Raw genomic sequence first — 72,089 nt, forward strand, 5'->3', positions numbered from 1 at the left:
CCCAGCTCCACCAAGCAGTCCGCCATTACCCGTCGACCCCCTCGCCATGAGCTCGACACCCTCCTGCTATCACTATCCCCGTCAACCTTACCACCCCGTCGACGTTACTTCCAGTTTTGCTACTGCTTCATCATCCAAACGGACCCAACCTCGCCTTCATCTTCTTCGCTTCATCTTCTTCGCGAAAACCTTTCCAAACGCACCCAGCTGTTCTGTCTCATCATTCAGCTGCTTCGTCTTCTTCTTTGTCAACATAGTCGAAGCCATGAACGATGCAATAACGTCCCTCACCATCGCCGGCAACACACATGCACGCCTCATGGCCAGCCCGTCATTTCTGTTGTTTCTGCTATGCCCAGCTCCAGCATCATTACACCTTAACGTCAAGGGGGAGTTCTGGACAGAATTGTCGCACAATCTCTTTTGATTTTCTTTGATTTCTATTTAAGTTTCGAAGTGATAAAACTCAAATGAGGGGAAGGTGACGAATCAGCGGTTGTTTGTTTGAATGTTCGGGGTTTTGAGAGTTTGTTTCCGGGCTCATTTGTATTATTCTTCGAACATCAAACTAATGGGAGCAGTCGTTCGTCCGGGCACATTCAAGTGATTTTGATGCGATAATTGTTTCCGGGAAGGTTTGTTTACGCTCGAGTTTTTGCCGAGGTTCGTCAAAACAATCCGTACATATTTCGTTCAATCCGGTTAGTAGATATTTGATTTTCAGTTTTGCTCATGTTCATATGTTTTGTTGAATTAATTTTCAGATTTCAAATGATAAATTAATTAAGTGGTTTTTCATGTTTGTTTTATTGTTTAGGTAAGAATTTGTTAGTTTGATGTTTGTTAGATTCAAATTGAAATTTAATTAACTATTTCTTCAATTTGTTTCATGTGTTTATGTATTGTTAGAAATTGTTAATATTGTTAAGTTCAAGTTTAAGTTCATAATTGTTTCTTCGTCGATCTTGTTATTTGTTTAAAGAATTTAGTTGTGTTAGAGAAATATGTTGGTTTAATCGTTTAAATCCATCATGTTTGTTGTTTAAAATAGATTTAATTCATGTTCATACTTTGTTTGATTGTTCTTGAATCCGAAATTTGTATAGCTTGATTTCTTGTTTACCATTTGTGATTATTTCTTGAATTTGTCTCATAAAGTTTAATTGTAATGTTGTTAGAGTTGATTTTAAGTTCAATATGATTGAATTTAGAAATCTTCATACTTTGTTTGTTGTTGTTGTTGAATCCGAAAATAGGATTGTTTGTTGCTAAAATATTGTTCAATCAAATTTTAGTTGTTCTTTGTTGTTCAATTCGTGTTCATGTGATTTGTTGTTGAAATGTTGTTAAAATCGTGTTCATGTGATATTGTTGTTATGATGTTCATCCATGTTCATATTGTTGTTTGAACATTGTTAGAAATTGATCATATTGTCTATATTTTGGTTAAGTTTGATTAATTGATGTGTTATAGCTGATGGGTAGTTTGGTAAATTTGTAATACGTTCAGGGGTAGTTTGGTAATTTCAGTAAGGTCGGAAGGGGTAGTTTAGGAATTGTACATTTTGAAATTGTTTATTTGAAGCATGGGGGACAAAATGAAATGGGGTGGGTTGTGATATGATTATTTAATATAAAGGGGGGACAAGATTTAAATTAAAGGGGAATCTTGCATTATTTTAAATAAAGCATGGGGGACAAAATATAATGGGGTGGTGTGATATGTTTATTTAATGTAATGGGGATGAGTGAAAAGATAATGGGTTGGGTAGAGAAAAAGTATTGATTTTAATTAATTAAAAGGTTTATGGGATGTGTTATATATGTGAAGTCTTGAAGACAAATAAGGAGAAGAAGAAATACATAGAAAGAGAGATAGAGAAAAATACACAGATACGAGAGAGAGAAACAAATCTGAAAATAAGAGAGAGAAAAGGGCTGAACATTTAAGAGATAGAAAATTCCGAAAAATATTTAAGCTTTCAAAAAAATAAAAACTAAAAAAATATTCTGCTTTCTTTTGTTGTTTGAAATCAGAATTAATTGTTGTTTCATCAAAGCTGGAAGATTTTGTTTTTTTTTGGATTACTACTCCACTGGTTTGTTACTGTTGCTGGGCTATTGTTGCTGTGTTGTACTGATTTTACTGCTGCTGCTGATACTCATATTCATTTTCTTTTGCTTCCAATATCAGGTACACAACTGAAAAGCTGGTTATTGTAATCCGAAATATGAAGCATGAATACATATGAAGAATGAAAATTTGAAGTTTTAATTTCGTTTTTTTTCTTTGTTTCTTTTGTTGATTGTATTTAAGCTATTTCATGAATTACTAAATAATAGCTGGAATAAGAAAATAATATCATAAGTTAGTCTGTAATAAATCAGTTCGGCAAAACAGGTTAATTCACTAGCTATGAAGGCTTCAAGATTGTAGGTTGATCATGAACAAGTAGCTAAATTTAGTTAAAACATGAATTTAAATTAAACATCGTAAATTAGGCATTAAGGCATGACTTGAGCTTAAGCAAGATTAGAAGAACGTTTAAGTCTAATAAACTTTCTAATAAGCTTTAGTAATTATGGTTAAATCTAGTTTCAAATGATTGTGAATAATTAATCTCAATAATATTTTTTTTAAAAAAATAATAATAACAATGCTGAGTTTTAATCTAGCTATATTTGTTTATTTTGAATATTAGTTGTTGAATTTTTATTTTATTTTAAATTTCGAAATTAAGAGTAATTTTTTTTTCATCAATATTTGTATTAACCAAGCAATTAGCATGTCATGTTTTCTTAAAATTATAAAAGCTAGTAATTAATTAGGATTTTTCTTTCTTTATTTTAGAGACTAATTTTTATAGAAAAAATGTAGTCGCTTTAAGATTTGTCCATTTAAAATAAATGAGATGAGCCCCGCTTAATGAAATGTATAGATTTCGGGGCCCTCAATAAATGTACAGTTAATTGCTTAGAATTAGGGAGGAGCCGTTTTAGCAAATTTCACGGCCCTACCCAAAATAATGACACGCTAGTCGCTCTAGACGCGTATTTAATAATGTTATTTCCTTAAATACGGGTGTGCATTTATGTAACCCAAATCTAAATCTCAACGGAGTCGAAATGTGTCGATAACCACGGGTGCAATTGATTGCGACGTGATTTGAAATACGTTTTCACAATGTTGCAATTTTTCGTAAAATACTAACAATAAATAAAAAGAATAATAAAAGCGGCTAAGGGATAAAATTTGCACATAAGTTTATAATACGTATTATATTAGATAATCAAGCCGAATATAACAGTTAAGCGACCGTGCTAGAACCACGGAACTCGGGAATGCCTAACACCTTCTCCCGGGTTAACAGAATTCCTTATCCGGATTTCTGGTGCGCAGACTGTAATACAGAGTCATTCTTTTCCTCGATTCGGGATTAAAATAGGTGACTTGGGACACCCTAAATCTCCCAAGTGGCGACTCTGAAATAAAGAAATAAATCCCGTTTCGACTGTCCTTTAATTGGAAAAAACTCCTGTACCCTCGCGAGGGCGGAAAAAGGAGGTGTGACAGCTGGGCTCAGGCATCGGAGGCAAGGCAGAATCAAGAACATAGTAGATATTGAGAGCGGACAACAAGAATATCATCTTGTCTCTCCAACGGGTAAAGTTCGTTCCATCAAAGCGATCAAGTTTGATGAACTCCTTCGGATTCTCAACAACAGACATCAATTTCTCCATAGCAGAATAACTCTTTAAGATTGTTAGAAATAAAATAATCAAATTGGCTTTGAGGCGTGAAAATCAACTGTCCTTAAAGAGTTATCGCCTGTATACTAATTTAGGGAAAATACAAAACGATTCTCTTCAGGATACAACAAAGCCTGCAGTAACACTTGTGATTTTCTATATCCACTTCGTTGGAATTCTTGTGTATTTATAGGCAACCAACAGACCCTTTCTGATAGGATGTCTTGTTTCACAAACAGACACGACTATTTATTCAAATTTTGAATTTAAAATTCAAATAAATAATTAACTCTAGGATCTCGTGCCTGTTGAGTTAATCTCGTGTCTGTTGAGTCAGTCTCGTGCCTGTTGAGTCAGTCTCGTGCCTGTTGAGACAATCTCGTGCCTGTTGAGACAAACTCGTGCATGTTGAGTCAGTCTCGTGCCTGTTGAGACAATCTCGTGCCTGTTGAAACAAACTCGTGCCTGTTGAGACAAACTCGTGCCTGTTGAGACAAACTCGTTTTCTGAAATATATACCCTCGTCAAATCACTCCCATTTAGCAATGCCATTTCCTTAATCATCTGGAGATCATCCCCCTAATCATCTGAAGCTCATTTCTCTAATCATCTGAAACTACCCGTGTTGTCTAAGAATTTTATGACTTTCTGTTCAAAATTGAATCATAACCTTACACACGCAAGTCTCAATACTCCACAACATACCGCATATACCATACCATCCTAGGATAATATGAGAACTTCATCTCCCTTCCAAGCCACAAATATCTACGTACTCTACTAGTCAAGAACTTTCCATTGATCCCATCTAGAAGGAAATCACTATTTATCCCATGCTCCTCATGCCCATAGAAAATATACATCTCCAACCGAGGTGAAACCATCAAGAACTCTCCGAGTTCCCCTTGCACAAACAAGACCTGCCAGGACTGAATCCTTCTATCTAGACCAAGCTACGCAAGCCATCAAAACCTAAGAGCATTGCCGCGAAATACCTGTAGGAACTTATTACCCCGTACACACCCAAGGAACTAATTATATCCTTACCATACTGATCCGGCCTACTACCCAGCTATCCTATCTATCCAAGTTTCCTTTTGATTTACCTTCAACTTGATATGCCCTCTTGCTGTAGCACCACAATTCCTCAACCCAGACTTACCACATGAGACCCAAGCATAAAACCACACTGTTTAAGGCTCATAAGCCGCTGAGTACTCTCTTAAATGTTTCCAAAAGCACCACGTTCAAATACCTACCCCAAAGGGACTTCCTACGAATCTAGAACCATTACCTTCCTAATACTGATATATAGAATCCATAGTTAATATAGAAAGTACCACAAGTCTTGACATCTTCCAAATGAAAACTCAGTTCCTAACCACATATACAACATTAAAATACCCATATGTTACATGTAGAATCTTGAACATATTAGAACCATTCTCGAGAGTCATTTACTCTATTCAAACTGCAATTAGTCTGATCAAATGAACCAAATAACACGTGCCTCATTGGCACTCCGACACCGTAGAATGTAACCTCAACCCAATACAACCAAGCAACTTCCTGCTTTATGCATCGAGCATTCTTGTCAATAACAACTCAAGACATCTCGTGATTCTCACACACCTATGAAGCATAATATAATCTTCGTCAAAATTTTCCTTTACCCAAGCCATTCTCGGTCTCAACCTCCGTAGGCCATACCTGATTCACCCGAACGTCTCAAATCGGAACCAACATAGCACATAACCATGCAATCGCTTAATCAATAGCAGACTCTCCCACTTGGCTCGGAGTCGTAGACCAAAACACACACAATAACTCATAACGCATATACTCTATTGCTGCCACAATACCATAGTGATATTAAACTCAAACCTTCATAAGCTCGTGAAACACAGACTATCTGGTACCTTGAATCTTCTGCAAATCTCGCATTCATCCTTGCAACAGTTAAGCCCACTCTCTTAAGCGACTCAAAATTCAAATTTCAACACTTATATTTCACTTGTAAATGAGACCTTCTAAAAGACACATAAGGATCGCATAACCTCGGAACACTTCGCAGGAGATAACCCACCTGCCTTGTCTTCAACTAACATTTTTGTATACCTTCCACCATTACAAACATTACGCAGTCACTTAGCCTTCCTAAGTCTGAACTCATACCGCAACATGAAATTTACTTCACTCCCAGCTAGGACACATGAAAAGACTCTTCGCACACCCATAACTCGGGGATATACCTCAAATCAAGATGAAAATCAAGCACCTAATAGTCCTTCCATCCTCCAGCAGACCCTCCTCGTCGCTTCCAATTCATAAGAATACATCTCGCAGTCACAACATACTCATCACATAGCCATGCAGCCATCACTTCCACTAATAGGGACACTACCGAACATATCAGTTCGAAGAGACTTGCTCACACAATCAGCACCTCGGTGCTCAAGCTATAGGCAAAGATTCGGCCGCAAGCCCTCCAAACTGGACCAACATCAACTCACAGAGATCACGTCTTGCCCCTCGATCGGGGAATCATAAGCCATTGATGCACATCTAATACTGAGCGCTCATGCGCGCATACGAACACGTGGAATGAATTCAAAGAGTTACATTTCAAGATGAGTCAAAGGACGCACGATAAGAATTCAAGAATGTGAAGTTTTCCTAAAGGTTCTGCAGCCTCTCCAGGATAAATACAGATATCTCTGTACCGATCCGCGAGACTCTACTAAACCTGCTCATGACTTGTGAAACCTATATAACCTAGGCTCTGATACTAACTATCACGACCCTAACCCCGAACCCGGTCGTGATGGTGCCTCTCGTGAAGATAAGGCCAGCTAATTAAACCTAATTCACTTTTTAAAATAGTTAAACAATATAAAAGCAGTCTAAATATGATTTAATGATAATAAGTAGCGGAAATACACCCCGGTTAGGGTTGTGTTGGCTTGTATTTCCGCTACTTATTATCATTAAATCATGTTTAGACTGCTTTTATATTGTTTAACTGTTTTAAAAAGTGAATTGGGTTTAATTGGCTGGCCTTGTCTTCACGAGAGGCACCATCACGGCCGAGTTCAGGGTTAGGGTCGTGACATAGACCTCAACCAAATACATTCTCGACTTGCTTCATGAATAGCAATTATCTTAACATGATTAGAAGAAATAGCCACGATTGATTGCTTAGTCAATCGTCAAGATATGACAGTGCCTCCACATGTAAACACATAGCATGTTTGAGATCAAGCCTTGTGTGTGTCAGATAAATACTCTACATCAGTATAACTAACAAGAACGAGATTGCAATCATTGCCATAAAATAAGCTAACATTGGTAGTCCCTTTTAGATAACACAATATGTGTTTGATTTCACTCTAATGTCTCCTTATAGGAGCAGAGCTATATCTTGCTAAGACATTAACTGAAAACATTATTTCACGCCTTGTAGTGTTAGCAAGATACATTAGTGCATCAATTGAACTAAGATATGGTACTTCAGGACCAACAAGTTCTTCATTATTTTCATGAGGTCGGAATGGATCTTTATTTATATCGAGTGATCTCACAATCATCGGGGTACTAAATAGATGTGTTTTATCCATATAAAATCGCTTTAAAATCTTTTCAGTGTATGCTGATTGATTGATAAAAATTTCATCTTTCATATACTCAATTTGTAGACCAAGACAAAAAGTCTTTCCAAGATCTTTCATTTCAAATTTTTTCTTTAAACAGTCTATTGCTCTAGGAAGCTGCCTGGGAGTTGTAATGATATTTGAATCATCAACATACACAGAGATTATAACAAATTCAAATCCAGATCTTTTTATAAAGATACAAGGACAATTTGAATCATTCTTGTACCCTACTTTCAATAGGTACTCACACAGGCGATTATACCACATGCGCCGTGATTGTTTCAACCTGTATAAGGATTTTGAAGCTTTATTTAATAAATTTCTTGGAAACATTAATATGCTTCAGAACAATTTTAATCCTTCAATGATTTTCATTATACGCATATCAAGTTTTCATGTATTGCCAGATTAAAACCTGAAATGATTATATCCACCATAAGAGAACATGTCTCCATATAATCAATGTGAGGATATTTACTAATTTTCTTGTGTCACAAGTCGTCTTTATGTCTATCGACTTGAACTTTTTGCACAAGAACACATTTATATCTCCATTGGCTTTATATTTTCAGGTGTTGGGACTATCCGCCCAACTTCATATTTTTTCAAGTGAAGTCAATTTTCATTGCGTATTTTTCATTTGGCCAATCATTTATCTGTCCAAATTTCATGACAGATTTGAGCTCAAGATCCTCATCAATATTAATAATATTGAGCGCTATATTATGTTAACAATATCGTCAACGATCACTTTACATTGGTTCCATTATTACCTAATAAAAACATAACTTATTGAGATCTCTTTATCTCATTATTTTCAGGTACTTGAGCCTCTCCCATGAGGTCTTATGAAGTATTATGTCGTGGTGCTCAGCACTTGCCTCCTTATTATGACCATCTTGAACATTTGCCCATCTCCTTCTTTAAGGAGTTTATCTTTGGAATCAATTGGTCTGTTACACTTCATGTGTGACATAGACTCTGTCCCTTATGGACTTTATTTTATTTGGAGCATTAGCAGTTGAAATATGACATTTAGCTTTAGGTCAGCAAATGTGTCTGGCAATAATTTATAAATTAATTATCACTTGAACTTCAAGTTCATATTTTCTTGTACGAGGATCTATATGTATTCATAATAATTTATTTTACGTATCATTTTCTCAACTATCCATTTTCTCCCGCTAATGTTGGGATCTCCAACACATTTTCAAACCTTCTTTGGGAACTCATCTTTGTGTATTTTGGTGGCATAATTAAATCATATAGCAAATCCATATTTCTATATAGAAATTATTTGGTTCCTGATCCTGAACCGATTGTGATAGCGAGAAATTTTTATAACTTGGCTAGATGCGTACAAGTGCTGTTGTATATTAAATAATACATCTCATACCAAATTTCGTTTTTGGGAGTTTTGTTCTCATAACCAATGATTTAACTATAATTGGAGGCATACAATTTCTGCTAAACCAACTTGGATTTAAACCAATATTATTAAGATAAATCATCATAATTTATATTTTGAAACTGTGCTCTAAAAACTTGAGCAAGCAATCTTGCAAAAGCCAAACTGCAAGTTGATAACAAATGCACATGTGACCATAGAATAGATGCATCTATTAAAATTATATAATAGTAAACGGTCCACATGACAGGTGACTGGGCCCATATATTTATCACCTTTTATTTGTTCCAAAAATTAAGGGATTCATTCCCAACCTTAACTGGTATATCATGTGAATATACAACACAAGATAATTCTTGAAGAATTTTCTATTCTTCAATATATGTCAATGTAATTATCAATTAATTTTTCGCATCATAATTGAACCAGGACGGTCAACCGGTTATGCCAACTAATATTTGTTTTAGTAAACCTCTAGTTTACTTGTGGCATATGATTCCATCATCATGCTTATATTTGTGTAGTACAAATAGAAAAAAAATCGGGTAACCTTTCATATTTACCCGGTATGATTATACAAATATGAAAATATTCAATCTTCCTTTCATTTATAGTCTCAATATGCCAACCACTTTGACTTATACATTTGAAACTCAAAACGTTTCTTTGGAGACTTTACAATATCAATGTCATGAATAATTTTATTCATCCGGGTAGTAATAAATTAGTTTTTCTGGAGCTTTTAACAACTTTTGTACTACAAGATCTTTTATCATACCATTCATATGGTAAATGTCTCATTCACAGAGAAACTTATATCATAATAAATTGGCATGGTCAGAATTATCATAAGCAAAATCATTTCTAGCTTTAATTTTGCCTTTAATAACTTTTATAAGGCATGACAAAATAATATTTGGCATATCACATGTATGCGACCAATGACATATTCATGTAACCACACAATAATATTGTGATGACCCAAAAGGTCATCACTTGCTTTAAATTAAATTTTGTGTTATGAGGCCTTGAAAACCTTATTTAGAGTCACCTCTATTTGCATGCGCAGTCCGGGCGCGTAGCCGGAAAGCTTAAATATGAAATTCTGTGAAAAATGATAAAATTTGGTTATAAAATGAGTTAATTTGACTTCGGTCAATGTTTTGGGTAAAGGGACTCGAACCTGTGATTTGACGATCCCGGAGGGTCCGTAGGAAAATATGGGACTTGGGCGTATGCCCAAAATCGAATTTCGAGGTCCCAAGCCCTAGAAATGATTTTTTTTTAAAAAAGAAATTGTTTTCTGAAACTGTTTAAGGAAAATTGAAATGAAATTTGCTTAGAACATGATGGTATCGGCCCCGTATTTTGGTTCTGGCGCCCGGTACAGGTCTTATATATGAATTAAGATGTTTCCGTGAAATTTGGTGAAAAAACGGAGTTTATTTGACGTGAATTGGACTTCCCGTTGAGGAGTTATGGACTTTGAAATTTCTTGATGAAAATGTTAAGTTTTGAGGTTTAATTCATGATTTTACATGTTATTTTGATGATGTGATCGCACGAGTAGGTCAATCTGATGTTTTTGAGTTAGTATGCACACTTGGTTTGGAGTTCCTAGGGCTCGGGTAGGTTTCGGGATGTTTTAGGCTTAAAACTAGAAGTTGCAGGTCTTTGAACCCACCAGTGCGGTCCGCGGTCGACCTTGTGCGGTGCACGGTGGAGGCTGTGCGGCTGCAGTCGACTTTGTGCGGTCCGCACAGGGCGTTGCTATACGGCCGCAGTTGACTTTGTGCGGTCCGCACAGGGAACTGGACCGCAGTAACCTCAGGAAGGCCTGTGCGGCCGCAGTCGATTTTGTGCGGTCCACACAGGGGGTCTGAGAGGGGTATAAATAGACGGGATTTTCAGTCATTTTTCATTTTTCAAAACCCCAAAAATATAAAAGGCGATTTTTCAAACAACCTTTCTTCTCCAAATCAATTGTAAGTCATTTTTAACTAGTTTTCTTCAATCATTAACATCTTTTAACATAATTTCAACTTCAAATCAATGATTTTCATGGGGGAAATTGGATGTTTTGGGTAGAAAATAGGGTTTTTAAATTGGGGATTTGGACCTCGATTTGAGGTCCGATTTCCAAAAAAAATTATATATTTGAGTTCATGGGGGAATGGATGATCGGATTTTGGTTCGAACCTCGAGTTTTGACCACGTGGACCTGGGGGCGATTTTGACTTTTTGGGTAAAACTTTGGAAAACTCATTTTCATGCATTCAAATTGATTCATTTAGAGTTTATTGATGTAATTAAGTAACTTTTGGCTAGATACGAGCGAATTGGCAGTGGAATCAAGGGGTAAAGCTATAATTGAAACTTGAGTTGTGTTCGAGGCATCGAGGTAAGTGTTCGGTCTAACCTTAGCTTGAGGGATTAGGAGTTGAGTCCTATTTGCTATTTGCTTCTTGTTGAGTACGACGTATAGGCATGGTGACGAGTATCTATACGTTGGTGTCAAGCATGACCGTGCGTCTTAAATTGATACTTGTTGTATTCTTGAATGTTACTATGGTTGAAACTTGATATTGAGCAAAGACTTAGTTTGCTTATCATGGAATCTACTTATGATTGAGAAATGGTGGTAATTGAGACGAGTAGAAGTTGAGTGAAGATTGGTTATAGCTGATTCTCCCTTTCTGGGACGTATATACTTGTACTGCTGAGTTCCCTTGCCGGGATAGTGTAGTCTATTGTTGATACCTTGCCGGGACGGTTAATTATGATTATTGTATACTGTATAGTTGGAACGGGTTGCATGTCGCAACATATATTATATTGGATCGGGTTGCACGCCGCAACAGATATTATATTAGACCGGGTTGCACGCTGCAATAGATATTATATTGGATCGGGTTGCACGTCGCAATAGATATTATATTGGATCGAGTTGCACACTGCAACAGATATTATATTAGATCGGGTTGTATGCCACAACAGATATTATATTGGATCGGGTTGCACGCCGCAACAGTTATATATATGTGGATCGGGTTGCACGCCGCAACAATGTTAAATTATAAAGGATCGGGTTGCGCGCCGCAATAGTATTGTTATTGTATTGTTGTAGATATTGAGCTATCCTTTCATATTTAATTAAGTTTATGTTGGTCTTGATATGTTTCCCCGAAGCATGTACCCCCTCTCATTTTAAACTGCTTATTCCTATTTATTTTCTGCCATATATTATATAACTGCAAAGGTTTATCTGGAGTCTGGTACTAGCCTCATCACTACCTCACCTGGGTTAGGCCAAGCACTTACTAGCACATGGGGTCGGTTGTGTTGATGCTACACTCTGCACTCTATGCAGATAGCGGAGCTACATTGGATCAGTAGCTTGGGAGCCTGCCTTCAGTCCACAGAGATTCCAAGGTAGTCATGCAGGCGTCCGCAGGCCCGACGTATCTTTTATCTATTATCATGTTCTGTTATCACTCGTATCCGAGACAGACTGTGTTTCTTTCCTTCAGACATTTGTATGTAGTAGTCATAGACGGTTCGTGGATGTTGTGACACCGGTTTCTGGGTAGAGACATATGTTGGCTTTTCATATCGATTTTGGTATTATATTCACTAAGTCTTCCGTTTAATTTCATCTTCCGCTATCATTTAAATGTTTATCACTTGTTAATGCAAGTTGTTAAAAAGGCTTAAAATAAAGTAGTTAAAGATTTCTAAATTTTCCTGGCTTTCCTAGCTTCTACGAGTATGCGCCATCACGACTCCCGATGGTGGGAAAACCCGGTCGTGACAAGTTGGTATCAAAGCTCTAGGTTACATAGGTCTCGAAATTCACGGACAAGCTCAGTAGAGTCTGAGGGATCGGTACGGAGACATCTATATTTATACCCTAGAGGCTACAAAGTTAGGAAAAACTTCACATTTGTTCTTTCATGTCGTGCGGTTCTGTTTCTCAATGTTAATTGAATTTCTACTCTGTTCTTTCGCAGATGGCGAGAACACGCGCTTCCTCATCTACCACTCAGCAGCCCGAGCCCCCAGTAGCAGCTCCCACGAGGAGTAGAGGTAGAGGTCGTGCCAGAGGCGAGGTAGGGGTAGAGCTCATCTCCGAGCAGCAGGCCCAGTAGCAGAGCCTTAGGTTGACTTTGATGATGAGGTTCAGGCCCCAACAGCTCCGGTGGGCTCAGCTCAGGTCCCAGAGGGGTTTATTGCTACCCTAGTCCTTCAGGATGCTCTTGTCTGATTAGTGGGCCTCATGGAGAGTGTCACCCGAGCGGGCTTGCTTCCTGTACCACCAGCCGTCTCTCAGGCTGGAGGAGAGGCCCAGACTCCTGCTACTCGCACTCCAGAGTAGGTAGATCCTCAAATTCAGACTTCAGCGGCTTAGCCAGTTGGAGCAGTTCAGCCAGGGGTGGTATCTCAAACCGATGATGAAGCGGCTATGTCTACCGATGCTTTGTAGAGGCTGGATAGGTTCACCAAACTCTTCACTTCTACTTTCAACAGTGCATCTACTGAGGATCCCCAGGATTATCTAGACAGCTACTACGAGGTTCTCAGGAACATGGGTATTGTTGAGACCAATGGGGTCGATTTTGCTATATTTTGCTTGTCTGGATCCGCCAAGACTTGGTGGAGAGATTATTGCTTGGCTAGGCCAGCCGGATCGTCGTCTTTGACTTGGGAGCAGTTTACAGTGTTGTTTATGGAGAAGTTTCTCCTTATTACTCAGAGAGAGGCCTATTGGAGGCAATTTGAGCGTCTCCAGTAGGGTTTCATGATGGTTACCAGTATGAGACCAGATTCATCGACTTGGCTCGCCATGCCCTTGCCATCCTTCATACCGAGAGAGAGAGGGTGAGGAGGTTTATTGATGGTCTTATTCAGCCGATTCGCCTTCAGATGGCTAGGGAGGCTGGGAGTGAGATCACTTTTCAGGAGGCGGCCAATGTGGCCAGGAGAGTGGAGATGGTTCTGTCGTAGGGAGGTGGTCATGGGTCGGATAAGAGGCCCCATCATTCTAGCAGATTCAGTGGTACCTCGTCTGGAGGTAGAGATTCATATGGTAGAGGCCACCCTCTTATGCCCTTTCAGTTAGCTCTTCAGGTTTCTCATGGTGCTTCAGGTAGTCGTGGTCCGCATATGCAGTATTTTGATCAGCAGTCCTACAGTGCACCACCAGCTCCTATCAATGCACTGCCGCTCTAGAGTTTTCAAGGTGGTCATTAGGGTCGCCAGGGTCAGTCTCAGTTTCCTCAGCCACAGCACCCAGGTGGATGTTTTGAGTGTGGTGAGTATGGTCATATAAGGAGGACTTGTCCGAGGTTAGTGGGTACTCAGTCGCAGCAGAAGGGTTCCCGCGCTATGGTTCAGGCACCAGGTGTTCCACAGACCGCCCATCCAGCTAGAGGTGGGGGTAGAGGTGCTAGAGGTGGAGGTAGAGGATTTAGAGGTGGAGCTCAGACCGCTAGAGGTGAAGGCCAGCTAGTTGTAGGCCATCTCAGAGATGGAGCCCAAGGTGGTGGGGCCTAGACCCGTTGTTATGCTCTTCCAGCTAGGCCCGAGGTTGAGGTTCAAATGCGGTTATCACAGGTACTATTCTGGTTTGTGATAGAGATGCTTCATTGTTATTTGATCCAGGGTCCACCTACTTGTATGTGTCATCTTATTTTGCACCGTATCTGGTTATGCCTAGTAATTCATTGAGTGTTTCCGTTTATGTGTCTATACCGGTGGGTGATTCTATTGTAGTTGATTGAGTCTATCATTCTTGTATTGTGGTGATTGGGGTCTTGAGACTCATGTAGATTTATTGCTTTTAGACATGGTCGATTTCGATGTTATATTGGGGATGGACTGGTTATCACATTACCATGATATCTTGGACTGTCATGCCAAGACTGTGACCTTAGCTTTACCGGGTATGCCTCGTTTAAATTGGAGAGAGACTCCTGATCATTCTACCCGTAGTGTTATCTCTTATGTAAAGGCCTGACGCATGGTCGAGAAGGTGTGTTTGGCCTATTTGGCATATGTTCGTGATTCTAGTGCTGAGGTTCCCTTTATTGATTTTGTGCCCGTTGTTCGTGAGTTTCTTGAGGTTTTCTCTTCAGACTTGCCGGGTATGCCACCTGACGGGGATATTGATTTTTGCATTGATTTGGCTCTGGGCACTCAGCCCATTTCTATCTCGCTGTATCGTATGGCCCCGCCTGAGTTGAAAGAGTTGAAGAAACAGTTGCAAAACTTGCTTGAGAAGGGTTTCATTAGACCAGTGTTTTGCCGTAGGGTGTGCCAGTGTTGTTTGTCAAGAAAAAGGATGGATCGATGAGGATGTGTATTGATTACTGGCAGTTGAACAAGGTTACGATCAAGAATAAGTATCCATTGCCTATAATTGATGATTTGTTTGATCAGCTTCAGGATGCCAAGGTATTTTCAAAAATTGACTTGAGATTTGTCTACCATCAGTTGAGGATTAGGGCATCCGATGTCCCTAAGACAGCTTTCCGCACTCAGTACGGGCATTATGAGTTCTTGGTGATGTCATTCGGATTGACAAATGCCCCAGCAGCTTTTATGGATTTGATGAACCGAGTGTTTAGGCCTTTGGACTCATTCGTGATAGTCTTCATTGATGATATTTTGATATATTCCCGCTGCCAGGAGGAGCACGAGCAACATCTCAGAGTGGTTCTTCAGACTCCAAGGGATAGTCAGCTTTATGCTAAGTTCTCGAAGTGTGAGTTCTGGCTGAGTTCAGTTGCATTCCTGGGTCATGTTGTATTAGCAGAGGGTATTCAGGTGGATCCGAAAAAGATTGAGGCAGTCAAGAACTGGCATATACCAGCATCAGCTACAAAGATTCGGAGTTTCATGGGATTGGCAGGCTACTATCGTCGATTCATGGAGGGGGTTCATCCATTGCAGCCCCGATGACCGGTTGACCTAGAAGGGTGCCCAGTCCAGATGGTCGGATGAGTATGAGGTGAGCTTTCAGAAGCTCAAGATAGCTCTGACTACGGCACCAGTGTTGGTTTTGCCCACAGGTTCAGGGCCTTATACAGTCTATTGTGATGCATCTCGTATTGGACTTGGTGCAGTGTTGATACAGGATGGCAAGGTCATTGCTTATGCTTCGCGGTAGTTGAAGATTCATGAGAAGAACTACCCGGTTCATGATTTGGAGTTGGCAGCCATTGTTCACGCATTGAAGATTTGGAGACATTATCTATATGGCGTGGCATGTGAGGTGTTCACTGATCACAAGAGTATTCAGTATTTGTTCAAGCAAAAGGAGTTGAATTTGAGGCAGAGGAGGTGGTTGGAGTTGTTGAAAGATTATGATATCACTATCTTATATCACCCGGGAAAGGCCAATATGGTGGTCGATGCCTTGAGTAGGAAGTCAGCCAGTATGGGCAGCCTTGCTTATATTCCGATCGGTAAGAGACCGCTTGCTTTGGATGTTCAGACTTTGGCCAATCAGTTCGTGAGGTTGGATGTCTCTGAGCCCAGTCGTGTGCTAGCTTGCACAATCGCTCGTTCTTCGTTATTGGAGCGTATCCGTGATTGGTAGTATGATGATCCCCATTTGTGTGTCCTTAGAGACACGGTGCAGCGCGGAGGTGCCAAGTAGGTTGCCTTAGATGATGATGGAGTTTTGAGATTGTAGGGTCGAGTTTGTGTGCCTAATGTGGATGGACTCCGAGAGTTGATCTTAGAGGAGGCCCATAGTTCCCGATACTCTATTCATCCGGGCGCCGCGAAGATGTATCAGGATTTGCGGCAGCATTATTGGTGACGTAGAATGAAGAAGGACATCGTTGCATATGTGGCTCGGTGTTTGAATTGTCAGCAGGTTAAGTAGGAGCATCAGAGGCCTGGTGGTTTATTTCAGAGGATTGAGCTTCCCGAGTGGAAGTGGGAGCGGGTTACTATAGATTTCGTTGTTGGACTCCTGCAGACTCGAAAGAAGTTCGACACAGTATGGGTCATTGTTGATAGGCTGACCAAGTCAGCGCATTTCATTCCTGTGGCAGTCTCCTATTCATCCGAGAGGTTAGCTAAGATCTATATCTGAGAGATTGTTCGTCTTCATGGTGTGCCTGTGTCTATCATTTCAGATCGAGATACGTAGTTTACCTTACATTTTTGGAGAGTAGTTCAGCGAGAGTTGGGCACTCAGGTTGAGTTGAGTACAACATTTCATCCTCAGACGGACGGGCAGTCCGAGCGGACTATTCAGATTTTGGAGGATATGCTCCGAGCCTGTGTCATCGATTTTGGAGGTTCGTGGGATTAGTTCTTGCCTTTAGCAGAGTTTTCCTACAATAACAGCTACCAGTCGAGTATCCAAATAGCTCCTTATGAGGCTTTATATGGTAGGCGGTGTCGATCTCCGGTTGGATGGTTTAAGCCGGGAGAGGCTCGGTTGTTGGGTACGGATCTGGTTCAGGAGGCCTTGGATAAGGTCAGGATTATTCAGGATAGGCTTTGTACAGCTCAGTCCAAGCAAAAGAGTTATGCAGACCGCAAGGTTCAAGATGTGGCTTTTATGGTCGGTGAGCGGGTATTGCTCTGAGTGTCGCCTATGAAGGGTGTGATGAGATTTGGGAATAAGGGCAAGCTTAGCCCTAGGTTCATTGGTCTGTTTGAGATTCTTGATCGAGTGGGAGAGGTGGCTTATACACTTGCATTGTCACCGAGCTTATCAGCTGTGTATCCAGTGTTTCATGTGTCCATCCTTCGGAAGTATCACGGCGATCCATCCCACGTGTTAGATTTCAGCACTGTCTAGTTGGACAAGGACTTGTCTTATGAGGAAGAACTGGTAGCCATTCTAGAACGGCAGGTTCGTCAGTTGAGGTCGAAGAGTTTTATATTTGTTCGTGTTTAGTGGAGAGGTCAACCTCCTGAGGCATCGACCTGGGAGTCTGAGTCCGATATGCGGAGTCGTTATCCCCATCTTTTCCCCGACTCAAGTACTTTCTTCTTCTGTCTGTTCGAGGACGAACGGTTGTTTTAGACGTGGAGAATGTGGTCATCACTTGCTTTAAATTAAATTCTGTGTTCTAAGGCCTTGAAAAACTCATTTAGAGTCACCTCGATTTGCGTGTGTAGTCCGGGCGTGTAGCGGAAAAGCTTAAATATGAAATTCTGTGAAAAATGATAAAATTTGGTTATAAAATGAGTTAATTTGACTTCGGTCAACATTTTGGGTAAACGGACCCAGACCTGTGATTTGACGGTCCCAGAGGGTCCGTAGAAAAATATGGGACTTGGGCGTATGCCCGGAATCGAATTCTGAGGTCCCAAGCCCGAGAAATAAAAAAAAATTTAAAAGAAATTGTGTTTTTGAAACTGTTTAAGGAAAATTGAAATAAAATTTGCTTAGAACATGATGGTATCAGGCCCGTATTTTGGTTCTAGCGCCCGGTATAGGTCTTTTATATGATTTAGGACGTTTCCGTGAAATTTGGTGAAAAAACGGAGTTTATTTGACGTGAATTGGACTTCCGGTTGAAGAGTTATGGACTTTGAGAGTTCTTGATGAAAATGTTAAGTTTTGAGGTTTAATTCATGATTTTACATGTTCTTTTGATGATGTGATCGCACGAGTAGGTCCATCTGATGTTTTTGAGTTAGTATGCATACTTGGTTTGGAGTTCCGAGGGTTCGGGTGAGTTTCAGATAGGTTTGGGGATGTTTTAGGCTTAAAACCAGAAGTTGCAGGTCTCTAAACTCACCAGTGCGATCCATGGTCGACCTTGTGCGGTGCGCAGTGGAGGTTGTGCGGCCGCAGTCGACTTTGTACGGTCCGTACAGGGCGTTGATGTGCGGCCGCAGTCGACTTTGTGCGGTCCACACATGGACTAGACCGCAGTAACCTCAGGAAGACCTGTGCGGCCGCAGTCCATTTTGTGCGGTCCGCACAGGGGGTCTGAGAGGGGTATAAATAGACAGGATTTTTAGTCATTTTTCATTTTTCAAAACCCCAAAAACATAAGAGGCGATTTTCAAACAACATTTCTTCTCCAAATCAATTGTAAGTCATTTTTAACTAGTTTCCTTCAATCATTAACATCTTTTAACATGATTTCAACTTCAAATCAATAATTTTCATGGGGAAATTGGGTGTTTTGGGTAGAATCTAGGTTTTTCAAATTGGGGATTTGGACCTCGATTTGAGGTTCGATTTCAAAATAAATTATATATTTGAGTTTGTGGGGGAATGGGGGAATGGGTTTTGGTTTGAACCTCGGGTTTTGACCACGTAGGCTCGAGGGCGTTTTTGACTTTTTGGGTAAAACTTTGGAAAACTCATTTTCATGCATTCAAATTGATTCATTTAGAGTTTATTGAAGTAATTAAGTAACTTGTGGCTAGATACGGGCGAATTGACAATGGAATAAAGGGGTAAAGCTATAATTGAAACTTGAGTTGTGTTCAAGGCATCGAGGTAAGTGTTCGGTCTAACCTTAGCTTGAGGGATTAGGAGTTGAGTCCTATTTGCTATTTGCTTCTTGTTGAGTACGACGTATAGGCATGGTGACAAGTATCTATACGTTGGTGTCAAGCATGACCATGCGTCTTAAATTGATACTTGTTGTATTCTTGAATGTTACTATGGTTGAAATAGTGAGTAAATCATTGATATTGAGCAAAGACTTAGTTTGTTTATCGTAGAATCTACTTATGATTGAGAAATGGTGGTAATTGAGACGAGTAGGAGTTGAGTTAAGATTGGTTATAACTGATTCTCCCTTTCCGGGACGTATATACTTGTACTGCTGAGTTCCCTTGACGGGATAGTGTAGTCTATTGTTGATCCCTTGCCGGGACGGTTAATTATGATTATTGTTGACTGTATAGTTGGAACGGGTTGCACGCCGCAACAGATATTATATTGGATCGGGTTGCACGCCGCAACAGATATTATATTGGATCGGGTTGCACGCCGCAACAGATATTATATTGGATCGGGTTGCACGCCGCAACAGATATTATATTGGATCGGGTTGCACGCCGCAACAGATATTATAAGGATCGGGTTGCACGCCGCAACAGATATTATATTGGATCGGGTTGCACGCCGCAACAGATATTATATTGGATCGGGTTGCACGCCGCAACAGATATTATATTGGATCGGGTTGCACGCCGCAACAGCTATATATATGTGGATCGGGTTGCACGCCGTAACAATGTTAAATGATAAGGGATCGGGTTGCGCGCCGCAATAGTATTGTTATTGTACTGTTGTAGATATTGAGATGTACTTTTATATTTAATTAAGTTTCTATTGGTCTTGATATGTTTCACTGAAGCATGTACCCCTTCCCATTTTAAACTGCTTATTCCTATTTATTTTTTGCCATATATTATATAACTGCACAGGATTATCTGGAGTCTAGTCCTAGCCTCGTCACTACCTCGCTGGGGTTAGGCCAGACACTTACCATCACATAGGGTCGGTTGTGCTGATGCTACACTCTGCACTCTGTGCAGATACCGGAGCAGCATTGGATCAGTAGCTTGGGAGCCAGCCTTCAGTCCACAGAGACAGCCTTTAAAGTAGTCCTGCAAGCGTCCGCAGGCCCGGTGTCTCTTCTATCTATTATCATGTTCTGTTATCACTCGTATCCGAGACAGACTGTGTTTCTTTCCTTCAGACACTTGTATGTAGTAGTCATAGACGGTCCGTAGATATTGTGACACCGGTTTCTGGGTAGAAACATATGTTGGCTTTTCGTATCAATTTTGGTATTATATTCATCTAAGTCTTCCGTTTAATTTCATCTTCCGCTATCATTTAAATGTTTACCACTTGTTAATGCAAGTTGTTAAAAAGGCTTAAAATAAAGTAGTTAAAGATTTCTAAATTTTCCTGGCTTGCCTAGCTTCTACGAGTAGGCGCCATCATGACTCTTGAGGGTAGGAAAATCCGGGTCATAACAAATATTTATTCTCTTTATTTCACTCAAACCTCCCTTAGAGGTGAGTTGTGTGGTATTCATATAATTATGAATTGCATGTCTTTATTCATTGCTTTTATCATATATTGCCACATTCAACTTTAGGAATGGGTTTGCATTCTCATTGTTTATCACAAGTCACATTCTTTTCAAGGAATGGATCATAATCAGCGACGTGCTTTATTATTTTCATACCAATTTGATGGTAAACATTGCCTTCATATTTTGAAGGACTATTTTGAGAACTCTTATTGTTCCCCTTTTATAATCATCATGATGATTATTATTATTTTGATATTTGGAACGCCCACGTTCGTTGTTCAACCACTTGTCTTCATTTAAACTTATTATGCACTGCTACCACATTCACTTTAAGAATAGAGCAAATCAAGTGAGACAATCTTCATGCCTTTAATGAAAAATATATTATTTTTCTTTAGTCATCATTATCATCAATATGGTATAGTGGGACTCAAACCCAATGTCTTACCAATATAAAGACATGTTAGGCCATAATAAATTGGGACCCAAACCCAACTCTTATCATTATGGAGCATCACGATGTATTACCCTCAATCAATGGCATAATAGGCTAAACAATATTGAGATTCATTCTCAAGCCTTAATTTCAATCACATGCCAAGAAAGTTATGCACAACTAATTTGCAACTTAGCAAATCAAATTTACTTTCTTAAATAATTGTACAAATCTCAAATCAGCGTAAAGCTTTATTAATTATTTGTAGCATCTATATGAAATACAACCGTTTGTAGTCAGAATATTTCTTCTAAATTCTATTAGAGTTTAAATGGATTATAAAATCATTCTCATAATATTTATTGAGTCTCTCTTAAAAATATTATTGTTTTTGGGGTATACCCTACCTATTGGATTTGATTTAACGCTATGACTTTCCTTCACTCAATTCAACCAAGCAATTAGTGAATAAATTTATCAAAAGTACATCATATAGTACTAATACATAAATTCAGCATTTATATTACCTGAAAAGTTACATTATAGGTAACAACTTATCAGTTGTAGCTTGTGCATAATTCATATAAAATACTTGAAAATGGTAAGTCAGTAGCAAGCATCAAGTAGGTCATGTATACTCAAAAATACCTCTTCTAGTAGTCATACTAATCGTTGTTTGCTTTCAAATGATACGAACATAAATTATGAATACTTTCTCAATAGCTGGTTTGTTTTTCAAATTTCAAAAAAGCAATGTCACGACCCTAAACCCGGACCCGGTCGTGATGGCGCCTCTCCTGAAGACAAGGCCAGCCAATCAAACCCAATTCACTTTTTAAACAGTTAAATAACATAAAAATGGTTTGAAACATGATATAGCAATACTAAATAGCGAATAATGCCAACAAAGTGCGGAAGTACAACCCAACACAGCCCTAACCAGGGTGTCACTAGTCATGAGCATCTATAATTCATAATACAAGTCTGCTAAGTCTATAAGCTAGTACAGATGTCTCAAAAGAGATAGAGATGATAAGGGAGTAGAGACACGGGGTTGCAGACGTCAACGACTACCTCGAAATCTCCGGAAACCTGCCTGAAGCTGGAGGTATCAGCACTCGGGAGCGATACCAACAACGCCTGAATCTGCACACAGAGGTGCAGGGGGTAAAGTGAGTACTCCAACTCAGTGAGTCACAAATGTAAATAAAGACTGAAGGCAAGAAATCACGTAAAGCATATCAAGATGTTGTATAGAAGCAGTTCAAAAATCTGTAAGAAAGCAATGAAGATGTAAAATCTCTTTAAACATCTTAGCTCAGTTTAAACTTTTTTGAAAATGGATTTTTCAACAGTACGCAAATGAATGCAAAATAGTTAGTGCAGATAAGCACAGAAATCCGCCCCTCGGGCACAGATAACATAGTTTAACAGGTAAATGACCGGAAAATATGAAAGATAAACACATAAAGGTTCGCCCCTCGGGCTCAATATCAACAACTCTGCCCTTGGGCAATATCTTAGAACAATACCAGCCCCTCGGGCAATCACATAGAACGGTACCAACCCCTCGGGCAATCACATAGAACGGTACCAACCCCTCGGTCAATCACATAGTACAATACCAGCCCCTCGAGCTATCACATAGAACAATATCAGCCCCTCGGGCTATCACATAGAACAATATAAGCCCCTCGGGCTATATCTCACATCACAATGGGTACCCACGCTCACTGGGGGTGTACAGACTCCGGGAGGGGCCCCTTACGGCCCAAGTACAATATCAAGCCATCTCGTGGCATCAAATCTAGGCCCTCGGCCTCATATCAGTCAAGCCACCTCGTGGCGTATATATCTCAGGCCCTCAGCCTCATAAACAATATCAACAAGCCACCTCGTGACATACATATCTCAAGCCCTTGGCCTCAAATCAGTATTAGTGTTTCCTTACAACTCGGACCTTGGCCTTACTCAGTCAAAAATACTCACAAGCCCCTCGGGCATTAGTAAAATAGTATTTCTTAGCCCAAAACATCATTTAAAATATCATTTATGTCTAAAAAACGGAGTAAAAATGGCGGAGTAGTAAAACAGTGAAAAATAACATGACTGAGTTCAATTAGTAAGTCAAAACATTCAGGACATAGTAATAAAAATCCCCGAAGGGTTCAAATAGTTGGCACGAAGCCCAAATCATGATGATAACATATAAGTTTCAGTAAAATGCGCGGTAAAATCATCAATCGGGACGGACCAAGTCACAATCCCCAATAGTACATGACCCCACGCTCGTCATCAAGCGTGTGCCTCACCTCAATATAGCACTACGATGTGCAATTCGGGGTTTCAAACCCTTAGGACATCATTTACAATCATTACTCACCTCGAACTGGCTAAATCTCTAACTCGCGACGCCTTTGCCCCTCAAATCGGCCTCTATACGCGTCGAATCTATCCAAAATCAACACAAATACGTCACAATACGCTAAGGGAACAAAGCTCAAGCGAAAACAATCGAATTACCACAAAATTCTAGAAATTGGTCAAACCCGACCCCCGGGCCCACATCTCGGAATTTGACAAAATTTACAAAACTAGAATCTTTATACTCTCACGAGTCTAAACATACCAAAATTATCCAATTCCAATACCATTTGGTCCTTCAAATCATCATTTTATATTTTTGGAGGATTCCACAAATTTTCTTCCCAAGTTCCATCCCAAATCATGAATTAAATGATGAATTCAATGATAGATTCATGTATTCTAGCCAAATCTGAGTTAGAATCACTTATCCCGATGAATTTCTTGAAAAACCTTCGAAAAATCGCCAAAATCCGAGGTTTCTAGGTCAAAATATCAAATAAAATCCAAAACCTCGTATTTATAGAGCACCCCACAGATTTTCACCTCCGCGGACCGCACAAAATCGACCGCAATTTGCATAAAACCAGTGCAGTCCGCACAAAAACGACAGCGGCCGCACAGGCTTTCCTCTGCAGTGACAGGCTTTAGTATTTTGGTCATAACTTTCGCTACAGATGTCCAAATTGCGATATCTTTACTTTCTGGGAACTAGACACGAAGGGCTACAACTTTCGTTTTTGAATCATCTCAAATTCCTTGTAGATCAAAAGATATGAGCTTCTGAAGTAGGACCGGTGAATTACTCCCCACCGCAGCCGCACAACATTTTGTGCGGTTCGCATAACACCTACCGCGGCTGCACTTCATTTTGTGCGGTCCGCACAACACATACCACGGTCGCACTTATTTTTTGTGCGGACTGTGCGGGTGAGTTCCGAGGCCTGCAACCCTTCTGGACCTGCTACAACTATGATTTTCGGCCTAAAATATCCCGAAACTCCCGGAACTTCAAACCAATTGTACCAACACATCCCATGACATCGTTCAAACTTGTTCAAAACTCCGGAACGCTCACAACAACATCAAATCACCAATTTAACGTAGGATTCAAGCCTAAGAACTCCAAGAACTCTTAAATTATGCTTTCGATAAAAAAGTCTATCAAATCTCGTTCGAATGACCACATCCCAAATGACACAACGAAGCTACTATCACTCTCAGAATTCTATTCCAAGCTCTATATCAAAATCTCGCCTATCAACCGGAAAACGTCAAAATCTCAATTTCGCCAATTCAAACCTAAACCTTCCAAGAACTTCCAAAATGCATTCCGATCACGCTCCTAAGTCCCAAATCACCAAGCAGAGCTAACCAAATCATAAAATTTCCTATCCGAGATCATATACAACAAGTCAAATCTTGGTCAAACCTTTCAAATTTCAAGATACAAACTCAGAATTGTTCTTCCAAATTCGTTCTGATTTCCCTAAAAACCCAAACCAACGATTTACATAAGTCATATTACATCACACGAGGCAAGTCATAACCGAGAACTGGCGATCGAAGTGCAAAAGCTCAAAACGACCGGTCGGATCGTTATAAGAAATTAATTAACCTAGATAAAGATGTGAAGTATTTTTTTTGTTTCTTTAAGATGATTTATGTTTCTAATTAGTATGACCAATTTTTTTTATGCAAGTGCAAAAACCCAAAAGGAAAAAATATTCATCCAAGTAAAAAAAATATTAAAAGCGGCAGGACAAATTGAAGATAGTTAGCACACAAATAATCGTAAGACAACTTATATAACATATCCTTGGTTACCATGACATGCATCATATCAACAATTAACTGCTACTATGATTTTCACATATAGAACTTCGAAAATTTCATTCCATTCATGTGATATAAAAGATGTAATACTAATATGTGCTTATGCAATACATGTGTAGTACGAACTTGTGTGCATTCGAGATATTAGAGGAATGACAAGTATAAGATAATCATACCTTCTTACGTTTCATTACTTACCATATGTAGTTTTTCTTTACATCTACCAAGAGATGATATGTATGACTTCTAATTGCAAACTTTCCGAATGTAGGAATTTTTTTTGTAGATATATATACAATTGGTTAGAGACTCGTACTGATAACGTGTTATGAAATAAAAGCAATTTAGTAAAACATGGGCAAGAAATAGAGATAGAGAGAAGAAAGAGATTTTCTTCTTCAATTGTGTGTATTTTCCTATCTATTACAAGGCCTTTATATAGGCATGAAAAGTGAAGAAAACATGTCATGGAATATGTCATTGAGCATCTGACATGAAGATCATGGAGGAAGACTAGACATCCACTATAATATGATATTTACCATAACAACATGTATGTTTTAGAATATTTATAAGTTTACTTTAATTTATAATCTACATGTAACTAAATAAAACAAATTTAATTGTAAATTCTCATATGTGTTTTCCTCATAAATTATGGATTGGGTTGGACTACCTAACATATGAAAATAAACGTATAAGTAGCCTATAGTTCTGATATCACTTTTAAGTATTTTTCGTTAAAGATAATTTTAACAAGAATACAAAAATTAAATACTAATGTTCTTACTCCTTATTATAAAGTAATGGAGTTGTATAACTAACATTTTGATCACGATCCAAACAATTGCAAAATTCACTTCTCGTTGGAAAACATATAAAGGAATATAAACAGATTTTTTCATTCTCACTTAGTTTTAGTAAACTTGACTAGAAAAACAAAAAAAAGGTTGGTACATTTTTGTGACTTTCATTTCCTCCTACATTTTCACAAATACGACAAAAATAAGGTCATAGTGTATTGAAAACAACCTCTCTACCCTATAGTAGGGGTAATGTCTGCGTACACACTACCCTACCCAAACTCTACTAGTAGGATTATACTAGATTGTTGTTGTTGTCGACAAAAATAAGGTCATAATTCCGAAATAGATTTATACCTATTTCTTTCGATTACCTTTTATATAACAAATTTGTTTTTCTATTTAGATTTAATTTTTTTGGTTTAAATGTAAGGTTTACATTATTATGATTTATGAAAGAGAAAAAGAAAATAACCAAGGGCAACTTGGGTAAAACTAGTGCAGATAGATTACGATAACTCGCTGCTAAACGCACGCTAGCCGAGCACCGAATCACTTTACCCCACATATAAAAACCCTTCCCTGATAGTCCAATTTCTCACCCTTCATATTTTCTCTCTCTTCGATCGTTCAATCAAATCTCTCGCTCTCTCAAACTCCCCATTTCGCTCTCTGCTCTCACTACTCGTTTGAAAAACCCTAGGCATTAACTGTTGCTGATCCCTTCGCGATGATTCCTTTCACCTCCACTGTTTCTACACAGATTCGGTTTCTGCTCAATAGCTTGAACGCTTCCAATTCTGACACTGTTTTCCATGAGCTCCGTCAGGTACTATAAACCCTAGCATTCACTGAATGTGTGGTGTGTTATATATATATATAAAGTCGATTACTGCTTGTTTCTTTCTCAGATTGGATTTTTTTGTGTAACTCATGTTGCCCCGCCCACTGTAACTTTTTAGAAATATGTTTGCATTGGTGTACTGGGGAATAATTGGTATTAATAACTGGAAACTGGAAAAGAACGATTTTCAAGGTTATGTAGTTGGGCTAAATGGCACTTCTTGAGTGACTGGATAATTTTCGAATTCACCCAAATTGGATATTTTATTATCAGTATAAATTACTTAAGTGGGTTATTATATGTATAATACCCATTTGTGTGTCATTATTCATGCATTTACAGTCGGATTCTTGGTTGATTATTTTACAGATTGGATTTTTGTTTCCTTTCTGTAGCGTCTGTTGTTGCATTGTAACTTTTGTATACATATTTTGCACTGATGTAGTGGGTGAATTATGAGCATTGAAAGGATCATCTTTGAGCTGATGTAGTTTGATTACTTATAAAAAATGGTGATGTAGTTTTGAGTTTGTTTTAATAAGACTTATAGAAAGAAATTTTTTTTTGATAAGGGAGGTGAAGTTGTTTTGATAAATTGCATTTCCTGGGTAGTGGGTTCTTGAATATCCAAAATTGGAATTTCCATTTGTTTTTGTAAATTCTGCAGAAAGGACCTCACTCCGTTCAAAAAGGGGGCCACTTTCTCTTAGCAAAGGTCTTTGTTTGCTATGACTAGAAACTCGTTATGGTTATGCGGCTGTATAGAAAAGATGTGCGGTGGGGTGGGGGCTTCACGCTTTTTTTTTAATCAACAGAATTGATCAAATTCCGTCGATTGTAGCTAGTGATTGCCCAGGTTAGTGTGTGATCACCGAAGGATGCCGAATACCCCTGGCCGGTTCTGCTGCGTAAGCCCAGGAGCTGGTTTGGGGAATCGCTGGGCCTTATTTATTCGAGGTGGGGTGGGGGACTTGATTATGATACGGAATAATTGATAGAATCGAAATTTCATAGAAGAATGATCGAGTCCACAAAATATTTTCATAAGCGCACATGTGGCTGAATATATAAGGAAGGTCACACACCCTGAATACTGATAATTTAATTTACTTAAGTGGACGATATGTATAATCCACATATAGGAACCCATCTGTGTGTATACATGCATTTATAGCCAATTTCGCAGTTGTTTCTTTCATATATTGGATTTTTGTTTCCTTTTTGTAACTTCTGTTGTGCACTGTAATAGATATGTTTGCACTGTAATAGATATGTTTGCAGTGAGGTAGTGGTCGAATAATTGGCTATTACAAACAATGGTCTTCAAGGCTATATATTTGCCTAAACTTTCAATTGCTAGCAATGGGTTTTGCTTTAAATATCCAAAATTGTAATTTTCATCTGTGAATAGTGTTAGTAAATACTTAATTGGACTATATGTATTTTTATACATCAGGTGCAAGAGAACCATAGAAAACACTATCTCTAGCTGCACTAAATTGTCACTCTTGAGCAATGTAGTTTTGCTTTTAATACCCAAATTTGGATTTTTCAGTCATGAAAATTGTTTCTAAAATTTATGTAATTGGACTATATGTAGCGTAGCTGGTTTGTCCCTTTTTTGTGTGTTGGGCGCGAGAGAACTGTCAGTGATCTCCATTCCGTGGTTGCGCTAAATTGCCCTTCTTGAGTAATGTATGTTTGTCCAAATATTCAAAATTTGGCATTTTCTGTTGTACTATATGTATTTACTATATCAAAAAAATATTTGTACTATAAGTACCTCTATATAGAGATTTCATACATTTTTATGCATCCGGTGCCAGAGAATCGTGGTGATCAGAAAGCATGAGCTTTGGTCATTGGCTAAAAGGATTTCTAATTTTTTGAGTATTTTAGCGTAGTTTCCATGTGGACACAGATGCATTTGAGCACCATGAACGGTTTTTTCCTGTTTAAACGTTGAATCAATGGGGATAATGTGTGTCCGTGACATCATTTTGGTTTGGGTAATTAGAATGAGGATTTGTATAATAAGAGAAAAGGAAATAAGGATTCGAAATGCCTTCCCTATCATAAAAGGGGATTCAAACTTTTTCTAGCATAACTAATTTTTGGATTTCTTTTCCTTTATTACGTGATATTATTTATGAGGATATTGGCTTTATGAATACAAGTATCGATTTCCTATTTTGTTATTACCATTTCATCTTTTTGATTGGTGAAGTAGGAGATTAATTTGTTTCCTATTCTTATATATGGCATATCTGCACTGTGCTTCTTCCCTTTTGGGTAATAAGAGTGGGATGACAAGTATATGCTAACTACGAAATTAGGACACTTGGCTTTGAATGCCTTTTATAACATTTTTGGTAAAAGATAAGGGTGCTAAGAGTGGAATATGCTCAAGTTTATGTTTTCCCCTTTTTATAAGATACTTAAATGTTACTTTTTTTAAAAAAAAAAAGGATACTTAGATGTTCCGTTGTGCAATTTCCAATCATCAATGTGCTAGATATTTGAACATCCATCTTCTTTTACAGCTCGGATATGTTTGTTGGTTTTTCATTCTCTATGTTCTTAAATTACCATTTCTTGCCATATTTGGGTAACACTGTATCAGGAAGCTTTTTTTTTGGTGGGGTGGGGGTGGGGTTGCAACCTAGCAAATATATAATAATCCATAAAGGGAAATTAACTATTAAACGGGAAAGGGTCTTGGTGGAAAAATTCTCTTTTGTGGACGTACCGATGACAAATTGTCGTTTTTGGACGTACGAAAATTATCTTTCCTGGACGAGGTTTCATTGTTTCACTAGCTATATACCATGCATCAAGTTATAGTATCATTGTTGCGTAAATTATGAGAGTCAGTTCTTTGTTCTCAAAGCAAGCTTGAGGCATGCTTATGCTCTGAAGTTAGATGTAATACAGGCTAGGTGTTTCATCCGTTTAAGCGACATTTTGAATGAGGAACCAAGATTCGAGGTGCACACTTGCATTTTTTTCCAATTAGAAGGAGGTTCTTTTTTTCCCAGTAAAATCTTCTTTTCCTATTAAATCACTCACATATCTTCAAACAAAGCTACATCTATTCAAACACCTTTTTTTGCACAATACATTTAAAAACTTCTTTCCCGAAGTGGAGTAACTGTGTATTGCTTTCTTTCCAGAATGTCCATTAAGTGCATGCATGGCTGCTTTGGTTATTCTGGATTACATTGTGCCAATAGTAGCACTAGTGTTTGTAAAGCGAGAAGTGCAAAAAAAGGACAATGTTCGTGGATCTTGAAGTGAAAAGCATGAGTGAAGCGCACAATTTATGAAAAATTTATATTTCATTAGAAAAACAATTTATGAAAAAAATTTAAAATATCAAACATTTATTAGTACTATAGTAATATTCAAATTGCAATTGAAACGACATCAAACATACAATAATGCCAATAATAATTCAACTTCTCGAAGTTGAGATTTAAAGAACTACTGCTTCTCATTGAATCACTTTGTGTGTTATTATTTGAAGCTCTCGCTTCTCTAAAGTGTTAAAGCGAAGAAGCAGTAAGTTTTAATAACATTGAGTACATCGTAGTAATTAATTGAATAAGACATAATCCAAACATTTGTGAGCTGCTGCATAATATGAAGCTGGCAATTGACACACACCTCTCTTTTTCTAAGGTAACAGCAATTTGCCAACTCTTTTACCTGTTATTTTATACTCCCTCTGTTCCAGTTTATGTGAACCTATTTCCTTTTTGGTCCGTTCCAAAAAGAATGAACTCTTTCTAAATTTGGTAACAATTTAGCTTAAAGTTACAACTTTACCCGTAATGAGAAGCTTTTATAACCACACAAATACTCTGGGCCCCATTTGAACTTGTTTAGGACCACAAATTCTAAAAGTCTCATTTTTTACTTAAACTTCGTGCCCAGTCAAACAGGTTCACATAAATTGGAACGGAGGGAGTACTAGTTAGCTTCTTAAGTGCACCATAATTTCCACATATAGGTGGAATTGTTTTTCAATTGTGTCACTGGTAAAATGCAAGTTCTCCTGAAATACGTTGTCAATATTTCTGTATGAATTCTCTCTTTTTTATATTTTTTATTGATAATGGTAACTTGAACATGAAGTTTTCTTCTTTTCTAGTCAGAACAGTTAATATTGCTTTAAATAGCTCCTTTTTGTTCTTTCCTTCTAAAGATAAGAATAACCCTTTTTTTAGTTGAACTCTAATACTGCTTGATATAGTTGGAAGCAGAGTCGCTTTTCAAAAAGAACTACTTCTACTTTTGGCACTGAATGTCTTCTCACTATTTTTGAAGATTGTGTGATTTTTCCCCACATAATCTCTTAAGGAATTAGACTGTGTCATTTATCTTTCACTCCCAATTTCTTTAAGATGCAAATTTTTGTCTTCGCCATCACCCTCTTTAATTAATGCTTTTTACTCAGAAGTTCTTCCTCTCTCTTGTTGGTGCTGCTGTAGTCAAAACTGAGATTGGATCTTGGGTCTCCTCACCTTATATGGTATTCTACTAAGACTACCTAAGTTCCGTATGTTACTCTAGAGCATAGAAGGTAGGGCGGGAGAAGTAGATTTGCTTGAGAGAAGAAGATTTCCAAGTATATACATCTTTTATTGTATGTTTCCCAATTATCGTTGAACTGTGTGCCTAGACGTAAGCTCTAAATGATGTTTAAATATACATGCCGAGGTTCTGTTGGCCCAATTTTTTGGTTACGTTGGAGGCTTGGAGCATTTGTTTCGTTATTCTACTATTTATAATAGTGGAAGTGTTGTCCTTTTCCTCTCCATGTTCCTTCGTCTTTGTTGGGGAAGTATGTTCTCGACATTTAACTGGTATCTTCTTTTCGTTATCATATGAAAAGCATGATAATTTTGACTGGTATTGCAAATTATAGTTAACTTATAAATCTATACATAACTGGGAAGCCAGCAGCCATTGGGCTCCTACTTGTGTTTTTAAATTTGTAGGAGTCAAATTCTTATTGTCACCATTTTAAAAAATGGCTTAAGTTCATCTGGAATTTTGTTTAATCTATTTAATCCCTCAATTGCCCATAAATTTTAGAAGTTATTGCTTTTCCAATTTAGGGATGTTATTATTTCATTTTACTGAGAGAGGATAGTTTCTGGTGGTGCATATTACACCTGGTGCAATCAAACTTTGAGTCTTATTTTATCCAAGGGTGTCACAAATGAGGGCTGGTCAAACATAAAGCAGCATTTTGGTCCACTATACTGGCAGCAATTTGGTGGGTCATATGGAGGGAAACAAACCTGAGAATGAGTACATAGTTAGCCTTAAGCAGAAATGTGTCTCTTTGCTCCTTTTTTGATGGCTAGAATCAATGTTAATGACGTCGACTCCATGGTAGATTTTATTAGTAATCTGCATAGTTTGTAATTGGGTTGTTCTTACCAACCAACACTTTCTTTATCTGGTTTTTCTGATATAATACTACTCCCCCATTACACATAAAAAATGTCTGAGCCTTAGTTATCAAGTCCTATTGGACCTCCACATGTCCTGACCTTTGGTGTGACTATGATGATTGAATGTACTAATGTCGACAATATATCCATAAAATCATATGGAAGAAAGTTATATAAAGAACCTATAATCTCACTGAATCAATGTGGACTTAGCTAAGAACAGAATACAATGGAGGCAAAGGATCCATATAGGAGATACAAATTCATTGAACTAAGGTTTAGTTATTGTCGTTAGGCTTACATTAGGCTTGGTGTTTGTCAAAGGCGTGTTTATCAAAGGCTTGATTAGGCGACACTTTAGTATTGAAGCTAGGTGTAGAACTGGTTGAGTGATTTGTCTCGTTTAAGCGAGCAGGCACCAAGGCGCTAAATTGTGCACCTAATTGTCTATTGATTGTGTTACTAAGATAATAAAATCACCGAGTATATTTTGCCTCCGGTGGTAGTGAGTGACGACTTACCCTCGATCTTATTATTGTTATTATTATTATTATATATTATATTATTATTATTATTGTTAACTTGTCTTTTGAGCTCCTCCCAATTGTTAAGACGATTCTGCACGCTTTTAATGCTTCTAAAACTCCTTGCTAAAACTTGAATTTATTGCTCAGAATTGCAAAAACTCTTGCTAGATCTGAGTTGAATAAAAAGCAATAAGTATCTTTAGGATATAAGTAGGCAACATAATTGCAACCAGATACTGTTCCGATATTTTGCTACATGATGGTTATCAACATTTATCCCAGGTGAAGATTTTAAAATAACACTGCTGTTCTTTTTCGTTTTTTGACATTTGTCCGAGCAGTATCTGGCATATGGAGTTGAAGGGAGCATATTGCTGCTTCAGACGTGCGTTGATCAACTGAATATTTATGGGAAAGATTTGAAGAACACACAGCTGGATCCTGTATTTGCTTCCATTTTCAGATGCATCTTGGACAAGCCAAGTTTCAGCACTGCTTTTTCTGAATCCCTAAAGGATACTGCAATCAGTGAGGAGTTTTTGGTGAATCTCTCTACTGTTTTACAGTTGACAATATCTGAAAAAATTGGAGTTGGCCTTGCATTGTCAGACTCGGAAAATGTTGATGTCAGGAAATGTGGTAAGCCCATCTTCCTTCTATGAATGCCATTAATAATACTTGGGCCCTTCTGATTTAATCTTTCATATGGTGGAAAGAAAGGAGGTAAACAAATATATGTTAACTGCTCTATTTCCTTTATCCCAAGATGTGATTTTTGTTGCTTGTATTTTGCAGGAACCAACTATTGCATGGGTCAGATAGCAGAATTATGTTCCACCAATTCTTCTTTAGATGATGTCATGCCAATTCAGAGTGTTCTTTTGTTTCTGGATCAATCTGAAGGCCTCTCTAAGCATGTAGACTTGTTTATGCATATGCTATCGCTCATCCAGTCAAAAGAAGAAGCCCAGTTCATTTTAACTCCTTTGCTTTCTGATGAACTTCGTGAAGCTAATTTTTTGAGGTATTATTATTTAAATTTGGTTGAGATTGTTTTATCTCTTTTGTCTAGAAACTTGTGCATTGACACATAAGCATGATGTGACCTTGTCTTTTCTTGTGACAGGAACTTAGATTTCTTAAATGATGGTGGTGAAGATGATTTTGATGCTCTTGTGGCAGAAATGGAGAAGGAAATGAGCATAGCGGACATAATGAAGGAATTGGGTTATGGATGCACTGCTAATGTCTTGCAATGCAAAGAAATGTTATCCTTATTTTTGCCGTTGACTGAAGTAACTGTTGCTAGGATACTTGGTATGGTTGTACATACCCGCTCTGGCATTGAGGATAACCAGAATGTGTTCTCAACGTTCCGTGCTGCTCTTGGTAGCAGCACTGTATCTGATCCATCTCCATTGGATTCTTGGAATGCTGACGTCCTTATTGATGCAATAAAGCAACTTGTGGGTTCCATCACCTTAAATATTTATCAGTTAGTATTTTTGATGGGGCATTTATAGCTTGATGATAAGTAACCGTTTTACCACCTCTTTGCATGCAGGCTCCTGGACTTAACTGGGTAACTGTAATGGAAAACCTAGATCATGAGGGTTTCTATATTCCCGATGGAACAGCCTTTTCCTTTTTGATGTCCATTTACAAACATGCCTGTCAGGTACCTCTCCTCTTCCCTCTCTACAATATGCATCTACGAGGCTACCCACTTTTCCCTTATCTTTTGGTGACTTGAAACAAAGGGAAATGGAAGAAGAAAAAGATTTGGAGGAAACATTTTTTGTCTTGAAACAGAGGGATTTGTACATCTGTGGTAAAATGGGAGGTGAAATTTAATTCAGTTACTTATCCACTTCTCCGTTATAAGTAGGATCATTTGTTGACTGTTCCTTTTGTATTACTGTTTATTTCTTTCCCTCTAGTTCTTGTATAGTGTGCTTCTTTCAGTGGGACCAATGTACATTGGTATGATCATTAACAAAAATTTAGAAATTTACTCCACCACATTTTTTTCTGTAAATCCCGCCGGAACTGTAGGATCCTTTTCCTCTTGGAGCTATTTGCGGTTCTCTCTGGAAGAATGCTGAGGGTCAGCTTTCCTTACTTAAGTATGCTGTCTCGGTGCCTCCTGAAGTATTTACCTTCGCGCATTGTGGGAGGCAACTGGTAGGATGCTTTTAACATTTAGCTTATCTACATCCACATATCATGTATGATTGGTCTGAACAGCCACTGTGTTCGTGCAGGCTTATGTTGATGCGGTGAATGACCATAAAATCCAAATTGGACATGCAAATCATGCATGGTTGTGTCTTGACCTTCTCGAAGTTCTTTGCCAGTTGGCTGAGAGAGGTTATGCAAGTTCTGTGCGATCCATTCTGGAGCACCCTCTGAAGCACTGTCCAGAAGTCTTGCTTCTTGGGATGGCCCATATCAATGTATTGGACATGGACACTGATTGTGAATCTTTCCTTTTTCTTATTTTTTTCATCTATATTAATCAGTGCCTTTGGATAATTGGCAGACTGCGTATAATCTCCTCCAGCATGAAGTTTCCGCTGCTGTTTTCCCTGTTATGCTAAAAAATACTGGTGCTAATGGTATGATTCTTCATTTGTGGCATGTTAATCCTAGCATCTTGTTGCGGGGTCTTGTTGATACATTGAATGTTGACCTGGAGAACACCTACAAAGTCTTGGATACATGTCAAGAGCAAAAGGTTGGATTATTGATTATTTCCCAAATTTAAATTTTAACTGTTATGCATATATTTGATACCATTAGTATGTTATTGGAAATGGTCCATTGTTGTATTCAGTCTTGAACATTATCACTTGAGTTTGTAACCAGTAATCGTTGGATAGGAAGACTTCTAATGTGTTAATGTTCGGGTGTTATATGCTTCATTGATATAGCTAGCTTGCTTATAGTAATATGGTAAAAATGGTTTTCTTGCATAGTTATTTGTTGCAGTCAGTGTTAATTGTTTAAGAGATGAAGCAATGCGAAGCAAGTTGTCATCGGTTAGTGGATGAAGCCATGCACTTCACAGACAGTGAGACACAAAGTGATTCCAATGAGAAGTGGTCACTTCCTTTGAATCTCAATTTAAAAGATGAAAAAGTAAAAGAGAAAAAGAAGGGGAAAGTGACATTGGGCTATTTTAAATATTGACTTTATCTGCACGTATACTAAAATGCTCTCTTTATTGTCCGTATCTTTGTCTTCTAGATTTTGTAATGCCTTTTCTAGAACCACCTGTATTTCCTTTTTACTTTTGATTTACTCTTTTCTTTCCCTTTTCAAAGAAATGACTTCCTTTTTCTTCCATTATGCAAGTTCTCTTATTCCTGCTACTCCTAATTTCGTTTTCTCTCTCTTCTACTCTATTAGTACACTTCCTAAAATTATTTAATATGAAATCTATTGCTGCAAATGATCCCTTTTTATGGTTGGTTAATTTAAAATGAAAAATTTGTTTTATTTGACGGTCTTGTTAAAATTATATTCTAATGTTTTTACTATAAGGAGTTGGATTAATGATGTCATTGTTGTATATTGGATACTAAAATAGTTATTTTAATGCACTTTAATAAGTACCAAATCCATACATGTAAGGGGTATCTTAGTTTCAGTTCATTGTGTGCTTCATTTTGACAAAGCGTCCGCTTTTGCACTTTTCGCTTTAAAAAACCCTGCTTGCAGCTTAATTCTTCTAGATGATTCTAGTATGCTAGCACCCCCCCCCCTCCACACACACACACACCACAAAAAAAAGGACTTATATTGCTGGCGTAATGGTTGAATGATATTTGTAGGTTCATTGTTCGAAGAAATTGAAGTATGTTTTTGTTTCATGGTTGATTCCTCTACGTCCATTCTAGATTAGCTTGTTTCTGGAATGGGTATCATTAAGATCTTCTGTTCTTTTACTTGTTCAACGCCTTTCTTTGACCATACCCGGTCATTGATTGAATTATAAATTGATCTGCTCATGTACAATTTCCCGTTGTTTTGCATATCATGCCCTTCCTCATTCTTCCAGTATGTGGACTCATGATTTCTGTGTGTTGCAGATTCTATCATCGGTACTGGATATGATTCCTTATGCTTTCGGCATCAGACTTGCTGCCCTTGCTTCCCGCAAAGAACTCGTGGATTTGGAGAAATGGTTAAGCAATAACTTAAGCACATTTAAAGATATCTTCTATGAGGTGTGTTTCATCCACAATCCATAAATTTGAAAGGTTGTTCCACATTTTTGCTGTTCTTAACATCCCTCTGCCTTGTCTGTCTTTATGTTGGAGAAAATTTCACTCTGCTGTGGCCTGTGTTAAAAGCGTTATGCTTAGCTCTATATGCTATTTTCAGGAATGCCTTAAGTTCTTGAGGGAGGTACATCTCGCTGCTCAAGATGTTGCTTCCAACCGCTTTGATCCTCCCAATGCTCTTTGGACTATTTATTCAGAAACTTCTTCAACCTTTTTAAAGGTTCACTTTTAAGATTGATTAGTTTTAGATGGCATGCACTTTAAATTTCATTTTTGCTCATCTGGGATCTTTATTTTCAGGTACTTAAGTCTCATTCTGGTCTAGTTTCTTCACGCCACTTATCGGAGGAGCTGGACAAGTTGCACATAACATACATGGATGCTAATTCAAGGCTTAAGAGTGTTGGTGGTGCTGATTCATCCACTTCTGATGGTTCTGATGATATTGAAGCGGAAGCAAACATATACTTCCATCAAATGTTCTCTGGTCAGCTGACTAATGATGCAACAGTTCAAATGCTTGCTCGTTTCAAAGAATCGACTGAAAAAAGGTCAATTTTACAAGAATCCATTTTTATGATTTGTTTAAATACCCTGCACAAGGAAGCAAGTCATTATTTCTTTTCTTTTTCACTTCTTTTGTTCTTAGGCCGAGGGTCTATTGGAAACAACCTCTCTACCTGCATTAGGTAGGGGTAAAGCCTGCGTACAGCCTCTCCAGACCCCACCTGTTGGGAACATACTGGGTTTGTTGTTGTTGTTTGGTTCTTAGAGGTTGTTTGGTAGAGTGCATAACACAAAATATGCTTGCATTAGTTTTGTGTATTAGTAATACCTTGTTTGGTACACTTTTTCAACTTATGTATAACTAATACAAGCATTAGTTATACATCCTATTTGGTATTATCATGTTTATAGCTAATGCATAGCAAAACCATGGTATTAGTAATACCAAGGCTATCAATGCATGCATTAGTATGTCTAAAGACCAAATTGTCCTTAAAGTCCCTTAAAACTAAAGAATATAGAGGGTATTTTTGTAAACAACTATTTTTTTTAAAATTATGCAATGCATTTTAGTTTTTAATACACCACACCAAACAATGTATAAAAAATAATCTCTGCATAACTAATGCTTGCATTACTAACACATGCATTACTAATCCCTGCATTACTAATACACCATATTCAGCATTATTCTTATACACTCTACCAAACGACCCCTTACAGAATTATGGTTGCTGCTCCTTTGGCATTGCTCTCTTTATGCTCTTAAAATCCATGTAACTGTTACTTAATATTCGTTATTCTTCTCATTTGTGTGTTTTTCTTCTTTTCTATTTCTCTAATGCGTTGGTCTGAGGGTGAGGTCGTGCCAAACATGTGGTAATGATTTAAGAATTCGGATTCAACCGAGTAACTTAATGTATTATGAAAGCTCATTATTGTCGGGTGAAGTGGGAAGTCCTATATTTCTTCCACTTTTCTCTATAAGCTTGGTTTGATATGCTCAAAATACCTGGGGGTTTCCGTCCTAAATGCAAATTCTTATCTTAAACATAGATATTTGCAGAAGAGAATTTTGATTGGTTATATCAATTAGTTGCGAATTCTCTTTAGTTAGTCCCACTGCAGTGTTCTAGCCTATAATCATGTTTCGTTAGTATTTTGCCATGTTATTAGATATTGAAGTGATATTTGAAATTTGCAGGGAGCAAGCAATTTTCGAGTGCATGATTGCTAATCTGTTTGAAGAATACAAATTTTTCTCCAAGTACCCAGAAAGGCAGCTCAAAATAGCTGCTGTTCTATTTGGTGAGTTTCTGAGAGATTAATCTTTCAACTGCTTATCTTCTACAATTTTCAGTTACATTGTCATAAATTTTGCTCAACTTTGAGGTGTTTTTCTCTAATTTTAAGTGTGCTGGTCACATAGATAGAATTTGCATTTTTCTGACAAATCCTTTTCAGTTATTTAATTAATTCTGGACAGTTAACATTCCTCTATAACTTCTTAAACATGTTAGTTTCCCTTATGTCCTTTGATGGGTTATCTTTGCATTCTAGATTGCACTGAGTATCCTTATCCTTCACTTTTCAAGTATTTGACATATGAAGGTGTTAGGCATTTGTAGCCAATGGGCTCTTTGCAGCTAATAGCAATAAGATGATATTTTAATAGCATATGCAGGAGGAGGAATTAAAAAATTGGACTATTTAACTGTAGGAATTCGATCTCCATGGTCAATTTCTCATATTAACTAACTTGGTCATAGTCAGAGGTTGCGTGGACCTGGGAATTGTTTATCAATAGAGGTAAACATATGTCAGTGTCTGGTTTCATGCTCATCAGACTGCAGAACTGTTGGGTTTGACTCGGTTCTCTATATATTATTATACACAAGAGAAGAAGAGCACTGGTCAAGGTCACCTTAAATCTGTAGCAATTCTTTTATGGTAACTTAATTAGATGTTACTCTTTTAAGTCATAAGATGACTGGACATCATATATTGAAACAAAGAGCTGATAGTATCCCGAATGAAATACTGCAAACATATGAAAAGGAGGCAATTATCATTGCTAAACTTGATAGAGTAGCTTTAACTTTGACTTCACAATGTGGTTTCTCTGATATCAAAGTAATTCTCATTCTAGATTATTTATAAATGAGCAAGGATAGTTTGGGGGAGAGAAATAGGAGAGCTTTTGAGGGGATTGAATCTTCTTTTTCACATGTTAAGAATAGTCTTTTATCTTTGATCGCTTTTTGGTGCACTCATATAGCCCCTATTTGTATAGAAGATTAGGCGTCTTTTGTAAAGAATCATGTTCTGATGTAAATTCTCTACTTTTTGGTATACTTCTTGTATACGGGAGTTCTCTCCCTTTTGATTAATACAATTTACCTTATCAAAAAAATAAATGAGCAAAATTATTGAATCATTTTAACTTACCACAGTGACTTTGGCATTGAATAAAAATATGATTTACTGGCACTCAAGCCAGGAGTCCTTGTAATAATTTCTCTATAATTGAACTGCATGATTTTATTCTCTTTTATATGCCGTTGAAAAATTACGATTATAGATGGTGGCCCCAATCAAACTGCTTTTTAGTATAGGATTGATGAATAAATGGAATTAGGATTTCAGGGTGGCCCCAGCAACAGCTTCAGAAATTTAGTTTAACATTTACAAAAGGATGGGATCAATATTACTGGTAAACACTGTTAATGGTGGAACTGTTCACTAGTTTAGCTGTACTACTAGTACTTATAAGCTGGCCCAATTTCTTTTAGCTAACTACCTTCACCTATAGGTCTCTCCATAATGTTTGAAGTCCCCAAATTTTTCCTGAACTTCCTGCTTTTAATTTCAATGAACATGGCTTAAAATTGTCTTTCTATCCGTCCTACACTAGTGCTTACTTTGCTTATTTCTTTTAATTGTGCGCAAAAATAATTTTAAAACATTAATTAACTTTAAAGTTCAAGAAGTTTATATCTGAAACTTGTTTAAATTTCTTTCCCCTTTTCCAATATTTGCCTAAATTTCTTTCCCCTTTTCCAATATTTGCCTTTGCAGGATCACTTATTAAGAATCAGCTGGTAACTCATCTTGCACTTGGTATTGCCTTGCGAGCTGTCTTGGATGCGTTGCGCAAGCCTGCTGATTCAAAGGTTTATTTTCAGTGATTACACTTTTCTTAAATACTATATCTGGTTTCATATTTACTTAAAAGGCTTCTCTTCATGCAGATGTTTGTTTTTGGGATTATGGCACTTGAACAGTTTGTTGACCGTCTGATTGAATGGCCACAATACTGCAACCATATCTTGCAAATTTCTCATCTCCGGGCAACTCATTCGGAGCTTGTTGCGTTCATTGAACGGGCGCTTGCTAGGATATCACTGGCACATTCTGAATCAGAGGTAGCCCACAGTCCCGCTGCTGATCAATTCCATGGTCCTATAACATCTTCCCCAATGAATGCCGAGGTAAGTCATTCTTCTGGTCTGATTATTATTCTTCATTTAAAATGGTTTTTAGAAAGGATATATTGCTTAATTTCTTTGGGATTCCCGCCTGAGTATATAATGTGGCGTGTATAAAGAATATCTCGTGCTTGGATAAGTTTTTGTTGCTTTGGTTTTATGGGAGTTGTTTCACACAGAGTACTTTTATGACCTTTGGTTAGTCAAATAATTGATGACATTCAACTTTTTTTTTTCCGGTCAGGGTTCAACATTTCCCGTGGTTGGACAGGGTAGCTTGCAGCAAAGTATGCAGGGATCCTCTTCAAACCAGCTTCCTCAGAGACAGCAAAGTTCCTTAGATGAGAGAAAACCCTCTGCTGTTCTCTCCAGCTACTTGAAGCCGGCTTTATCATCTGCAGTGCAACCTGCCGCTGTTCCTTCAAGTGATACGGCTGGCATTCAGAAGGTATACAATGAGCTTGTGTATGGCGTCTTTGGCCATATTATGATCAGGTTATGAGTGTCTTTTCATGCTGAATTGTAGCCACAGGGTTCAGTCAGTGCTTCAGCAGTACTCACTTCTTCTCCTGGTTTTCTTCGTCCATCTCGGGCCATTACCTCAGCAAGTAATAAACTGTCTAATCCTAGATTCATTTTTGACTTTTCTTCCCTGCTACTGCTGTAGACAGAGGTGCTGATGGATGTGACACTGATTTGTGACAGGATTTGGTTCTGCGTTGAATATTGAAACACTTGTTGCTGCTGCAGAGAGAAGAGAAACACCCATAGAGGTACTCTTGTTTGTCATCTGTATGGTGATCTTGCATGCATGTTAGTGTCAATTCCTTCATCAACATGTTTTAGATAGGTTAATGTCCATGTTATTGCGTCTAAATATGTGTTGCTCTATTGTGAGCATGTCTCTATTAAATGGCTGTCAGTTGTCTATCTGTTTTACTGATATCATTTTTCCTTAGTTTGCTTTTCCTCTCTACTTTCACTTAGTCTTCTAGGCTATGTTTTTTTTTTGTTTTCTACTTTGCTCAAGACACGCAAAATCCTGATGTATTTTTCTCCTTGGTAATTTCAACGGAATTAACAAGTTTTTCCTTGCAACACATTAGGATGTTTGGTAGTAGTGTCTAGATATTGGCTAGCCTTTTGGATGACAGATGGCATGGTTAAGTTGGTGAAGGGACTGATAAGTCCTTTTAATATCATCCGTCAAATATTTTAAGGGTGGTCTCATTATTTTCGCAGGCTCCTGCATCAGAAATTCAGGATAAGATATCATTTATTATCAATAACTTATCTGCGGCAAATATTGAAGCCAAAGCGAAAGAGTTTACTGGAATTTTGGAAGAGCAGTACTACCCGTGGTTTGCTCAGTATATGGTGATGAAAAGGTGAGTTTACGCTATAATTCTTGTGTTTAGTGTACCGTGGTTTGCTCTGTTATGGTGATGAAAAGGTTAGTGTACAATATATTTCTTGTGTTTAATGTATTTATTTTATGATAAAAAAGATCATTATAGGGGGCTGATTTTATTTGTAACTTCGAATTTGCACCTTCTTTTTCCCTAACTTTGGTGCTTTTATGCTATTTCTGATTCACTGACAGAGCGAGCATTGAGCCAAATTTTCATGATTTGTACCTGAAGTTCCTAGATAAAGTAACTTCAAAAGCTTTGTACAAGGAGATTGTCCAAGCAACCTACGAGAATTGCAAGGTTCATATAACTACAGTTCATTACTCAAGACGGTGCTGGTAAAGTATTGTTCATTTGCTTCATATCTGGTTTTGGGTTTCTTTCAGGTTCTTTTAGGGTCAGAATTGATAAAATCAAGTTCAGAAGAGCGTTCTTTGCTGAAAAACCTTGGAAGCTGGCTAGGGAAAATTACAATTGGAAGGAATCAAGTCTTGAGGGCGCGGGAGATTGATCCAAAGTCTTTGATTATAGAGGTTGTTGCTTCTTAGTGAATATTGTTCTCTTCTAGGTGTTCAGGTTGTTGACTTGGTGTATCTTAATCTCATGATTATTTATTTATTTATTTTCTCTCTTGCGCAGGCGTATGAAAAAGGTTTGATGATTGCAGTTATTCCTTTTACTTCGAAGGTTGGTCCTACTTAACTTTTTTTCCTTCTCTCTCCCTCCTCGCTTTCCCCCCTTTTTTTTTGACATTCAATTTGTGTTGTGAGCTGCAGGTTCTGGAACCATGCCAAAGCAGTCTAGCATACCAACCGCCTAACCCTTGGACCATGGGTATTCTTGGGTTACTTGCTGAGATTTACGCAATGCCAAATCTTAAAATGAATCTCAAGTTTGACATTGAGGTTTGTGTTTACAATTAAGGTTTTAGTTGTGGTTTGTGATCTTTTTTAACTGTTACTTCAAACAGTATTACCTATTTATTCTTCTTTTAGGTCCTGTTCAAAAATCTTGGTGTGGATCTAAAAGAGGTAGTTCCAACTTCTCTTCTCAAGGACAGGGTGAGAGAAGTGGAAGGAAATCCTGACTTCTCAAACAAGGATGTTGGATCTTCCCAACCACCTATCGTGGGTGATGTCAAATCTGGCATTATATCTTCACTAAACCAGGTTGAACTACCACTTGAGGTTCCCAGTCCTTCTCATCCTAGTGGCCCTTCGCGTATTTTAACTCAGGTTTGGGCTTTTTCTGGTTTTGTTGTATCATAATGGCTTTTATGTATGTTAATTTAATGAACTAATAATGCGGTGGATTCAGTATGCTGCTCCTCTTCATATTCCATCTGCTCCAATGACGGAGGATGAGAAGCTAGCAGTGCTTGGGCTGTCTGATCAGCTTCCTTCTGCTCAAGGTCTTTTACAAGGGCAATCACCTTTTTCTGTTAGTCAGGTTTGTTGACAGTAATAGTGTTACCATTTGACAAGTTTTGTTGGTAATGGTTATTGGATAACTTTTTCTAACTTATAATTGTTTTCTTATAGCTTCCTGCACCTGCATCTAATATTGAGCAGCAATTTGTTGTCAATCCTAAGCTTCATGCTCTGGGCCTGCAGTTGCATTTTCAGAGGTTCGAAGCTGTAAATAGCAGTTGGCTTGTTGCAAGGGTTTGGGTTCATTACTTGCCAATTGTATTGTAATCCTCTATAATGTGATTCCTTTCTGCAGTGTACTTCCCATTGCTATGGATAGAGCTATCAAAGAGATTGTGTCCAGCATTGTGCAGCGCAGTGTTTCTATAGCAACTCAGACGACAAAGGAGCTTGTTTTAAAGGTTTTTTCTTCTGACACATCCCCTGCATAATTTTGACACCCCCTTTGAAAAAAAAGAAAGAATGAAAAGAAAAGGTGAAATGTTTTCGCACCTGATTAAGTACACATATGGCAGGACTATGCCATGGAATCGGATGAGACCCGCATATGTAATGCTGCACATTTGATGGTTGCCAGTTTGTCAGGAAGTCTCGCTCATGTGACATGCAAGGTAGAGGAATACATTTTTACTATTCGTAGTGTGATTAAGGCATTATATCTTTCTGAAGATATCTTGATGCTCTGGAATTTCCTAATCTCTTTCGACTTTGTTATTGAGTGAATTCTTTTGGTTTCAGGAACCTTTACGTGGTTCAATATCGGGCCAGCTTCGTACTTTACTTCAGGGATTGGGTATTGCAAGTGAGCTCCTTGAACAAGCTGTTCAGCTTGTTACTAATGACAATCTCGATCTTGGCTGTGCAATGATTGAACAAGCAGCAACAGATAAGGTATATTTCTGAATCCGACTTGTGTTCTAGGAGTTTGATTCATGATGTCATGCACGACTCTGCATTCTCTGTCTTGTTATAATCCTAGAGGTAGGTAATTTTTGTTGTGTCATTTCTAACATTCAGTAAGTTCGTGTCCTTTGCAATTTGGTTCATGTCATTGGACTTCAGTTGCTTTTGTGGATCCAGCGTCTCACACATTGGGCTAGTGGATGATGTCAGTTATTGATTGTTCCTTTCATTTGGAGAACATGGGGTATAGCCGATATAGGTTGGAGTTGTTTTAAATCATATGGTGTTTTGGCCTTAATTGCAAGATTAATTAAGATGCTGAATGTTTACGTTCAAATATTATGAAGTGCTTTCAAATTAATTAGTTCTACACTGGCTCTTAACATGCCACAACCCTCTTCTTTATCCGGACTTGAGACTGACAAATGACAATGTGCACAAGCTCACGCAGGTGGAGTTGTCATAGTTGTTTCAATTGATGTCGTTATCTGCTGGAGATGAGCAGCTGCTAATATAAAAATATTGCGAAGAGCAGATTTAGATGCTTGGCAGTGGTTTCTGAACTTTAATCCAACATAATGCTAGTACATTCAAATTTATTAGCTTTGCATACACATGAGAAGAATTATATACATTCTCAAACATGTGTCCAAAATATTACATGCTAAACTAGTTGATCTCTGGTTTGTTTTGCTACTTGCTTTTCACTTGTTTTCAAGCAGTTCGAGCTATAATTGTAATTATTCTGATGCTTTTGATTTAATATGTTATTCACTCGCGTGTTTAATGTTTTGATGTTTTGGTTGTTAATATCGACACCCTTGATAAAAGGAAAGTATCAACACCATGTGATATATGATTTTGATTGAAAGCTAGCATTTTTCTGTGTCAAGGGAACTTAATGCAACTTGCTTGTCTATCTATTGTATTCTTCTAAGCATTCAAAAAGGTCCTTTTTGATATGAAATGTAATGATAATCTTGATTACGAATCTAGATTTGACAGGACTTCTGGTCATAAGCTCATGCAAGTAGCTATGCTTTTTGAAAACCTGCTGCCAGTCTAATCTGTACTACCCATGCATTTACGTTGCTAGTAGTGTCCTGGTGGATATAGTATGAAAATCTGATTGTGCTTTTGCTGGGTCTAAGTTGATTAATCTACTCTTACCCGTTTTCCATGTCTTGTTTCTGTCTGGGATAATGCATGTGCAGGCTATACAGACGATTGATGGAGAAATAGCTCAACAGCTAGCCATTAGAAGGAAGCACAGAGAGGGTGTTGGTCCGACATTTTTTGATGCAAGCCTTTATACACAAGGACATATGGGTGGTTTACCAGAAGCTCTTCGCCCTAAACCTGGCCGCTTATCCCATTCTCAGCAACGAGTTTATGAGGTACTTGCTTTCTGTTTCTTCCTCTGTAAGAGTTGACTGATCAACATGGAAACACAGAATTTTGAATCACTTTCGACTTTGTCGCTCACAGGATTTTGTCCGCTTACCTTGGCAAAATCAATCAAGCCAAAGCCCAAACGCTGTTCCTGCTGGTCCATCTACTTCTTCTGGCAGCGGTGGTGTCTCCAGGGCTTATATGGCTGGAAGTGGACAAATGAACCCCAGCCTTTACTCGTCTGGCGTTGTAAATGCAGGAATTAGTGCTGTTCCGCAGCCATTGGAAATATCAGATGAGATAGATACTTCATCTCAGCTTAATAGGTTTTTCCCCTTTGCACGTTAATGGGTTCTAACTACTTGTCTTTAGGTATTCTTCCACAACTGACGGTGATTTGGATTTCTTGTTTCTTTCCTCCTGTCATATTTCAGTGCATCTTCTCCCCATCTTGGGATGGGTGATAGTGCCGCTTCTAACAATTTTGAAACCGAGGCTATTGCTGAACCATTCACATCGGTGTCAGCTCCTGAATTGCATCCACTGGAACCTTCAAACATTGCAAAGGTTGGTTAAAATAAGTGAATTTTTCAAAAACATGATGAGAAAAATTGGACTTTTCCTGTGTACGGCTGTACGCCATGGGCTAGTGTTCTTTTTCTCGCGAATTGGAATGAAAAGCATCCTATGGATATTGAGGAGATTCATATAGCCGAACCCATTAGATTGGGATTAGTGGTTGTTTTGTATAGGCATTTTGGCCATGAAACAACTTATGTGATCAACAATTTTAACCATCTCTTACAGGACTCGGGAGCTTCTTTACAGCCATCAAATGCAACAGCTGCCTCTGAACGTGTTGGAAATAGTATCTCGGAACCATTGCTGACAACTGGTGATGCTTTGGATAAGTACCAGATTATTTCTGAAAAGGTTATTCTTCCTTCTCTCTGTTAGTCTGATGAATGTAGAGTTTAAACACGCTGCTTTGATGCCTGAGGTGTGTTTGTTTCCCTACAAATTCCTGAAATCTATCGTCGGGATATATGTATTGTGTTTGGATTTATGCAGATAGCTTGGTTGTGCATAATGCTATTTATGTATTTTTCTATTAATCCTTTCAAACCTGCCTAGAGATACCGAAGTTCAATAGTTTAGTTGACTTTACTACTCGATTTTGTCAAGATGAACCGGCGTCTTACATGACTCCAGTGGATAATAGGAGCTCCTTACGGATACTTGCTGCTGATAACGCACCTGTATCTGACTTTCACACTATGCCAGCTAACATAGTTTGAAAGGAAAGCATATTTACATGCAAACATTTCCTGTCCAAGCGTCATGCTTTTAAAGTTTTCAGAGTCACGATCGTCGATGCATATGAAAGAAAATAGTTTGCGTAACTATGCTTTCTGGTAGCTTGTTAGGGATTGAAGAATTAGGGTTTGCATGAATCTAAGTGGCGTTTTGTGCACATACCAAGAGGGGAAATGGCTCCTGTGACTATACGGCAAGTTGTGTTTGAAGATTGTGATTACTTCTCTCTCTTTTCGAATTGGGAAGAAGGAAGTAACAGTAAATTTCAGATGGATAAAAATTTCCATACGTTCTATGACAGGTATAGTACATACGTATTACCGTGAAACTAGTACTAGGAGGGTTCTGAAGTATACAAAAAATTGTATAAAACAGGGTAAGCCTGAAGAGAGTACTTTATCAAAAGTGTCTACTTCATACTAGCGTTTCTTTGTCATGGTTTACAGTTGCCCTTAAATTCTCTCTTGTCACTTTAGGTTCATTCAGTACTTGATGTTAGTCCATCTGATTTGTTTTTTTTTTTTGCAGATATCTTCTCCCTTTTATTTCTTGCTAGTGTACTGTACCTAATATTATCGCATTTGGTACTTGTGCAGCTTGAAAGCCTGGTGAGTGAAGAAGCTAAGGAGGCAGAAATTCAGGTATCTCTCTCAGCCATTGTTTTGTGAAGAAACCTAGAATGTTGTTACATTGGTGATTTTAGCACTTAATATCTTTCCGTGTGGTCTGTTTGTTGAAAGTATTATTGGCAAAAACTTGTTTCAATAGATCTGTGTGGGAAAATTCCCATATGTTTACTTGTTTCTTTGCAGGCGCTTATTGCTGAAGTTCCAGCAGTCATCCTCAAATGTATTAGTAGAGATGAGGCTGCCTTGGCAGTGGCCCAGAAGGTAAATCTTCTGAATTGTATGGAAAGAATTTCTGGATCTTGATGATTTCATATCTAAAGTTCAAAACTTTCTTTTCTGCAGGCTTTCAAGGGATTGTATGAAAATGCATCAAATAGTGCACATGTTGGTGCTCATCTTGCAATTCTGGCTTCAATCCGTGATGTTAGCAAGCTTTTTGTTAAGGAGCTAACTAGCTGGGTAAGGAATAGATCCAATCTTCTTTATATTATTTTTTTATTGTAGTCTCCTCGGTATGTTTGGTTTGTTAACTAATGCCAAAGCACATTTACTCCTGTTTGTATGCAACTTGAATATTTGCACTCTCTTGCTATCATGTTTCTCCATCTGCTGTGCTGTGTTTTCTCAATATAAAAATGCCATCTCATTCTGGTGTTCGAATCTACTGGTAGTTTAAAACTGCAGTTGTTTTAGGATATATTCTTTATTCCTTTTAGAAGTTGTAATATGAAGATTCCAAGAAGAAGAAGACTTCTTGTATTTATGTGTGTATTTTTAAATCCCTTGAGAATAGGTACCTATACAATGAATCCTAAGACTAAATAAGGAATGACAATCAATTACAATCAATTACAATGAAGGAAAATATCCTAGAATCAGTCTACTCCTACAAATAAGCTAGGAAATCTCTAATCATTCAACACTCCCCCTCAAGTTGGTGCAAAGATGTCGCACATGCCCAACTTGCAAACCAATGTATGAAAAGTCCGTTTGTTGAGACCTTTGGTAAACATATCAGCTTGCTGCTTTTTTTGATGACACATGTAACAAACTTAAGACGCCACTTGTAACTTTTTCCTCAACGTGCTTTGTTCGGTCATGCTGGATTGTAAGCTATACCGATTGCTGCCTTGTTATCACAAAACAAGGAAATTATCCTGTTTTCGGACAATCTCAATTCCTCTAGTAGCTTTTGTAACCACAAAAGTTCATAGACAACCTACACCATAGCTCTATATTCTCCTCCGTACTTGATCTAGCAACTACAATTTGCTTCTTGCTTCTACAAGTAACCAAGTTTTCTCATACGAGTGTACAATAATCAGAGGATCCACCTCTGTCATCTAGATATCCAGCCCTATTTGCGCCAGTAAAGTCTTCTATTTCGAGGTGACCATGTTTACAGGTACCCGTATAAATGAGTCCTTAAACCAAACTATGATCTCTCCAACTCCGCTTTGTAACCTGTGATTGCTTTCAACCGACAATTCTGCTGGTTCTTTCAAGAGATCCAAAAAATACTTCCTTTTTCAAAAAAAGAAATAAAGATTCCTCCTTCCGGTCTAGCAACCTCAGTTCTCAAGAAGTACTACAATTTTCCTAGATCCTGATATGAAATTCCTGTGCCAAATACTTCTTCAACCGGGACATCTCCTCTTTGTCATCTCCTGTCATTAGTATGCCATCAACATAAACTATAAGAAGAGTGAGTTTACCTATTTGATGTCCTATGAAGAGGGTATGATCAACATTACTTTGTTGGTAGTTGAAAGAGATCATTGCTTTTCAAAATTTGTCAAACCAAGTTCGGGGGGATTGCTTCCGTCCATACAAGGATTTCTTCCCTCTGCATACCTTTCCTTGGCTTTGTGCAGTATCAGATCTGGGAGGAATCTCCACATACATCTCTTCTTCTAAGTCTCATGCATTCTTCACATCAAACCGTTGCAAGTCCCAATCAAGATTAACCGCACAGGACAAAAGAATTCTAATAGTGTTCATCTTAGCAATTGGGGCGAATGTCTCTTGATAATCCATTCCATAAGTGTGAGTGAATTCTTTAGCCACCAATGTTGCTTTGAATCTTTCAATCGAGCCATCAACTTTATGCTACACAGTGAGGACCCTTTTGCAGCCAACCAACTTCTTGTCGGGTGGTGAAGTGACAAGTGACCAAGTCTTATTTTTTGAGAAGGCCTTCGTTTCTTCAATCGTAGCTTGCTTAGAATCTGCAGAAGTTTCCTTCCAATTCTCGGGAATAGACATAGAAGAAATAGACAAGCAAAGGCTCTATACGAGGGAGACAAAGAATAATATGAGACAAAGTCGGATAAAGGGTGTTTGTTGGTGCAAGATCTGACTCTTTTTCTGCGAGCAATATGCAAATCTAACTCATTAGGAAATGTAGATAACTCACCGGTAGAAGAAGGTTCAGTTTCAGTAGATTGCATGATGACTTCTTTATTTCTCGTTTAGTAAGTTTTCAAACCAGGCCTATCCAAACGCTCAATAATCTCACCCTGAATTCTTTCTCCTGTTTCACTTCCCCTAATGGTAGTGGTAGTGGCCCTAGTGGTTTCAACAGCGGAACTTGGGAGAATCATCTCTCTCTCTCTATAGTTCTACCCTTGAAGAGGTGATGGTTTAATGCTGAAATATGCTCAAATTCTCGAAAGGTGACATCCAAGCTGACAAAGCATCTCCTGGATGATAGCATTTGTACCATTTTTTTATTGGAGAATACCCCAAAAGACACATTTTAGAGCTCTAGGATCAAGTTTCTCAAAGTTCGTAGCGTGAATGGTGTTTGGTGAAGATATGACACTTGGACCGAACTCAACCCCAAAAGCTAGCTCACGGGGGAGGATTGCCCAAGTCCATATAAGGAGACCACCAATCGATTCCCCAACCAATGTGTGACTCTAACCCACTCTAACACTCCCTCACACGCCCAGACTGCCAATTGGAGCGTGGACAATATGACACATGGGCCCAAACGAGAACGGAGCGGGAGGAAAATATTCTAGAATCTATCTACTCCTACAATTAAGCTTGGAAATCTCTAATCAATCATCATAATATAGTAGAATGGATTCACCAGAAAAAGAAAGTATATTAGAATGGGTTTTGGATAATGATCCATTTTAACTGTGCAATTTTATTTATTTATTTATTTATTTATTTATTTTGGGCAGCAAGCGTAGGGTTTTAACTCTAATTGTGGTTTTTTTGGAGGTGAATGTAGGAAGTTTCAAGTATAATTGTTTATTGTGTGGTTTATTGCTACAAAAAGCAATAAGTCTAATTGTTTTTTTTGTGGCTTATTGCTGCTGCTATGGGCTGTGGACACAGAAGTTTGGCCCTTTTACTTTATTAAGTGATATTACATGTCTGAAAGTGCAATACAAATATATAATAAAATTTGAAGGTATGCATGGCACATCAAAATATCTTATTCTTACCCTATGAAATTGTTAGAAGTTGGAGTACGATGGACAGTGTGATGTCAATAATGGCTAGGCAGGTTAATTTAATTTCTAGAAAGTAAGAGGTCTCTAAAGTATGTCGAATATTGGATGCAGCTCTTTAAAAGTGAGTTTTAACTAATACATCCTATGTGAAAACTTTTCTTCGAAATGGGCTATAAAATTATGAGATCAATGCTTTACTAAAATATCATGTTCCACAGTTCAAAGAATTAGTATGGGTCTTCTTCCTCAACTGGTCATGTCATAGTGTTAGTGTTGGCGAGGGTGTTGTCTTTTAGTTTAAACTCATGCAGGTTGCTGGCCCTTTCATTAATAGAACGGGCAGAGAAAATTAGTTGATAGGAAACTGACTTTTGTTGATCGTCAGTGACTCCACATTTATCTTTTGGCAGGTTATTTACTCCGAAGAGGAGCGGAAGTTCAACAAAGACATTACGGTTGGTTTGATACGGAGTGAACTGCTAAACCTTGCTGAGTATAATGTGCACATGGCTAAATTACTTGATGCTGGCAGAAACAGTATGTACCTCCTCTTTCAACTGATGTTTAATTGAGTATATACAACACTAATTTTTTTGTTTGACATGCAGAGTCTGCTACTGAATTTGCTATATCTCTAATTCAAGCGCTGGTGATAAGTGATTCGAGAGTCATATCGGAGCTACAAAACCTTGTTGAAGTGCTGGCTAAGGTACAGTTCCTTTATCTTTTCTATTCCTCTTATCGTTTTTAGACTGTCTTTGTTTCCCCTGCTCTGATACAGAATCAGGTCATTACCTATATTTTATCATGGTGCAGATTGCAGCAAGACCAGGGTCTCCTGAGTCTCTACAACAACTAGTGGAGATCGCTAAGAACCCTGCTGCTGCTAATGCTGCTACACTGTCTAGTGTTACTTTTGGGAAGGAGGATAGCAACAAACAATCTAGAGACAAAAAGGTTTCTCAAAATTTCCTTTTTTACAATATTGAGTTGTGGGTACCACTTCATCATGTCTTTAATACATTCCCAGATGTGCGAGTCAAGATTCTTTTTCATGCACCAAGTACACGAATTTTTTTGATGGATAGTAGTGAGACTCAAAGCAACAACCTGTGCATGCACATAATTTTTTTCGTGATGGTTAGCCGTTATCCACCTAGTTTCGAACTGGGCACCAATTGGCTGTCGGAGATTTATCGGTTATCAAAGAAATAAAATGATGGATAGTAGCGAAACTCAAACCAACAACCTGTGCATGCCATGTGCTATGTTGAATTGTGTGTACCGTTTCGTTTAAAGAACACTTGTTTACTTAATTATGTCTTTTACTTGTGAAGACTGCTGTTCTGTCTATCTAGTTTGAGATCTTACTAAACTTTACTCTGCAAATAAAAAGTAGCTGTCCAGAAGAGATCTGTAAACAACCCCAGCAATAAAACGGTATTTTGGTTATCTTTATCTGCAGAACACATTCTCATGGTGTTTAAGGCTTTTTATCTTCTTCAATCTTGAGATATTTTTGTATCATTCTAAATCTAACTTCTTACATAATTTATATTTCTCTTCTATTTTTCCATCTGAATTCGGAAATCATTTTATGGCTGGTGTTAAATGCAATCTGTAGCCAAGATGCATTTAAAACTCTTCATCCCATAAGGAAATATATGGTGTATATTAAACTATATAAAGTACTAGTATGTACTTCCCCTATCCTGATTTATGCGTCGTACTTTCCTTTTTAGTCTGTCTCATAAAGAATGTCATACTTCCTTATATAGAAACAATTTAACCTTAATGAGATGATTTATAGCGACACAAATTTCAAAAGTCTTATTTTCTTTCTTAAATTCTGTGCCTACTGCCTAGTCAAATTCCACCACATAAGCTGGGATGGAGGGAATATTATAGGGGTAGTCAATAGTAGGACTTAGCATAGCAGAACTGTTGAATGAGGTTAGTTAAATGATTATAGCAAATGTGCAACCAACAGTTTGAACTCAAAATTAGATCTGGATGATTTGTGTTTTGTAGACTATAACTGAAAAATAAAACAGGCATGTCCTTCTCTGCCTCCCATACGTTTTGATTTCACGTCAATACTTGAACAGATTGCTGGGCCTGCTACTGGTACCAGAGAAGATTATGGTGTTTCTGAATCTGTTGAACCGGATCCTGCAGGCTTTCGCGAGCAGGTATTTCCTTCTATTTAATGTGTTTGCAGCTTTATCCCAATTGGTTAAGAATGATGTATAGTTAAAATTGGAATGAAGAAATTGTTAGTAGGTCCCAGCCACCTTAATTTCTTGTTCGATGCTGTTTTTATTTATTAATAGCTATCCCTATTTTTGGAGGTGAAATGATGCTTTTATGGTATCTTTTGCAATATGCTTCTTTTGTGCAAGTACAACTATTGTAAATGATTAGCTGGAGTTGGTGCTTGATTTCACTTGTCTTGCCTGCTTCTCATTTACCCATACTACTTGCTCCTTCTCAAAGTTATGCTTGTAGTTTGATTCTTCAGAGAGTTCAAGAGTTGATCTGGTAGTATTAGTTTGACCAGGCAGAGAATTCAATATGAGAATTGTGTTATAAATCTAGAACATCCTAAAGTTGCAGTACAGCATTAAGTTTAGGTAGGAGTATTACTTCATAGGATGGTGTGACAGGAGAAGGATTGCCTTGGGGAGGTTCATTTTTTTTGTGTGGATGAAAGTGGAGGTCCCTAGGACTTTAGTCGGGTACTATCACTAAAATAATGAATATTCATGAAAGAGATTTCCTTTTAGGGAGATTACCGTCATTTTTTCGGAAGGTTGATGCCCTTAGTTTGTTGGAGGGATCCCAGAAACATAGTTTCAACAAAGAAAGAGGAGGAAAGCCGAAGGCAACATATCTTAATTGATAGGACGCTAAATAGTTACTCCCTCCGTTCCGGTGTATGTGAACCTATTTCCTTTTTGGTCTGTTCCAAAAGAATGACCCCTTTCTAAATTTGGAAATAATTTAGCTTAAACTTCCAATTCTACCTTTAATGAGAAGCTTTTATAACCACATAAATATTCTGAGCCCCTTTTTGACTTGTTTAGGACCACAAATTTCAAAAGTCTTCATTTTTTTTAAACTCGGTGCCCAGTCAAATAGGTTCACATAAATTGGAACGGAGGGAGTACAACATTTTACCTAGCTCTGTTTATGAGAAATCTAATCCTAAACAAATGCTGGTGCACTTCTAATTTTATGCTGTTCTCTACTCTCTGTGACATGAACAGAAACATCAAGGAGCATAATGTCCTGTTTAGAAAAACATCTTTTGTGGCTTGTGCAACCCCCCCCCCCCCCCGCATGTACAATATCGTGAAAAAGAGCTAGTTTTCATCTTGGCATTTTATCATCTCTTACTGCCTGGCTCTTCCTTAAGTTGCTGTCGGTGTCGTTGACTTTTGTAGGTCTCTATGCTGTTTGCTGAATGGTACCGTATTTGTGAAATTCCGGGAGCGAATGATGCAACTCATGCTCATTATATCCTGCAATTGCACCAGAGTGGCTTATTAAAAGGCGATGAAACTTCAGATCGTTTTTTCCGCAGACTCACGGTGATTTTTACCTATTCCATTAGTCAAGCACTATTGTTCAAGTGTTTAAGCATTTATTGCAAGCTAATTACATGATTATCCAGGAACTTTCCGTCTCGCATTGCCTTTCGTCTGAGGTTATGAGTTCCACCCCTCAATCTCACCAAGCACAACCTCTATCGTTCCTTGCAATTGATATATATGCCAAATTAGTGTTCTCAATTTTGAAGGTTGGTATTTTTACCTGTAGAACTTTCTTATGTCATCCAGTAGCTTAGAATAGGAGTTGTTTCCTGACTGATATCTGTCTCTTTTCTAGTTTTATCCTGTGGATCAGGGATCTAGTAAATTATTGCTGCTGCCAAAGGTATGGAAATTATCTAAAATTTCCTCTAGTTTAGTAGTTTACTGTTGCTTGTTGGTTTCTCGACTTACATCACTTTGCTTTATTTGACAGGTTCTCGCTGTCACTGTCAAATTCATCCAGAAAGATGCTGAGGAAAAAAAGATGACATTTAATCCTAGACCATATTTTAGGCTTTTCATTAATTGGCTATTGGATCTCTGTTCCCTGGACCCTGTTTTTGACGGTGCAAACTTTCAGGTAAATTCCTATTTTCCCTGTATATATTCATGCCTAGACCTTCAGTTACAGAACTGATTTCCACTGGGTCCTTTCAGGTTTTAACAGCTTTGGCCAATGCCTTCCATGCTCTTCAGCCCCTCAAAATTCCAGGATTCAGGTAATGGTACCTCCTGTGTGGTAGAGTAACTTTCCCACTCAAAAGTAGATTATTCTTGAAGGAAAAGCTATGGATTCTGTAAAAGAAGGTTTTGGTAGTCTGCTACTTTTTCCTGATAAACTTATCATCCATGCTGGATTTTATTGTAGCATACTCAAGATAGATGAGTGTATTATACTGTATTAAACATCTTCTCTAGAGGATAGGTATCTTATTTCGTTTGAGTGGATATTTTTCAAATGTATGGGTTGATTTTATTCTGACATAAATTGTTGCATCAAAGAAAATACAGAGTGTGTTGTAGAAGGATTAATTGATCTATTGATGTGCTATTTACTAGAAGGTACATAGTGTGCTTTTATGAGTGACTAACTTAATGAGTTGCTTTCAGCTTTGCATGGCTTGAACTTGTAAGTCACCGAAGTTTTATGCCGAAACTTCTTGCTGGGAATGCTCAGAAGGGGTGGCCTTATTTTCAGCGGTTGTTGGTGGACCTCTTCCAGTTTATGGAGCCCTTTCTTAGGAATGCTGAGCTAGGAGAACCGGTTGGTTTGAAAAAAATGTTATGCTTTTTAATCTTTGCTGATGTGCGTTGTTGCTTAAACCCCATATATTAATTCACGTTCTTGTTTTCATGTGCTAGGTCCAGTTTCTGTATAAAGGGACTCTCAGGGTTTTGTTGGTTCTCCTGCATGATTTTCCAGAGTTTCTGTGTGACTACCATTTCAGCTTCTGTGATGTTATCCCTCCAAGCTGCATACAAATGCGAAATATAATTTTAAGTGCATTTCCTCGCAACATGAGGCTTCCTGATCCATCAACTCCCAACTTAAAGGTCATTAGTCTTGTGAATCTTATTCAAAATTTTCTTTACCGGATTCAAGTTTGTTCAATGAACTCTTTTTTGGTTGTCTAGATTGATCTACTTGCAGAGATTAGTCAATCCCCTCGCATTCTTTCTGAAGTTGATGCAGCTCTTAAAGCAAAGCAGATCAAGGGTGATGTAGATGAATATCTGAAGGTAATCCTAACATAATCAAATAATTGTTTCTTCATTGTACATGGCATGTGTGACATGTGGGTGAGAGGAGTAGGAGAATGAATGATATTATATACATATTGCCTGTCTGCTCATCTTATATTATACTGTCCTGATTGATTGCAGACAAGGCAACAGGGATCTCCATTTTTGAGTGAATTGAAGCAGAAGTTGCTGCTCTCTCCAAGTGAAGCCGCCAAGGCTGGGACGCGCTACAATGTACCCCTTATCAACTCCCTTGTACTCTATGTTGGAATGCAGGTAAAGTCATGATTCAATTACTTTCTTGCCTTGTCCTTATCCTTTATGGTACTCAATAAATATTCTCCCCCGGAGGAATTTGTGTGCTAGAGAAGTCAAACTGGGTGCTGTCTCATTACATTTAGTGCAGGCTTGTGTGATTTGCTTACTAACTTTTTGTTAAGCTTTTCTTCTTCTGTAGCAGCATAGCATGTTTTGCTTTTGTGCATTTTCATTACTCTGTACTTATTACCTTTGGTGTGTTGCTGTAGGCTATCCAGCAGCTGCAGGCAAAAACTCCTCATGCACAGTCGATGCCCAGTAGTGTTCCATTTGCAGTATTCTTGGTTGGTGCTGCTCTGGATATTTTCCAGACTTTAATAATGGACTTGGACACGGAGGGGCGTTACTTGTTTTTGAATGCAGTTGCTAATCAATTGCGATACCCAAACAATCACACACATTACTTCTCCTTTATTCTGCTCTACCTATTTGCGGAATCAAATCAGGTGCTCTAGTACTTGTCATTTACTGTTCCAATTTATATTTGTGGTTTTCACTTGTTGATCTTTTTTGCTTTATGATGATGTGCATCGTTATTAGGTGGTGGTCTGTATTTATTTATACACGTGCACAAAATACAAACACGCACTCCCCCACCCCCACCCCCACACAATATTTACAGGGCAAGGTTTGGAGTTAGAGGTCGAAGTATTTATGCATGCTCTCTCTCTCTCTCTCTCCACATTTTATATGGCAGGGTTCGGAGTAAGAGGTCAAGGTACCTAATTTTTTTGTGTGAATTTAGACAAGATTTTTAAGTTTCTGAAATAAAATTTACATGTTTGAGAACTGCATAAAAAATAACATAAGCTACAATAGTTAATTAATCAAAATATCTAAACTATTGTTTGAAACATCGTGGTCAAAGAAAAACCTATTTGATTCCCCAAATAGTAAAAATGTCACATAAAATGTGACAGAGAGAGCGTATGTGTGCGTTATATTTATGCGTGTACTCGTGCACACACACACACACACACACACATGTATATAGCTGCAAGAGCTAAACAGGTGCAAAAAGCTGAAAGCCTCCGTTGTTCAAGTTCTCCCAGATCCTCAGACATTAAAGACTTCCCTCCCCCCTTTCCAAAAAAGGACGAAAGCTTCATTATTCTGTTTCTGCTTTTCTTCATTGGCTGCATTATTGCACTCCAGGAGAATGTTTCTCATGGTGTGTTTGATTGGTTGTATTCCTTGTCTATTGACCTCGTCCATATTTATTGAATTGAGTAATTAATTTTATGAAATGCTAAATGATTATAACTGTAATAGTATTATGTTTCTTAAAACGTGGAAAATATTACCATCAAATTTTGTTTCTCCTATCTGAATGTTCTTTAAATTCACAGGCCAATGATATGGCCTGATGAAGATATTACCTCATATATCAACCGTTGGTCCAATTTGTAGATTCTTCATTTTTGGTTTGAGGTCTTGATCTGTTAAAATTTCCTCTTACTAGGTTAGTATATTGGAAATTAAGTTGTAGTGTATATTGGAAACGGAGAAGATGTTTGTTTTCTAAGAGTATATGATATGGACCGGCTATTAGCAGGTTGAGACCACTATATGCAGAGTGTCAAGACTGCTTAGAAATTTGATTTGTTTAGTTATATTTTGGATCGTTCTAAGTCATGAATTTACTGTAAATGGAGCAGGAGATGATCCAAGAGCAGATAACCAGAGTCCTATTAGAACGCCTGATTGTGAATCGACCTCATCCGTGGGGTCTCCTGATCACGTTCATTGAGCTTATAAAGGTAATTGGTGTTTGATTTATGCTCTTGCAACCTTCATTCCTTTTAGTGTCTTCTCAACACAGTATTTCTTCTTGTTCAACAGAATCCTAGGTACAACTTTTGGAGTCGACCATTTACAAGATGTGCTCCAGAGATAGAGAAACTGTTTGAGTCTGTCTCAAGATCATGTGGTGGCCCTAAACCTGTGGATGAGAGCGTGGTGTCAGGTGGAATACCTGATATCCATTAGATGAATTTTTCTTATCTATGTATCCTGGTAGTATTATCCATTTGTAATTTGCTGCATCTCCTCTTGACCTGTTTATAGAGTGCCGGCTTAAATAATTTTAGTGCTGTTGTAGCGAATTAACTTGATTCTACTGTTAGTTATAATGGATACTTAAACTTTAGATCTTCTTTAGATTCTGCTTTTTTCTTTATCAGCTGCATGATTGCCAGAATGTTTTTTATCTAAGCCGTTGCGTGGAGCTAAAAAGAACTATGTTGGGTGAGTCACAATCAACAATACTTGTGTGAGAAACCCCCTTGTCAGGACACTCACCTTCATTTCCAAAAGTCCCCTCGTTCTACAATCATCTTTGTTCATTCTTTTCTTTCTTGTCTCGGACTCCCGTTCTCTTCTCTATTTTATCGTCCCTTCTCTTTTTATAATCCTGTTTCTCATTTGTTAAAATTTAAACAGAAAAAGATCGATTAATACTAGCCTACACTTTATCTCTTTTTCCTCGGTGTTTCCTGCATTTCTTTTCCCAGTATACCTGAAATATTGAACCTTGTAAATGTTCCGGTCTTGGTCATGGATAAGCATGGGATATTTTGGTGGAGCTTTAGTAAGGCTAGATGAACTCATCGAGCGTTTTAAGGCCCATTTGTCTTTCTTCTTTTTCAAATTAGTTATATTTTTTCATTGCTTTGGCGTCTACCCAATGATTAATGGTAATTGATATTGTGTGAGTTTCTTGTTTAAGATTCGTTCTTTTAGGATTCCCTTGTGGCGGGGTTTCCTGAGATCTGAAGGGAAAATATTCAAAGATCTTATCTTTTTCTTTTCCGGGGTACAAGAATTAATGGGAAAGTAAGAGCCGACCAAGTGGATTTGTGAAAGCACAAGGGACTATGAAGAGAAGTGAGTAGTGAAATAGACAATGCACCTTTTTTTCAATCGTATATAGGAATATTAAAATGAGATCAAATGGAGGGGATGCGTTGGAAAGAAGAAAGAAAAGAACTAAAAATGTAGAGCGGAGGGAAATTAAGGAAATGAGGGTAAAAAGGAGAGTATGCTGGGGTTGCCGGGGGGCTGGGGGGGGACACTTGCACATTGTTTTTGGTTATAAGGATATTTATCACGGTAAAGGATCAAATATACTCCTGTACTGTTGAATATTGTATTTAGAAAGGCTTCGTTACACTATTGGTACTTTTGAGTCACTACCGTTACTCTATTAAATATTTGTACCCTTTCTTTACCGGAGGAGACACGTGTTCGCTCCCTGCCTTAGTAGTCAGACCTAAGTTATAATACCCGTCTTTATTAAGACCCGACCCACCCAAATTCAATAACCAATAAACACTTAAATGGAAACGACCCTTCCCATTTACACCAACCCTAGTTTTATCTCTCTTTTCTAGTCCGACGTTCTGTACTGGGTTCAAGTTCTACTGCGCATGAAATTTAGCGATTTAGGGTTGGACGAGTTCAAAGGTACCATCTTTTTTCATGAATTGTTCCCTTTTTCATTTTTAGTCGATTTGTTGTGTAATTTCGTTGAATGTTCTAGCTGGTATAGGGTTTGTGTTCTAGTGTTTCGAATAATTTCTTAAAGGTGATTTAGGATTTCTTCTTTTTGTATTGTTTACATTTCTGTTGTTATCTAGATAGTCCTATATAAATTTTGTTACTTTTTGTTGGTTAGTAAAGCAATAGGCCCTTTAAATTATTTGCATGTCGGACATTTTAGGTATTATTTGTTGTGTTGTGAATTCTTTATTAAGGGAGGGCCCTCATAGTGCTACTTTAGATGCAGATTTTGTCTTTCTTTGTTGTGGGGTGGGGGACCTCATATGTTTATTCGTAGTTTTTATGCCTCTTTTGATAGTTCCTTTACTATTTTCTTATTTTTTTCCTGTCTTTTCTTTGTTGCATGCTTGTAAAAAGTCAGTGATGATATTAATTGACTTAATATTTAATTATGGCGGTGACTGAATTTGCAAGTCACAAGTGCTATACTCAAAGAAAGTGCAACACATTAAGAAAGGGTATGACCCAGGACTTCTATCTTTTGTTGATTTAGTCAATGAATTCACAGAAAATCTGGGGTTTGTAGGGGTTCAACAACTAATAATTGAAAGCCTTTGTGGTACACTTTACGAGATTGAAAGGGATGAGGGGATTAGACATTTGGTGAAGCTAATTTGTAATGAATATAAAGTAGTCAACCTGTTTGTTATTGATGAATGCGATCCTCCCTTGCATAGTATATCAAATATTGTACACCATAATGTTGATGAGGTTGGACTGATTGTAGCTTGAGTGATATAGGGCCTGACTCTAGTTTTGATTCTGATGGGTATGATTATGAAGAACTGAAATTGTTAAAATCATAAAAAAAGAGGGACATAACTGAACAACTTAATGACTACAAGGAGTTGTATAAGGGTATGACCTTTAAGGATACTGTAGAAGCTAGAAAGTGTCTTAAGTTGTATTCTTTGGCCAATAAGAAAGAACTGAAATTGGAGAAGAGTGACAAAATTAGGGTTAGGTATACTTGCACAAACACAAAAGACTGCCCTTTTGTTTGTTTAGTATCCAAGGAAGGGGATGTTGGAGGTTAAAATTAACAACCTAAATCCAAACCATAGTTGTAGCACTTCATTTGATAATTCTACTATTGACTATCACACAATAGCTCAATACTTTAAGAGGAAGTTACAAAATGATCCAAAATATAAGGCAAAGGAGATGAGGGCTGACTTGAAGAGGATATTTGAGTTAAATGTTAGTCATGGGAAGTGCAAGAGGGCAAAGAGGATGATATTGGAGACTCTAGAGGGCAGTTTTACTGATGAATACAATAAGCTTGAGGCTTATGCTATTGCATTAAAGGAAAATAATCCTAGAAGTGATATTGTTATCAATTTTTCAAAAAATGCACTTGCTGAAGGGAAAAGAAGATTTCCTAGGATATATATTTGCTTTCAAGCAATGAAGATGGATTTTAGTTTGGGGCTTAGACCATATATTGGCCTTGATGGTACATTTTTGAAGGGGAAGGCCAAGGGAATATGCTAGTTGTTGTTGGTCAGGATAGTAGCAATCACTTCTACCCTTTGGCATGGGCAGTTGTTGATATGGCTGTCCAACGGGACGGAACGTCCCGTCCCGCTTCAAGTTAAATGGGATGGACCAATGTTAAACGGGATACGGGATGGGACGAGACGACCATTTTGTCCCGTTTGTCCGGTCCCGTCCCATCCCGCCAGTTTTTTTTTAAAAAAAACTAGCAGTTGGGAAACGACTTAAATTGCAAAAATAGTCGTTGCCAACGGTCCAAACAGCCCCTACCTCTCCCCCCGAAACACCCCCTAACCCCCCAAACTTTTAATATAACCCCTAAGTTTATTAAATTACACTTTGGCCCTATTTTCTACTATAAATACCCCCATTCTTCTTCATTTTTCCCACAAAAAATCAATCTTCTCTCTCAAATCTCTTACATTCTAATATCTATCTATATTCTATATTATTCTCTCAATTTTGTTACTATCAAGTATCAACTATCAACTATCAACTATCAAGTGATAACTTTCAAGTTTCAATTTTCAAGTATTTGGACAAATTTTTTGGAGCAACTTTCAAGCTTCAAATTAATTCGTCAAGTATTTGGAGCAATATTTTAGGCAATTTCTTCAAGTTTCAATATTTAATCACGGTGCACTCGTTCCATCTCCTAATTTTAATATATAATTTTTGCGTATTATTTTAGTGCTTAATTTTTGTGTTTACTTTACGTGTTAATTTTCGTATTTTATTTGTGTATTTAATATTTGTATTAGTTTTTTTAATTTAATTTCGTATTTAAATTATGGCACCTAAAAATGTATTTGGTATTTTTTTAAAAAGCAGTAAAAAAAATAGTAAAGGTGAAAGTAGTAGTAATCCTAATCCTAACCCTTCTCCTAGACCTAGAATTAGAAAGCATATTGATGAAATGACTCATGTTGATGAAACTTCATTTTCCCAACCCTCTACATTTTATGATGTTAATGTCGGAGAACAATTAGATCATGAAACTTTACAAAGACAATTTGGCAATGATATTTTTTTGCGGATGAAGAAAATGAGGATGAAGAATTAGATGAAACACCCACTAGTCCCGCAACACAAGCTCCAACTCAGAGTCAATCTCAGTCTGGAGCTTTACCCCCTGTACCCCCTGTAAGGGGTAAGCCTAAGGCTGAACGTCCCAAAACATTACTTGTATGGAATTTTTTAAAACATAATAAAGTCAATCATCGTGCTATATGTGAAAAATGTAAGCAAGTATTTGCACACACAACAAGTGGTGGGACGGGGGGTTTAAGTAGACACTTAATAAGGGATCACAAATCTTTATGGATACAAGCTAACATAGAAGCCGGAAAAATTATAGATCCTACCATCAGTACTGACACTCCTAGCGGATCTGGTTCTAATCAAATTCAACAACAACTTGACCCTGCTTCTGGTCATGTTTTACGAAAATATAACAAAGATAGAGATCGTGAGAACTTAGCAAAAATGGTGGTTGTCTGTGGTTTACCTTTTACTTTCCCTTCTCACCCTGCTTTTGTGCATTATATACAAGAAACTTATAACCATGTTTTTCAAGGTTTTCCTAAGACGACGGTTAGAAATGATGTTTTTAAATTTCAAACCGAATATCTTCAGTATATTCGTTGTGTATTTTTTCAACTAGATTGTAAAGTGTCTATCACATCTGATATAGGTCGTAGTCCTAATGGTTGTGATTATTTAATTGTTACATGTCATTGGGTTGATCATCACTGGAACTTGCAAAAACGTATTATTGGTTATAAATTTGTTGATTCAAAACACACTGGAGCATATATTGCAACTACTGTTCTACAAATACTTGATTTTTATGGACTCATTAATAAAGTTTTAACTATCACCTTAGATAATGCTTCTTCTAACACAACCGCAGCAAATAGCTTAAAATCTAGACTTTGTCCAATTAATCCAACAATTTTTCATGTTAGATGTGCATGTCATATTTTTAACTTGGTTGTAAAAGATGGTCTTAATTTATTTTCTGATGCTTGTAGTAAAATACAACATGCTTGTGGCTATATTTTTCGTGCTCATAAACAAAGTAGAATTCGTGAATTTGCTCAACAATGTGCTAGTGCTAACCTTCCATTTAGAAAAGTTCCAAAAGATGTTTGTACTAGGTGGAATTCTACTTATGAAATGCTTAAAGTTGCTTATGATTATCGGGTGCCTATCCAAAAAATATTTAATATGCATAATGCTCACCCTGTTGATCAAATTGTTGATTCTGATTGGGATGAGATCAGAGAGCTTACTAAATTTTTAGAAAAATTTTATTATGCTACAAAACAATTTTCTGGTATATATTATCCTATTGTTACACAAATATTGTGGTATATTTGTGGAATTTCTGTTGTATTTGGTAAGTATAAAAAAATCCAACTTATGCACCGGCCATTAAAGAAATGATTTTAAAATTTAAAAAGTATTTTTTCCCTATTCCCGAAGTTTATTTAATTTTTACTCTACTTAACCCATCTTTAAAACTAAGAGGTGCAAAGGGACTTGTTCGTAAAATTTATGAGAATTTAAAAATTCAAGAAAATGAACAATCATCTCTCGAAAACTGCCAAGCTATCATATATTCTTATGCTAGATCAATGTTTGATAAATATAAATCTATGGATACAACTGGTTGTGAAACTGCTCCTTCTATTTCTAAGTCTAGAGCAGAAGTTTTATGGGAAGGTATGGATGATATAACAGGTTTTGATTCCTCTATTGATGATGAACTTGATTCTTATCTTAATCAAGGATTAGAAAATATTAAAGACGAAGAAGGCAAGGAACAACTTCTGTCATGGTGGAGGGAGCGTGGCAAGGCTTTTCCAACACTTTCAATTATGGTCCGAGATATCCTGGCTATTCAAGTATCATCAGTAGCATCAGAGAGTGCTTTTAGTGCGGCAATATTTCAAATTGGAGATCATAGATATTCATTAGCGGAGGACAGTCTAGAGATTTCCGTATTATTCAGAGATTAGATTAACGTAGAAAGAAGAAATCTTGGTTTTGAAAAATTAACCACTAGGAAAGAAGAAGAATACAATGAGATACTAACCACTAGGAGCGATGACGGCGTGGAGCTCATGGAACATCAATCAACATTGCCAATTCCAGTAGAATATCCGAGAGATATTATTGATAAGTTTCAAAGAAGCTATATAGGAGCTTACAAATATTAGTATGATAATTTGTAATTGGCTACTAAGAGGCCTAGTTCAAACAGAACCCTTCCTAGAAGGTGGCTGCGTAGATTAGGTGCTCTTCAAAAGAATTATATTTGTATTTGAGATTTGAAAGTTCTATTAATAAAATAAAAGGCTCTAAGCGTTGAATTTTATTTATGAATTGTCTTAGTTACTTAATAGTTAATACTTTGAAATTATATTAAATAAATTATAACTCTATTATAAATTTATAATTACTAGAATATTTCATTACAAGTATTTTGTTTTAATATTTTATAATTCTTTACTTAGTTTTCTAATTTTCATTTTAACATAGTAACATTTAAGTTTATTAAATAAGTCAAAAATCTAGCCGTTGCAAACTTTAAAAATATAGTAAATTTCAAAAACTAGACGTTTTTAAAAAAAAAATACACTTAAGGCCCACGAACTCGTCCCGTCCCATCCCGTTCCGTCACGTCCCATCCCATCCCGTTCCGTCCCGTCCCATCCCGTTTGTTAACGGGACGGGATGGGACGAACGTTTCGTCCCGTTTGTTCCGTCCCGTTTCGTCCCGTCCCGCCTCCATCCCGCTTAAATGTCGTCCCGTCCCGTCCCGTCCCATTAATTTGGTCCCGTCTCGTTGGACAGCCATAGTTGTTGACAAAGAAACAAAGGCAACCTAGATTTGGTTTATAGAATTACTGAAGAATTCTTTGAACCTCAAAGATGGTCAAGGGATCATTTTCATGTCAGACATGCAAAAGGTAACTTTCTTGTTTTATTGTATTTTTTCTTTCATTTACTTTGGTGTTTTATGTACACTATCTGATACAAGTTTTTGTTTGGTTGAAAATATCTAGGGATTAATTGAAGCTGTCAGAACTGTCCTTCTAGAAGCCCACCATAGATTCTGTGTCAGGAATATTGAGGGCAACTGGTGCAAATCATTTAACACTGGAGAACACAAAAAGATGCTTTGGTGGTGTGCATGGGCCACATATGAAGAGGAATTCAAAGATCAACTAAAAAAATTAGGAGAATTGACTAAGGAAGTTGTTGAGGGTCTGTTGAAGTATCCACCTCAAGCTTGGTGTAGAGCTTACTTGGATAATGTATGCAAGAATTAATCAGTTAATAACAACATGACTGAATCCTTTAACAAGTGGATTCTGGATGCTAGATTCAAGCCAATAATTAAGATGTTGGAGGATATAAAACTCACATGATTAGGATACATAAAGATGAAGTAAAGACATGAGCTACTTATTTCAGTCCAAAAAGCATGCAACTGTACAGTGAGTATCTACATATTGGTCAATGTTGTAAAGTCAATGCCAATGGTGACAATGGGTATAAAGTGTATGAGGGGGGGGGATGATAAACATTGTGTTAGGCTGTATTTGGGGATGTGTACTTGCAGGGCATGGGGTCTTAGTGGAATCCCATGCCCTCATGCTATTGCAACTATGCTCCATAAGAATATAGACCCACTAACAGGAATGCATTGGTGGTTTAGCAAGGAGGCATACTTATTGACTTATAAACACAAGTTACAGCGTGTTCCAGGTGAATTTTTTTGGAAAATTGAACCTTCCCAAGTAATGGAACCACCAGATTTTATGAAGATGGCTGGCATGCCAAAGGTTAAGAGGGACAAGGAGAAGAATGAAGCAATTAAAAAGCAAGGAGGGTGGTCTTTGTCCAAAAAGAATAGGGTCATGACTTGTGGTAAATGTGGTCAATCAGACCATAATGCAAGGACCTGTGGCATGGTAAATATATCATATTCACTTTTATTTGTTTTAGTTTTTGGGATGTAATTATTGCAATCCAACAATACTTTTGTAGTATTTAATGGTGAATATGTTGTTGGTACTAAAACTTGAAATGGATGTCATCTTATAATTTAGTAGTGTAAGTTTTTGCGGTTATAGAATGTCATCCAATTATCAAGACATGTATTTACTGTTGTGACAGTATATTTTAGATGGTTAATGTTTAATGTCAATGAAGTTGCCTTTATTTTGCTATTGTGTTGATCATGACTTTTAAATTATGATAGTTCTACTGTTATATACTTATGTCTTGCTCATTTATAGTTTAGATTTGGATTGTAATGTTCTGGAATTATACTTGGTAAGCAGCTGAAATATGCAGGTGTAGTCTGCAGTTGTGATCAATTGAAAATGTCAGCAAACTTGCAAATTAATGCAGTTGGTATATTCTGCAGTTCTGCAGTTGTGAAATATGCAGTATATATGCAGCAAACTTGTAAATTAATGCAGTTGCAATATTCTGCAGCTCAGCAGTTGTGTTCACTTGAAATATGCAGCAAACTTGCAAATTACTGCAATTGCAATGTTCTGCAGTTCAGCAGTTATGAAATATACAGTAAACCTGAAATATGCATGCGTATTCTGGTGCAACAAAACTAATTACTACATAATGCAAAGACACTAATTGATGCAATCTAATTGAAATCAAAAACTTCATTGCAATTAACTTCATCCATAATACAAAATATAGTAATGAAATCAAAAACTTCATTCCAAAATACTACATAGTGTCCACCAACACAATACTACATATTCAGAGCTTCACTTCATCAAGAAAGACGCAACAAATCCAACAAATAGCGCAAATGAAATTATAATGAACATCTTCAACTTCAACACTTTTTCTTCCAACTCTCTTGCTTTATTCACTTCAACAATATTTATTGCCTCTAATGCATCCACTTTTTCCATCAGTCTATCCCTTTCAATCTTGCACGCATCCAATGCCATATTCAGGGTATTAAGTTGAACTTGAGCAATATCAAACTTGCGACTTGAAATTGTTAATTACAACCAAAACTCTGTCCGGTAAGACTTCGTCTTGCCACTCCCAAAAACCACATGATTCATTCTTACAAACAAAATCCAGAAAACATATAATGAGAAAACTAACAAAATTGAAAATTTGTTATAAATGTCAAAATTATATAAATATGTAGATATATATCACTTACTCCAGGTTTCGCGCACTTATAGAATCTCCTACCAGGGTTATACACAGTGGTTGAAGTGAAGTGGTTGGAAATATTACCACAAAAGCACCTCTTTTTCGAAGAACAACTAGATTCAGACATTGAGCACCCACTTATCCACTAGTATAATACAGCCTAAATTGATAAGGGAAAGAAACAAAATCGACCAGCCATGGGCGAATTCAAGTTCAAATATGGAGGAAACACCAAAATATGGAGGAAACAATTTCAGTCTAGAGATGAAATAGATTATGAAATCGAATTGATACAAACGAGGGTTTTCATTTAAGTGAGGCTGGTGTAATTGGGTATTGATTATTGAATTGGGTGGGTCAGGTCTTAATAAACGAACAAATATTTAATAGTATAATGATAGGGACTCAAAAATACCAATAGTGTAACAGAGCCTTTCTAAATACTATATTCAATAATACCTGAGTAGTTTTATTAATTTATTCAAACAAACAAAGAGTCATTACTAGAGTTATTACAAACTGGAACAACTCTAGGACACCTAGTTCCTACTTCCTAGCTTGTCCTTTTTAAAAGCAGAAACACAAGATAGAACATTGGACTCCCAAAAACAGATTAGGAACTTTTGTTTTTGCCATTAAATTGGCAACTCCATTTGCTTCCCAAAAACACAAGTAGTTATTGAACTTTGTTTTGGATAGACATTGAGCCTTGATCCAGTTATGCATGTGTGTTCATTTGATGAATAATGGGATAGTAAACAGTTGTAGTTCCCACCCAGTGTATCCCGTACTGATTTTGAATGAGGGCATCTAAATAGCGTGGGTTCCATGTCCTCATCTTCAGACCTGCAAATGCTACATTGGCTTAAAGTACAAATATTTTTTTATACAACATTTGAGCAGTTGGCCGGGAGTCTTATTATGCACAACTATTGTTAGTTGAGTCTCACCCATAATGAAAAATTTCCTCAGTAAAATTTAGAAGCTAATCTTTTTTTTGTTGGGCACGTGGTAAGAAGGTGATACTTTGACAGTCTGACAACTTCGCCCTAACTTCTTTCACTGTAAAAGACTACAATATTCTAGATTCATGTTACTTTGCTATATGAATGAGTTGTAAAGTAAGACATACAAATGTTCTATGAAACATCCGAATTTTCTCGAAGGGGTTCTTAGAATATTGTGGCGATGATACTTCTATTTAGGGGTGTACATGGACCGGGTTGGTTCGGTTTTTATCAAAACCAAACCAAACAAACTATATCGGTTTGGATTGGTTCGGTTTTGTCGGATTTTTCGGGTTTTCGGGTTTTTTTTGGTTACATGAATATTATTTCAATTTTACTTTGTTAAAATTATAGATAAAGCTCTGATAAGTGAATATATATTTAGTAAACATGGAAAAAATTGACAAACATATGATCTATTAAAATATTCTAATGGGAGAATTTTTTTAGCAACGCATGATAGTTATTTTCTTAGTCGTCTAACAATAATTTTTCGTTAATTTACGCTTTCAAGGTTAATACATGAGAGGATCCCAAATATTTATACTTTTTCTAAAGAAAATTTACTATAAAGTCTTAAAAATATAAATAAAATTTATATATTTATATGTTGGTTTGGTTCGGGTTATTTTACTCAATACCAAATCAAATCAAATCAAACCTAGTCAGATTTTTAATCGGTTTGGTTTTGGTTTTTGGGTTTGATGCAATTTTCCGGTTCGGTTTGAACACCCCTACTTCTATTCGACAAGCATAACGATATAGGAAATTGAATACATATTTATAGATATAACTTGAATGAGAGAGACTACTAATATTTAGTCGTAGAGCAACTTCTTGCTCGTGCAAATGAGGATTTTCTGGTCGTGATTACCACCTACTATTATATTGCTTGAATGATTAAATACAATTTTAAGACTAGTAATTTAAAGTTTTATTGAGTCAAATATAGAACTTTGTAATAACCTTCTAAGGAAATATGTTATAAAAGATTCTTGCATAGTCGTCCTCTTTTACAATTTGATATGTGGATGATGGGTCTTTGAGTTTATTCTAAAATCTAACCTGCTATTTGCTTAAGGCTAAAAATATATTTTAAAATTGTTTTGGTCAATTTAGTTTTCTTATCATGTTTTGGTTTAAAATGAAGTCGATTAATTTTACAAACTTTAATTTGTCACTTTGCTTTTCTTTTTTGGTAACTGACTTTGCTTTTGAAACCAAACATAAGTATAAAAATACTCAAAAAAAAGGGGGAAAAAGATACTATCGCAGTTTCACTAATTTCTAAAAACAAATTATAGCAGAAATGAGAGTGCATTATCAAACTAGCATATTTATATTTAGCTTAGAAGACTTCACATATTGGTTAGTATTTACTGTTTTTCAACGCTAGATATTCTATTACCAAAATGTTTAAAAGACTAAGGAAATCAACAATAGCTATTATGGAATTTTCTGTGTGTTTTGAACATTGAAAAAACTAAAAAGATACTTGTCCCGTTACTCATTTCTTTCCGCGTCTAAATTTCCAATCGTTTGAGGATGGATTGATAAATTCAATAACACATTGCACATATCCATTGATTTTCTCAAAAGTCAAATTTATAAATCTTAAAATGAAGATCATAGGATCACTTAATTAAATATTTTTATATTAATGCTATTAAATAATTTTCTTAATTATATGTTCGAAACCTTAAATGAGACTTTTTTTAACAAGAGAGAACTTATGCACAACTTATTTAAATAGCTACATATAAGTTAAACAGGAAATTTACTCATGCTAATTAGTAAAACTCGGTGACGAAGCAAACTCCTTTTAAAATTTAATTTTCACGTAATAGTTGGAACTCAACATTATGATAGTTTTTTCTTTTAAATGGTTTCAATTGATTTAAGATTAACTCTAGGATTTTTTGGAGATGGACTCTAACAAAAGAGCTTTTCCATAAATAAATACAAGTGTGTTCTAAATTAATAATTTATACATATTGAATGAATTTTATAAGACAAATATAATGTTTAAATCAAAGTTATAAGATTCAAATGAACTCATTATCGACACTCTAGCTCCATCCTTGAGCATATTATTATTGGGCCCGTGCACAACACGGGCTATTCCTTGCTATGGTTTGATAAGGGAGATGAATATTAGTAGTGTCACACCTCCTTTTTCCGCCCCCG

The 72,089-nt window shown here is 37.3% G+C and overlaps 1 protein-coding gene and 1 long non-coding RNA gene across 3 annotated transcripts; one reads left to right on the forward strand and one right to left on the reverse strand.

Moving 5' to 3' along the window:
- Positions 1–26,874: 26,874 nt before the first annotated feature.
- LOC104226614 (uncharacterized) lies at positions 26,875–59,770 on the forward strand. Of its 2 annotated transcripts, none has more exons than XM_009778642.2 (51): positions 26,875–27,120; positions 33,469–33,766; positions 33,923–34,151; positions 34,254–34,593; positions 34,692–34,805; positions 35,183–35,311; positions 35,392–35,583; positions 35,670–35,864; positions 37,222–37,359; positions 37,517–37,636; positions 37,717–37,967; positions 39,128–39,231; positions 41,002–41,096; positions 41,175–41,414; positions 41,656–41,859; positions 41,938–42,019; positions 42,117–42,184; positions 42,654–42,799; positions 43,015–43,123; positions 43,210–43,356; positions 43,463–43,510; positions 43,600–43,728; positions 43,819–44,058; positions 44,141–44,272; positions 44,365–44,450; positions 44,549–44,654; positions 44,769–44,864; positions 44,992–45,144; positions 46,371–46,553; positions 46,645–46,874; positions 46,983–47,115; positions 47,356–47,481; positions 48,462–48,506; positions 48,678–48,755; positions 48,837–48,953; positions 52,375–52,501; positions 52,573–52,673; positions 52,781–52,921; positions 54,073–54,156; positions 55,411–55,557; positions 55,641–55,766; positions 55,856–55,903; positions 55,994–56,140; positions 56,218–56,279; positions 56,671–56,824; positions 56,923–57,114; positions 57,196–57,300; positions 57,445–57,579; positions 57,831–58,067; positions 59,280–59,381; positions 59,464–59,770. In XM_009778642.2, the coding sequence occupies exons 1-51, from the start codon at positions 27,022–27,024 to the stop codon at positions 59,608–59,610; spliced, it is 7,257 nt and encodes a 2,418-aa protein (XP_009776944.1). In that variant the 5' UTR covers positions 26,875–27,021; the 3' UTR covers positions 59,611–59,770. The 2 variants fall into 2 exon arrangements, with proteins under 2 accessions (XP_009776944.1, XP_009776945.1); XM_009778643.2 differs by having other exon boundaries at positions 41,944–42,019.
- Positions 59,771–68,366: 8,596 nt separating this feature from the next.
- LOC104226613 (uncharacterized) lies at positions 68,367–69,214 on the reverse strand. Its single transcript, XR_710883.2, has 2 exons — positions 68,903–69,214; positions 68,367–68,799 (listed from the first exon to the last, which is right to left on the reverse strand). It is a non-coding gene; the product is annotated as an uncharacterized lncRNA (long non-coding RNA).
- Positions 69,215–72,089: the final 2,875 nt, after the last annotated feature.

The sequence above is a fragment of the Nicotiana sylvestris genome, chromosome 1 (assembly GCF_000393655.2).
Source record: "Nicotiana sylvestris chromosome 1, ASM39365v2, whole genome shotgun sequence".
Taxonomy (NCBI): Eukaryota; Viridiplantae; Streptophyta; class Magnoliopsida; order Solanales; family Solanaceae; genus Nicotiana; species Nicotiana sylvestris.

Bases quoted from the DNA above. Each gene is read 5' to 3' on its own strand.
- LOC104226614 (XM_009778642.2), top strand. From the start codon at position 27,022: ATGATTCCTTTCACCTCCACTGTTTCTACACAGATTCGGTTTCTGCTC. The intron at 44,059-44,140 runs GTTTGGGCTTTT...CGGTGGATTCAG, and splicing joins CTTCGCGTATTTTAACTCAG to TATGCTGCTCCTCTTCATAT. The intron at 55,767-55,855 runs GTTGGTATTTTT...TCTCTTTTCTAG, and splicing joins TAGTGTTCTCAATTTTGAAG to TTTTATCCTGTGGATCAGGG.